The sequence below is a fragment of the Urtica dioica genome, chromosome 1 (assembly GCF_054948205.1).
Source record: "Urtica dioica subsp. dioica isolate 48M chromosome 1, U.dioica_male_clone48M_v1_H2, whole genome shotgun sequence".
Lineage (NCBI taxonomy): Eukaryota > Viridiplantae > Streptophyta > Magnoliopsida > Rosales > Urticaceae > Urtica > Urtica dioica.
Genome location: NC_142756.1, coordinates 16,827,397 through 16,898,015, shown reverse-complemented (window position 1 = coordinate 16,898,015; position 70,619 = coordinate 16,827,397). Strand labels below are relative to the sequence as shown.

Below are 70,619 nucleotides of genomic sequence, written 5' to 3'. Positions count from 1 at the left end.
AATAAGCATATAAATTTTCTAGTAGGTCGGAATCTAGACGAATTCGAATTCAACCACAATAAGCTTATCCTCGTACTGTTCGACTCGTACAACATCTTTTATAAATTATTCTATGGTCTTACTAGATATTTTTCCAACAAAATAAATAGATTGATTAAAGTCAAACTCTTTTTCGTTTCAATATTTTACGGAATGATTATTACAATTTACAACAATAATAAATTAAGGTCTTTGCGGTACTATTTCTTGTTTCATCTTAAAATTAATCTCACAATAAGCTCATAATCTTATAAATTATTTTTGGTTTCTATTATATTTTATATGTGAGATTAATATATCTTTAAAGATATAATAACTCATTACGGATAATTCATTATCTTAAGTCAAATCACAAAAATTGAGTACATACATATTTAGGCTTTGGTGGACAATAGTACCGTGTTAACTATAAGAAATTATTCGACCCGAAGCTTAATCTTGTAAATATTGATCACAAATTTTCAATCTCATAAATGCTTATTATATATAATTTCTTTAGTGTATATAATTTTATTCTTATCATTTTACTTAATGTTTACAGTTTTTATATTTTTTTTTTATTTGCTACTTTCACGTTTTATTTTACCTTTTATTTACAATTTTATTCAGAAAATTATGGTTTTCAGTTTGAAAAATTAATATCTATAAAATTAATATTTAAAAAAAATTTGCTAGTCCATATTGGCAAAATTAAAATAAAATAATAATATATGAAAAAATTACCCCATTTCTGTCTGGTTGTTTACATGCAATACGACAAATGATGGCATGACAACTTTCTTTTAATTTTTTTTTTTTGTTGTTGATATATTCTAGGGTTACAAGATAAATTATTAGGGATAAATTAAGATGATACTTATTTTCAAAGGGACATTTGTAAAAATCTCATCTGACTTGTAACTTAACTTACCTGGGAGTGTTTGGGCTCCGTGGTGTCGAGATAAGCCCCGACTCGGATTCCGCCGGTGAAGTCAACGCTGGGCATGAAGTCTCCGACGAGGACGTTCTTCTTGTCAACGACGTCCATGTCGAAGAGGTGCGAGAACGACGCCGTGTCGAGAACGGCGACCACGTTCGGGTTCGCTCGGAAGAAAGGGAACGACGGAGGGATGTTCGTACGGAACACCGTGCTGTTGTGTTTCTCGATCCTCCGCCGGAAAAAGTTCTCCGGTCCCTGAAACCAGAAGTAGTCCAGCCGATCCAACATGGGTCCCACCACTGCCGGGCCGTACCCTCCCGGGATCGACCGGACCGGAAGCTCCACCGCCGAGGGTATCGCCGGAGACGACGATGGTGTTAGGCTCATCATCATCGGAATATTATTTCTATGATAAAATACGTAATCTGTAGATTGAGTTAATTAATGTTGAAATATTTTTTGTGGGAGAACTGATGATATGAGAATGGTAGTGATAGAGAGGGGGCTTTTATTGATAAAGAAGAATAAGGTTGAAACTGAAATATATATATATATACACACACAATTAAGATAGTAGTCCAATAGCTCACCGTACTTTTAAAAAATAACACAAGTTTTATTTTATTAAAAAAATAACTTATTAGTCCGAAGTTAAATGTTAAGTTAATTAAATTAATTGAACAGTTAATTAAATTAACTGAATATTTAATTTAATTAACTTCGATTTGGTGGGCTATATCCCTAATAAAATGAAACTTTGGATAAATCCTTAAATTTGACAGATCTATTACCATGCTCTATGTGTAAAGACCTGTGTACCCTTAAAACTCAATTACATTTTAAAATTCGAAGAAAAAAAACACTCATGCTCTCTTTCATTTTCGTTTCCCACGCTATCAACTTTGCCACTTTTCATTTCATTTCCATGTCTCTTCAGTTCCCACGCTCTTTCAACCCATCTCTCGTCATCTGTCAACTTCTCTCTCGTCTCCGTAGAAACCCAAACCAAAATCACAAAAAACTCTAACCCTTTAATCAGACAAATCCACTGACGAAGCAAAAAAAATAAAAGGGAAGACTGTTCAACCTCCGGTCGTCCACACTCCGTCGAAGCCCACGAAAATCGGCGGCGGCGAGAAGTTAAGGCCTTCTCCAGTGGAGCGCCAAAACACACGCTAATATAGCGTTGGTGCTCCACTCGAGCGCCATAACCCACGCTAATATAGCGTGGGAAGTTTTTTCCCTACAGTGCAGCGCTATTTGTAGCGCTGCACTGTTTAAACGCCAAATTTTTTTTTTTTTTTTTTTTCTCTTTTAGGTTTTAAAATTTACCCAAATGCCCAAATTATATATAATTACTTAATATTTACCCCTAAAATTATTTAATTTATATAAAATTTATTATTGTGCATAATTTAAAAGACAACAATATTTTAAAATACAACAATGATATTTGCACATTGCAAGAAAATTATAATATTAAAACGGTCATAATAAACTAATACCAAACACAATTACATTAGCAATTTAAAAAAAACAACAAGAAAACTCAAAAGACATTAAAAACACAATGCAACAAAATAAAATAACAATAGATAAACTAATATTCTGGAAGATTGGTGCCGGATCCCCCGAGACCGGTAAAATATTGAGAATATGAATCAGAAGTCGGAGGTGGTGCATGGGATTGTTGTTGTTCAAGCCTCTTTTGCATAATTTTCGCTTGTTCGGCTTGAACATATGCCCGAACCTGTGGATCTGGTATTGAACTTAAATCTCGGAACAATATTTTATTTTCTTCCTTGATTTCTTTCAATTCCAAGTGGCGTTCCCTGATAACACTTGTCTTCTTCAATTGCTCAAGAAGTTCTTTATTTCCTTCCTCAATACCACTAATTCTAGACATTATTCCATCATCCACTTTTTTTTTAATTTGGCTTTCTTCACCCCAATCGGCCGCTCAGGAGGAGATGGATGTCTAGCAGATTCAGGAGTTGGATTTTCTGACTCTTGTGGGCAAGATGAACCTCGAGATGTTTGTCTTGCACTTGAGGCTCCATCTTGGAATTTTTCAAAATTCTTAATAATGTTCCACACATGATCAAACTTCCAACCTTTCTTGAATTTTTCATCTTGTGAAAGCAATACTTTAGCTTGATCCATCTGAAAGTTGATAAAACAATGGTTAAGTAAAAATCTAATCGTGAGAAAATAATAAACTATAATACTCACAATATCTTCAGTTGAAGCACCACTTGGGTGTCTATTCTCAATTTGTCGAATGCATGCATGCATCTTCCTTGTAGCTTTCTCAATCACTTGAATACGACACTGGATTGATCGCGTCGAACGCATCTCTGAATCCGGACTTTTGTCGTTGTTGTAAGCTTCCGCAACACGAGTCCAAAACTGATCGGATGATTGGTATATACCGATGATTGGGTCTTGCGAAATCTCCATGTAAACCCTACAAAGGAGTTTGTCTTCATCTCGAGAGTAATTAGAAGTTCTAGACATTTTTTTAGTAAGGTGGGTGATGTGGTGAAATTACAACTTATGAAGGCAATATTTATAGCAAGATTCTCACGTTTCTCAACTCGTTCTGACGCGATTTGACTACTCACTTACAAGATTCTCACGTTTCTCAACTCGTTCTGACGCGATTTGACTACTCACTTACAAGATTCTCACGTTTCTCAACTCGTTCTGACGCGATTTGACTACTCACTTACAAGATTCTCACGTTTCTCAACTCGTTCTGACGCGATTTGACTACTCACTTACAAGATTCTCACGTTTCTCAACTCCTTCTGACGCGATTTGACTACTCACTTACAAGATTCTCACGTTTCTCAACTCCTTCTGACGCGATTTGACTACTCACTTACAAGATTCTCACGTTTCTCAACTCCTTCTGACGCGATTTGACTACTCACTTACAAGATTCCCTCTATCATTAACTTTTTCTCTATAAAATACCAATTCTATCATGAGTTTTAATACACACACTCATTCTATTCTGAATATAATACACGTTCTCTCATTTTATCTCCCAAAATGAATACTAATTTGTCCTCGTCGTCTTCAAGCTCGGATGACGATTTCATTACTAGTTTGGATGAAGAGGAGGAGGCCATAACTCGTGCTATCATCAACAACAATATCTTGATTACAGAGCTTATCCGTCAACATTCCAGCCAAGTAGACATGAGAGCGGGAGGCTCAGTGCCAGGACGTGCTTTCATCAACCGTGATCGACTGAGTGCAGACCGTCGACTATTCAATGATTACTTTTCAGAAACCCCGATGTATGATGAAGCCATGTTCCGTCGGAGATATCGAATGTCTCGCTCATTATTCCTCCGCATAAAGGATGCTGTTCAAGGTCATGACAACTACTTCGAGCAACGGGTGGATCGCGCCGGCAAACTTGGTTTGTCACCCCTTCAAAAGATAACAGCTGCATTTCGGATGTTGGCATACGGTGTTCCGGCAGATGCCACAGACGAGTACGTCAAAATAGGAGAGTCAACGGCGATTGAAAGCATGAAGAAGTTTTGTCGGGCAATCGTTGAGGTATTTTCTGAGCAATATTTAAGATCACCAACAACCAATGATATTGCTAGACTTCTGCATGTTGGTCAACAACGTGGTTTTCCAGGAATGTTAGGAAGTTTAGATTGTATGCACTGGAAATGGAAAAATTGTCCCACTGGATGGGCCGGCCAATACACGGGTCGCGGTGGAAAGCCTACTATTATACTTGAAGCTGTAGCAGATTATGATCTTTGGATATGGCATGCTTATTTTGGTATGCCAGGGAGCAATAATGATATCAATGTGCTAGATTCTTCCCATTTATTTTCCAATCTCACTCAAGGTATCGCTCCTCCTGCCCATTATGTCATACAAGGAATAGAGTATAATATGGGTTACTATTTGGCTGATAGTATATATCCAAAATGGTCAACCATCGTGCAAACTATCCGAGAGCCACGTGGCCAAAAAAAAAAGTATTTTGCAATGAAGCAAGAAGCGTGCAGAAAAGACGTAGAACGTGCATTCGGGGTTCTCCAACAACGATTTGAAATTGTTGCGGGACCGACACGATTTTGGAGAAAAGACGTCTTACAAGATATAATGACTGCATGCATAATTATGCATAACATGATAATTGAAGATGAACGAGATCTTAGTGCTCCAATAGGAGTTGCGAGAGAAACACCACCAGCGAATGTTGAAATGGTGGGGGATGATGGCACAAGATTTGAGCAATTCGTTAATCGTTATAGACAAATAAGAGATAAAGATGCACACATCGCACTTCGGAATGCATTGATTGAGCACTTGTGGGAAGAGTATTCTAATTCCGAATCATAATTGTTTGTGTTAAAGTTACTTTTATTTGTTGTGTTGTAGTTTGTTTTACTTTATTTTAATTGAGTTGTGTTGTAATTTTTTTTTATTTTAATTGTATTGTGTTGTATTTTATTTTTTGTGTTGTGATTTTTATTAAATAAAATTTTATTTTATTTAATATGTATTTATATTTATAATTATAATTAATTTATAGAGTAATATTTTACTCATTATCATAATTCTTCTAAGTTATCTAATTAGTAATAATAAAAAAAAATATAGGGGTATAAGTATAAATAGGAAATAAAGGAGGAAAAAATAGAGTAAAAAATAGAGTGGAAAATAGAGTTCGGTTGGAGAGAAATCACTGTTTACAGAAAAATAGAGTGAGAAATAGAGTGAGAAATAGAGTGATCGGTTGGAGATGGCCTAAGGACCCCAAAAAACGGCGCTGTCTCTCAAGCGGAAGGCCACAGACGCTTTGTCTCTCGAGCAAAAATTCAAAAAGAAGGCCGAGAACCCAGTCCAAGATCAAAATGACGATGCGTCCACCGAGAGCGCTGACGATTTCATGGTGACGCAAAATCTGAGAAGTATAGACAAAGGAAAATATCCTGTTGTAGAGGCACGAAATGCAGAAATTTCGTTACTGAGAAGTCATGAAATACAATATTTCGTTACTAATAAGTCTTAAAATACAATATTTCGCTATCTATAAGTCATGAAATACAATATTTTGTGACCGTGTTTGGAAACTTTACCTCTTCATTTGGAATATAATTGTCTTCTTTATCTTCACCGCCCGGACCGCCCATTCATAATTTTTACTTGCACAAATGACATAGAAGAATTCGGGAGATGAATTCTTCGTTTTGAAACGAAAATGATTATTTATTGCATCCATGTTCAAATGCTTTGGTAATACCTTTTTATTTGCATACAATGCGTGCCTCGGGACACATACCGGGGATGAAATTTCTAGCACAACAACATCGTTGTCAATCACAAGTTCTGGACTCGTACCTGAAAGTCTAGCAATATCTTAACGTGGATCGTGTGATGGAGGAGAGGTTTGGCTCAATTATAGTTTTCTTCTTTTCAATAGAGTAGGCCGTTCTGCAAGTGGCGGAGCTTGTCTTGGCTGCTGAGACGGTGGCGTAAGCTATATAGCTTGATGAGATGGTGGAGTAGGGTCGCCAAAAGTCCAAATTTCTTCAATCCCAACAGTAGGCTGCACGAATGCATCCGAACATGGTGACTTCAATTCACGATACTCAGATATAGGAAGCGGCATCTTGAGAATGATCCTGGTGGGATTACTGGCACATCCACTCTCATGGGTGTTCAGAGTTGGAGTTGATCCAACACGTGGAGAAGAGGGCCCATCTATTTGTTGATCGAAATATGGCGCGTCACTAACCTCCACTACAAGAGTCAATTTCTTCCGTTTAGATTCATTCTTTTTCTCAAGCAAATAATATTGCAAGCTTTCATTGTCTTCTATGCTTGGCGGCATAAAACCACCAGCTTCGTGTTTGACGACGATCGAATGCGTTGCAGGAGTCTGCTTCAAACGGCCGTACAATATTTGCATCAAGCTTGTGTAATCCAAGGTAGAAGGCAAACAAAGTGCTAGAGTATCATCCTCTATGTATACTCTTAGTTGGATCCACTTACCACTATGCTTAGCATATATAAATAATTCATTCATTCTTGCAGATTAGATACAAGTGACCGATTAGTCAAGAAAAGTTCAAAATTTCGTTACTAATTTTTCAGATTTCGTGACTCATGTGTCATGAAATCTATCACAAAATGTGTCACGAATGCTGTCACGAAATATGCAACGTCTAGGAAATCAGTTACAAATCTCAGAAATCGCAACATTCACAAATCATTAACTGCGACAAAGAGACGGAGATGGTGGAGGTCGCCGACGTCCTCGCGAGTTCTGGCGAGCTTAACTGTGACGAAAGAGACAGAGATGGTGGAGGTCGCCGACGTCCTCGCGGCGAGTTTCGCGATCGAGATTGAGAAGACTGAGAAAAGATGTAAAAATAAAAGAAGAAAAAAAAAACGTAAAAAAAAAAAAGCTCAGTGGAGAAGGATTTATTGTTTGAGGGTAAGAAAGTAAGAACAAATTTATCTCTCATATTTTCATTAATAGATCGGTCAAATTTTTTTGTTTTAGTTGAAAATTGGTACGCACAACTTAAATGATAATATAGCGATCAATATCTCATTTGTTGTTTCTACATTTTGAAAAATTGTTTTTATTTTATTGTGTGTAAACACTACTTTTTTTTTCTTTTTTTTAATAAACGTGTAAAATGTACTTTATCCGAGATTAGAATGTCTTTGAAATGGAGAGTTATACACCATTGAAGAATGAGAATAATTTTTCATAAAAAAAAAAAAAGAAAGAATGAGAATAATAAAAAATCACAGGCTGTTTATTTATTTTAATATTTTGTAGAAACATATGTATTTTTATATGATGTGACGAATTTGATTTTGTATCTGTTGTTTTCAATTTCACTTTCAACTATGTACTCCTCTTGTTGTTGATTTTTTTTTCCTGTGGACCTGGCAATTTGACAAAAAAGATTTATAAATATTTGAAACGTAACTGTAAAACGTTTTTTTTTTTTTTTTTTTTTTTTTTTTGTATTAGGAACGTAACTGTAAAAATAGTGAGCTTATTTATTTCGACAAAGATAAATATAATACACAATTATGACTCTGAGCTAGAATAGAGCAAACGATTGACATTTTCGAAAGGGAAAAATATTTAATTTGAACTTGTTAGCTATTTATAAACTGAGATTTGTTATTTGATTAATCAATATGTATAGAACTGTACGGGCTGGAGCGAGCTGGAGCGAACTGAAACGAGCTGGAGCGAGCTAAAGCGAGCTGGAGTGTAGCTGAGGAGTTGAGCGAACTGCGAGCTATCTGCGATCTGCGAGTTGCTGAGGAGTTGAGCGATCTGCGATCTGCGAGTTGAACGATCTCCGAACTGCGAGCTATCTGCGATCTGCGAGTTGAGCGATCTCCGAACTGCGAGCTGCGAGCCTTGTTTCGGTTTATTAAAACTGTTCCTTTATTTTCTGCTATTAGTTAGCCTGGTAATTAAGTTACCGAGTCTTTAGGCATGTTTAGTTCCGAATATCTTGGCTGTTAAGATATCGGAATAATAGGCTATTATTATAAGTATTTAAGTTTTATTATTCGTTTTTTCTCTGTATAAAAAGACTCATTCGAGTATCTGAAATAATATCGAGAATTCTCTCAATCATTTCCCAGAATTCTACATGGTATCAGAGCAGGTTCAAACTCGATATCAATGACAAAATACGGCCAATCCCACGCCCTTGCATCATCCTCCGAAACACCAACCCTAAACACCTCCATGGCCGACCAAAACCCACACACTATCACCAACCATAAACTCAACGGCCAAAACTACTTACAATGGTCTCAGTCCGTTCAAATGTTCATCTGTGGTCGAAGCAAAGACGACCATCTCACCGGAGAAGCTAAAGCCCCGAAGACAGATGACCCAAAGTACAGGATCTGGAAAGCCGAAAACAGTATGGTCATGTCGTGGTTGATCAACTCCATGACACGGGAAATTGGAGAGAATTTCCTTCTATACTCAACCGCCTCGAAAATCTGGGAAGCAGCTCGAGTCACCTTCTCCGACACGGAGAATACATCTGAGCTATTTGAAACTGAAAACCACCTTCACGATCTCAAACAAGGTGATGCATCAGTAACTCAATATTACAGCACTCTAACCAGACTTTGGCAGAGAATTGATGTCTATGACCAGCACAAGTGGAGCTGCCCTGAAGACTCGATCCTCTACACCAAAATCCTGGAAACAAAGCGCGTTTTCTAGCTCTTACTAGGCCTCACCAAGGAACTAGACGAAGTCAGGGGGAGAATCTTGAGCATCAAGCCACTCCCATCACTCTGCGAGGCGTTCTCTATGGTCAGACAGGAAGAAAGCCGCATAAAACTCATGATGAACACTCAGCTCAACTCACCAACATCACCGAGTCCACTCGATGCCTCAGCCTTGATCGCCCACGAAGAGTCACAAGCCTTCGCTGCCAAGGCACCCTACAACAAGGTGAATAAAGGACGACCATATTGCGAACACTGCAAGAAGCCGGGGCATACTAGAGAGACGTGTTGGGAGATCCACGGAAAACCTGCCAATTGGAAGCCATCAAAGTCCTCAAAGGTGCCTGACACGCAAGCCAACTCAGCTTCCACCGGTCCATTCAGTCCAGAACAGTTGGAGATGCTCACTTGCCTGATCAGAAAAGCTAATCAGTCCAGCGACCCTTCCACTCCAAGTTCATCAGGGTCAGTGGCCCAAAAAGGTACTATAACTCGAGCTATCCAAGCCCTAACAGCATACCATGTGAATACAAGTCTCTCAATTGTGTGGATTATGGATTCTGGAGCGTCGGATCACATGTCCAGCAATATCCATTTGTTCAGTAATTACACTCCAAATGATGAGAAACTGTATGTCACTATAGCCGATGGTTCAAGAGCTTTGGTAGCTGGTGTTGGATCAGTGAAAATCTCCCAACAACTCACACTAAAAGCCGTGCTATACGTACCAAAGTTGCACTGCAATCTCATATCAGTTTACAAAGTGACTAAGGATTCATGTTGCCTAACAGTTTTTGATGATATGTCTTGTTCTATTCAGGGAAAGAGATCCGGGATGACGATTGGCAGTGCTGAAATGTGTGGTGGACTCTACCTTCTCAAGACCAACAATGACTCCCACAAAGTAGCTTCAACCTCTATTCTTCAAAATAAGTTAGCCTTCTCTCAAAACGATGAGGATATCATGTTGAATCACTATCGGTTAGGTCATCCAAATTTCGTGTATCTCAAGAAAATGTTTCATGAATTATTTCTTAATAAAGATGCAAGCTTATTTCAGTGTGACGTGTGTCAATTATCAAAGCATACTCGTAGCACTTACAGTCCTAAGAACTATGTTCCCTCTAAACCATTCTCCGTCATACATAGTGATATTTGGGGTCCCTCACGAGTGAAAAATATAAACGGTGCTAGATGGTTCTTGTCTGTTATTGATGACCACACTAGATTAAGCTGGGTTTACCTTATGAAAGAAAAATATGAGGCTAGTTCAATTATCATACAATTCCATAAGATGATCAAAAATCAGTTTACAACAGACATTCAGATCATTCACTCAGATAATGCCAAAGATTACTTTAATTCCCAACTCAACCAGTATTTCCAATCACACGGAATCATCCACATCAGTTCATGTGTACAAACACCACAACAAAATGGAATAGCCGAAAGAAAAAATAGACACCTATTAGAAGTTGCCACTAGTACAAAAAACAGCATTGGGTGCGAGGCTCGGCAGCGGCCGGGACTAGGCTGAGACAACAAGAGACAGGACTAAATTGAGAGGAAGAGAGAGAGAGAGATTGAGAGGTACACTAAGAGAGAGAGAGATTACCGGCTGGAACTGAGAGCAGCGTCGACGGAGAGAAGCGCGGAGAAGGCTCTGCACCACACCGGAGCTGGTGGCTGCGACGGGGTGGCCGGAGAGAGAGAGGGCAGTGGCGGCGGTCCTCGTGACGGAGGCTGAGAGAGAGAGGGTCGTGGTGGCGGTCGGAGGAGCGTAGTGGTGGCGGCGGCGACGGGGTGGCCGGAGAGAGAGAGGGCAGTGGCGGCGAGAGGTTGGAGGTTGGAGTGGTGGCTGCGACGGGGTGGCCGGAGAGAGAGAGGGCAGTGGCGGCGGTCCTCGTGACGGAGGCTGAGAGGTCGTGGCGGCGGTCGGAGGAGCGTAGTGGTGGCGGCGGCGACGGGGTGGCCGGAGAGAGAGATGGCAGTGGCGGCGAGAGGAGGTTGGAGTGGTGGCTGCGACGGGGTGGCCGGAGAGAGAGAGAGGGCAGTGGCGGCGGTCCTCGTGACGGAGGCTGAGAGGTCGTGGCGGCGGTCGGAGGAGCGTAGTGGTGGCGGCGGCGACGGGGTGGTGGCGGCGACGGGGTGGGAGAGAAGGAGAGAGTCGGAGACAGAGAGATAGAGGCGGTAAGGTTTTTTTGGGCGAATTTGGTGTTTGAATGAAAACCTATCGAGCATGCTTTATATATAAAGACTTTTAAATTTGGGTGCGACTTTGTCGCACCCAATGACACCTTTGGGTGCGACTAAGTCGCACCCAATGACCTGTGTCAGTTGTTTCGGGTGCGACTAAGTCGCACCCAATGACATTTTTTTAAAAAAGGGGGAAGTTTTGGCCGCCGAAATTTTTTTGGACATTTAGGTGCGACGTAGTCGCACCTATAAGTTTTGAGACAGTATTGGGTGCGACTAAGTCGCACCCAATAGTAGTACCACACTATTGGGTGCGACTAGTCGCACCCAAATTCAAAAAATTTCCCAAAAATTTTTCAGCGCTTAATTGATTTTTGGGTCCGACTATTCGCACCTGAAAGTCTTTTTGGTGCGACTTTTAGGTGCGAATAGTCGCACCCAAAAGTCAACCGCACCGGAAAACTGTATTTGTAGTAGTGTGCTAGGTCTATCATGTTCACTTCACAAGTACCACAATACCTATGGGGAGAAGCCATTTTAACTGCCACCTATCTTATTAATAGGATGCCATCAAGAGTCCTCAAATTTAGAACACCATGTGAAGTCCTCCTGAGTCTTTTCCTACAACTAGGTTAATATCAACCATTTCTCCTAAGGTGTTTGGATGCTCGGTTTTTGTGCACACATATGATCACAGTAAGCTAGACCCTAGGTCAATCAAATGCATCTTTATTGGTTATTCTTCAACTCAAAAAGGAAACAAGTGTTACTCACCTCAGAACAAGAAAGTCTATATATCATATGATGTTACCTTTCATGAGAATATACCATTCTTTGACCCCAACAGCATAAGAGAACCCTTAGCCACATCACCTCATGAAAATCACAGCTCAACCTCACAAGCTGATTCTCTAAGCCTCATTGACACTATCCCAGACCCTCACATTGACCAAAATCATGTCACAAACCCTGATGACCACCTGCCTCAAGAGAACCACACAGTTCAGCATCACCATGAAGCATCTCCAACTCAATCCTCAAATAGTCAAGATGAGTCAGATCAAGGTAACATAAGTCCTAACTCATCTATACTTAGTACAACTGATAGTGCAACTGCACTGCCTGAAGGGAAGAAGACAGTTGGTTGTAGATGGCTATTTACAGTTAAGTACAAGTCTGACGGATCAATCGAGAGGTACAAAGCGAGACACGTCGCCAAAGGGTATACACAAGCTTATGGGATAGATTACCAAGAGACCTTTGCACCAGTGGCCAAGCTGAATACAATCCGAGTATTGATGTCAATCGCTTCTAGTTTGGATTGGCCATTGTTCCAACTAGATGTGAAAAATGCCTTTCTCAATGGTACGCTCGAGGAAGAAGTGTATATGGACTTGCCCCCGGGGTTTGAAGATGAGAACGCAAAGGCCAAATACCAAGTATGTCATCTCCACAAGTCCCTCTACGGACTCAAACAAAGCCCAAGAGCCTGGTTTGGTCGCTTCACTCGAGTACTCAAAAGTTGCCATGCAGATCATACCTTGTTCACCAAGCATTCAGCTAAGGGAAAATGTACCATCCTCAGTGTCTATGTGGATGATATGATCCTCACAGGTGATGATGAAGAAGAGATCATGAAGCTCAAAGCAGTATTAGCAGCCGAGTTCAAGGTTAAAGATCTTGGGGAGCTCAGATACTTCTTAGGAATGGAAGTGGCAATGTCGAAGATAGGGATCACTGTATCACAAAGAAAGTATACCCTAGACCTGCTCAAGGAGACAGGTATGCTCGGCAGTAAACCCTCATATATACCCATGGATCCAACAGTAAAGATGGACAAGAGGAGTACTGAGAAGGGAGTCGACAAAGGTCAATACCAGAGGCTAGTTGGAAAGCTTATTTATTTGACTCACACTAGGACAGATATAAGTTTTTCAGTCAGCATGGCAAGTCGATTTATGAATGATCCATCTGAGGTTCACTTAGAAGCTGTAATGAAGATCCTCAGATACCTCAAGTCTTCGCCGGGAAAGGGTTTGTTGTTTAAGAAACAAAGCTGCCGTGATGTGCAAGTCTTCACTGACGCAGACTGGGCTGGATCCAAGACAGACTCAAGATCAACCTCAGGAATGTGTTCGTTTGTCTGGGGAAACTTAGTCACATGGCGCAGTAAGAAGCAATCTGTGGTCTCAAAGAGTAGTGCCGAGTCAGAGCTAAGGTCTCTAGCTCATGGCGTGTGTGAAGGCATCTGGTTGAAGAAACTCCTCGAAGATTTGAAGGTGCAAGTTGATGGTCCAGTGAAGATGCAATGCGATAACAAGTCAGCTATAAGTATCTCAAAAGATCCTGTTCAACATGACAGGACAAAGCATGTAGAGATCGACAGGCATTTCTTGAGCGAGAAGATTGAAGAAAATGTCATCTCCATGAATTATGTCACTTCTCATAACCAAGCTGCAGATATCCTCACCAAGCCACTACCAAGACAACCCTTCAGTGAGAACTGTTCCAAGCTTGCCTTGATCGACATCTATCACCAAGCTTGAGGGGGAGTATAGAACTGTACGGGCTGGAGCGAGCTGGAGCGAGCTAAAGCGAGATGGAGCGTAGCTGAGGAGTTGAGCGAACTGCGAGCTATCTGCGATCTGCGAGTTGCTGAGGAGTTGAGCGATCTGCGATCTGTGAGTTGAACGATCTCCGAACTGCGAGCTATCTGCGATCTGCGAGTTGAGCGATCTCCGAACTCCGAGCTGCGAGCCTTGTTTCGGTTTATTAAAACTGTTCCTTTATTTTCTGCTATTAGTTAGCCTGATAATTAAATTACCGAGTCTTTAGGCATGTTTAGTTCCGAATATCTTGGCTGCTAAGATATCGGAATAATAGGCTATTATTATGGTATTTAAGTTTTATTATTCGTTTTTTCAGTGTATAAAAAGACTCATTCGAGTATCTGAAATAATATCGAGAATTCTCTCAATCATTTCCCAGAATTCTACAATATGTGTGTGAGTAAATATTATATATATATATATATATATATATATATATATATATATATATATATATATATATATATATATATATATATATATATATATATATAGACACACACACATAATATTAAAATAATGTGATATGTACACATGGGGGGCGAGGAGTGACATGTACTCCCTGGTTCAATGTAAAATGTTTTTCACGCCAAATGTTGAGACGTTCTCATCTGAAACTTTGGCATTCTTTGTTTCACGTATTTCACGTTTATGCTCAAGTTCAAAACTTTATATCCTCCAACATCTTAATAATCCCCGACTTATAGTTAAAAAAAAAAAAAAAAAAAAAAAAAAAAAAACAGGAACGATCACATTAAATTCCATGGTGAAAGCAATCTTTCAATGCCACAAATGTAGTAAGTGGAAGCAAACAGAATATAAGAATCGTTGAAGAACTTTGTCAAAGAATATTTTATTTAAAATGCTTATTGCTTTTTTTAGTATAAATATATATATATATATATATATATATATATATATATATATATTTTTGCAAAAAACGCTAGAATAAAAATAATTAATTCTCGCATAGCGAAGTGTGAAGAATCTGCCTAGGTGTCGTCACAAGCTTTTACGTCTGAATATATCTCACTGAATGCAAGTTCTTGTTAAAAAATAAATAAATAAAAACAAAAAAAAAGAACAGCGTAACATTAGTTATGTACTAATTGTAAAATAATATGCTATTGATTAGCAGATAAACTAAGATTTGAAAAAACAGATCATCATACTACTCACCCAACAACTACCATTACCTGAATCGGAATATTGAAAATTAGAAGATTTTGCACATGTCATTAGCTTTCACAGTTTCAGCAAAATGGGAATTAACACAAGATTTTACAAAAAGAAGATACCAACGTGATACAGAAGATTCTAGGCCGACACACGCGGAAGATGTATTTTAAGATCGTCCATGTCGGGGTTGTCCTGAATTCGCAAGCCGTGCTCGTTGGCAAGATGTAAAAGGCATATGAAACACAAGTGAGGAGACACTTCATCGATTGTTGCCGCAGCGTTGCAGTCCCTTGGAAAGCTGGCCAGCATTTCCTTGAACGATACCGCCTCTTCTTCATCCTTTTCACCAACATGGAGGAACTTCAGATATAGAATATGATGTTGTGTAATTCTCAAGCAAGCTATGGTTAATGAAGTAAAGTTTTCTTCTTTTTTTCTACCATCCTTGTCCATCTCTAAAGAAACCTTGAATTTATATGGAAATCCTAAGCAACACATGACCTGAACTCGCTAATATACGTAATAAACCAGATGAATACATTGATATGCCATCAGTGAATCACAAAAAAAGTTAACATTAACAATGCTTAAATCACTTTGGAATTACAATCCAAAGCCATCTCTTGTTTAATGTGAGGGATGTGGTCAAGCATTTCAAATTTCAGACGTGTGTCTTGGCAAACTAAAGGGAATATGTCAAGTCAAGTCTAAGCGTACCTGTATAGGTACTTGATGAGATTCTTGTAATTGATCCCACAGAGTTTCTTTGAGAATCTGAACGTCTACTTGTTTTGAAGTTTTGTCGTACTGGACTTCAATTTTGTTAACCTGCATTGGTTAAAACAAGGAAACAAACAATAAGCTGAAACTGCTTCAGTTTGACTTATAGACTGGCACGATGTCATGACCCACGAGCCGCGACCATCTTAAGTCTCTCTTTACAAAACATTCTTAATAAAACATAAATTAGATTAGTAAAGAAGACAATAAAGTCATTCAAGTAAAGTAGCTACAAGATACATAAAAAAAAATATATCCTTAAAATTTGGCACATTTTCGACACATAGCTATCTGTTCTTTAAAAATGTCCGAGCTTCTGTAATATTATGTACGTTATAATTTACAAACATATTGAACTAAAAAACTTAAGTTAATAAATAAACATTAATTAAATATATCAAAACATATTATTCCCCATTCTGAAAAGAAAAAAAAAAAAAAAAAACCCCCTTAATTACTACATTAAAACCGGGCTCACACTTTACTTGAAGCTATGTATGTACAAAAATGTAATATTTGGTATAGTTTCAAACTAGAAAGAACTCGGAATTCCTAGTACACTCGAACAATAAACTTGCCATTCACAACAAGTATAAACATCCAGAATCAGAGACGCCGAGGCTGAAAAAACAAGGGTACCAACCTGACGGGGCTGAGAAACAAGAGTGTTCGAGTCCTCATCACTTTCAACATTTCCATCATCAAAATGAGCACTGTGTACACTTCCATTATCCCAAGACGGAAACTGTTCAAAATCATTGTTTTGTTGCCTTGACTCATCTGACAAGTAGAAAACAGCAGTTAGTGATATGTACACTAAGCTTAGAAAGAAAAAGAAAAAGTTAAAAAAGAAAAACTTCGCGACAATGATATATACATACATAAATAGATGATTTAAGTATTTCAGTAAACTAAAAACTACCTGAGAACTTTCTACTTCTTCTCCCAATGCACTGCAACAAGAAAAAACATTCCATATAACATATATTGGCCAGCAGGCAAATAGAAATAAACAGCATAGTAACATATATACCTTCACACTGGGTAGCAAAAACAACTTCACGAGATCCTCTGGTTGATAATGACAATCCTCGGGGAGTTTTGTCTTGCATGGTTCCTTATTTGCAGGTAGCAGTAATGACTTGGGATTTTTAGGTGGAGCAAAGATATCTGAAAACTCTTTGTCCATGGAGTTCATGAAATCAAGCTCAACTACTACTTTCTTTTGGTTCTTCTTTCTCTTACTTGTTGCTTCTGAACCATTCTCTTTTGGAGAATCAACCTCTTTAGCTACAATAACGCATATCGTGTTTAAGTAATCAATTTAGAAATCTCAAGAAAGTGAACCTGTCACTTGGTTACTGATACTAACCTTTAACTTTTTGATACTTCCAATGTTCGGGACCAGCCCAAGAGTTTTGCTTTGAAGATATCCCCAGACTTGAGAACAAATACTCATCAACTTTATCAAATCTGTCATCAGTATCATGGTCATAGCAAGTATTTGCTTCGTTTTCCTACAAAATTAACAATATGTCAGTGATCCTGTTCATTTACAACTGCTCATAAAGAGACAGAGATTCAGCAAGTCGGGTTTTATTATTATGGTAATTGTCAGTAAAATAAACCTCTTGATAATCAGGAAAACTAGAATCTGCAAAAACAGGACCCTCGTCTTCCATAGCTGTCTCGTCATCTTGGTCGCAACTCCAGGTCACACAGTCCTCATTCCGGCCATTTTCAAATTCAGCCTCATTGGGTATACCATCTTCTGCAGGCTTCTCAGCAGGAGAATAACAATCTGATGGCCTTCTGTTATCTTCATTGAATCGATTGACTATATGCCTAAGACTTGGTGAGATCTCTTCTCCGTTTCGCATGTTCAGGACCATCTGTTCAACACAATCTGGACGGAGAGTAGGAAGATAATTATGTTTTTACTCGGTTTTTTTTTTTAATCTGAATTAGGAACACATAAGAAAAGTGAACAAACCTATAGCGAAAGAAAGATCAATTGTATTTGATTTTTCTTGTTGCTCGTCACATGATATGCATTTCCCAGGTACTTCCAGGGAATCGAATAGGACCCGGCATTCACCGTATACGCCAAGGTTATTCATTAAAAGACCCTTGGCTCCACCTTCATCAAATTGTGCTGATGTCTGATGATAGAGTGGATCCACCGCAAATGCCACTGCAAAATAAAACAGTTGTTTTATTTACTTTTTTTTATCTCAGGTTTGATGGGAAATTAGGATCATCAAACTGGTGATTGACATCAGAAGAGAGTCTGTAGTCACCATCAAACTTTTTCACATTAAGTGCTTCGAATGATGATTCAAGCGTTGACAAAGGTGAGATCTGCACATATGAATATCTGTTAGCACGTAATAAATCAGAAAATTCATTTACTAAATGAAAAAAATGCAACAGTATCAACCTTTCTCTCCGTATCTTTCTTCGACGTGGCTTCTTTTCCACTATCAGCATTGGCAGACTCAGGCGTATCTAATTAAAAAAAAAATGCATGAAAGTGAGCAATCACAAGTGGAAGCACTTTTGAAACATAGACCATCAGAAACAGCAACATGAAGCAACAGTAACTCAGATTTTTTTATCTAACCTGAATAAAGAAAACAACAAGTCAACTAATATATTTGGAAATATATTCTTTCTCCAGATGATTAATTACTCTAAAACAAAGATACTTGTGAGCTTAACCTGCTTCATTTTCTTGCCCTGCTCTGTTCATCCCACCAAGGACCTTGTATGCCTCGGAGTGCACAGAGTCTACCCGTAATGAATAAATCTTAACCCCAGCTTCAAGAGTACAGCTTGCCTGTAAACTCCAAAACAATATGTTTACACGCCCATCACAAGTTACAAATTTCAATATTGCTTAAGAATCCCATCTTTGCATAATTTCTAGTTGAGCATAGTTCCTCTACACACCTAACTCGAGAACGCAACCAGCAAGTTAACCATACTTATTTCATGGAATAGTATAGCAGAGAACCAAACACTTAATAAGTACACCTAAAGAATATAGGGACCTCATTACTTATTTCATTGAATAGTATACCAGAGAAACAAACACTTACTAATAAGTACACCTAAAGAATATATGGATATTCATTATTTTCAACTATACTTCCACTCTAAATCGTACAAAGATTCATACAACCACTTAAATTCTTAGAACTATTCAATCGAGCTGATCAAGTTGGTCAGATCATGGAAGTCAAGTAAAAACAAGGCCAGTCTAATCAAACTGGTTACTCTACAATAAACTGAGACCAGAAAGAAAATAAGGGATCACCTTTTGGAAATTAGTCTCGGTGTCATTCTCCTCTTCGACTTTGATTATCTCCGTCAAATGATCGATCAAATTCAGTTCCCAAGTGTTCTTCTGGTTAATTTTCTGCAATAGTAATACACTAATAAATAAATCGACAAAGAAACCCTAGGGAAACGCAAACACAGAAACCGTTAACAAGAACGGAAGAGCTTACATTTTCGCTGGCGAGCTTGATGCAATTCTGGAACAACTCGAGAATCTGATGCTTGTCGAGACAGGGATCGGGTTCGGTAGGGCGAAACGCGCCGGGAATGATGGACTTTCGGCGGATCGCGGCGGCGCGTGCAGCGCGTGCCTGGGCGCGCTCGAGTTTGTCGTCGTTGGAGCCGAGGAAGAAGGGACTGGTCGGAGACTGTAGTCGAGACGCCATCGGAATTTTCTGTCTAGGGTTAGGGCTCAAAATTTCAGCCATCGGAGGGAATGGCGTCAGTCGGGGAATCGATAGATTTGAATTTGGGGAAGAGCGGTTTTGGGGAAACAAAAGCTATTTCCCTCCACTTTAAAATGTCTTCAAATATCTTCGTTATACGACGTCGTTTAACTGACATACAAATAACGTATAGCTTGCGCTTTTTGCTCTATTGTCCTTCAACATTTTGGGTAATTGCAATTTTGGTTCTTAATTTTTATTTTTGCATTTTAATTCATCATTCCTCATCCATCCGCATGATATGGCATTGCACAAGGTTTTAAAAGCCGGAGAAATTCTCCGATATTCGCCGGAAAATCCGTTTTCGATGGTCCAACGGCCAGAGAAAGCATGGATGTCATTTTCCCTCTTTTTGTCGTCCGAAAGTCGCCGGAAACGACTTGTCGTTTCGATACCAAATAATCTTATATATTTTAAATCTAAGGGTACTTATGTTAGGTTTAATTGTGTATGATTATTCAGAGTCCAATCAGTATAATATTTTAATTTGTGACATCTAATGTTGTATGATTATTCAAGCTACGCTTTGACAAATATGCCCATATTCCACAAGTTTCTCTCACCTAATCCTAGGATTTCACGTAGAAGTTGAAACTAAAACTATGAATTTGGCCGGAATTTCTATCAACTAAAACTAATACTATATATATTACGTATATTATTCCAACAACCTTTTAAAGGATAGTTATTGTATTTTTTAAAAAACATTTCTCTTAAATACATGTATACACATGTAGAGTAAAAGAATATATACATTGTGTTAAAACATAAATATATTAGACATACGTATAATTAAACTTTTAAAGATGTAATATATACATTCAAATAAACTTTTTAAATAAATATCATACATATATTAAGTACAATATATTTTACAAATTTAAAATTGAAGATATATATATACAGGGCCAGCCCAAACTCACCGGAGGCTCTAGGCGATTCAATATTCTGGGGCCCTATAATACTAATAAAAATTTAAATTTTCAGGGTAAAAAATGTAAATTTTTTTGAAAAATGGGCCAAAAGTGTAAATTTTTAGGGTAAAAAATGTAAATTTTCTTAAAAATAGGCAAAAAGTGTAAATTTTTTGGGGCCCATCCACATATGGGGCCCTAGGCCTGGGCCTAACCCGCCTTAGCCCAAGGCCGGCAGTGTATATATATATATATGTATATTTTTAATATATTATGTCACATTTTTTTCGTTCGATTTTCTGTCGGTTCGTCTGTTTTCCATCGAAAACGGCATATTAGTTGTCTTTTTCCACATTTTTTTCGTTCGATTTTCCGTTAGCGTGTCGAATTTCCGTAAATCAAAAGCCTCAAAACGGCAACGAAAACGGCATTTGAAACCTTGGCATTGCATGATAAATATGCATTTTAAAATATCTCGAGTTTGAGTAACAGTTGATAAATATTAGTATTTAAAGATACTGATACGCAACTATACATGATAACAATGTCCATTACTCTATAGACCATAAAGTACATTTTCTAGTGTAAATCCTGCTATTTTAAAAGATCCATATATTTACGAAATTCAAATGTATGGTAATCACTGATCAAAGTTGTATTCAATGATATTTAATAGTACTTTCTTAGTATATAATACCACTAGTATATAAACCAAGGAAAAAAATGTCGTCGGAAATTGGAGAAATTCGCCTGGAAATTCCTTGCCGGTGACTGAACGGCGAGCGACAGCAATGTATGTCCTTTCCTCGTTTGTTGTCGTTCGAAAATCGAGGAAACGACATGTCGTTTCGGTCATCAAAAGCCGACTGTTGTCGTTTGAACGTGTATACAAAAGCTGATGATTTTCCTGGACATTCGGCGAAAGTCGAAGGAAACGAAAAAAAGGACTTTCGGCTGAGTGAAGAGGAGAAGAAGACGACTCATTCGCCGAGGAATTTCCAGGTGAGTCGGCGAATTTCGTTCGTTTCGTCACAGCGAAGGTAAAAATCATCATTTGGCCGGCGAAATTCCTTGGGTTTGAAGGGAAATTCGTTTTTTTTTTAAACCTAGATTCTGAAATGTTTGTTGTGGTTTTTGACATTTTCTTACGCTGGTTCTTTCTTTCTATCCGGTTATTAGAGCATCTTTAATGGTAAGCTAAATGTCATATTAGCCTATCATGATACGTTCTCATTGGTTGAAAAAAAATGGGGCCCATTTTTTGCTAAACTAATGGTTAAGCAATTTGCTCTATAGAGCTAGATTGCTAAGCTAAATCAATAGCTAATATGCAAAACAATGGTAAGCAAGTAACTTAAAACTTTTGCTATTTACTAGCAAATCACTCAAATTGCTAAGCAAATGACATTTAATGCTTTTACTTGATTGGAGAAGGAGATTATTTAAAACCCTAGTGGGCCAACAAATGCCCAAGTGGGCTTAAAGAAACCAAATTGGGGTATAAGCCCATATATCTATAACGTTTAAAAAAAAAAAAAACAAACAATAGTTTTTTCTTTTAAAAAAACAATATAAACGTTTGTAGATATTTTGGTTAAATATCTATGAGTATTAAACAATTCATTAAAACTTTAACAACATAGATATTAACTTTTAACCAATATAGATATTTAACCAAGACAATATAGAACTATAAATTAAATATATATATATATATATATATATATACATATTTATATAATATGTGTATATTTATATAATATGTGTATTGAGTAGACATATTATTTTGAGATATATATCTAAGTTTACAAATTTTAAAATATATGTATGTATATATTTTTAATATAAGTATATATTTATATTATATGTATATATTTTAAATATAATTTGCAACATTATTTTCGTTTGATTTTCCATCGTCACATCGGTTTTCCATTGAAAACGGCATTTGAAAACGGCATTTCATTTGCCTTTTTCCACATTTTTTTCCGTTCGGTTTTCCGTCGGCGTGTCGATTTTCCGTAAATCAGGAGGTTCGAAACGGCATCGAAAACGACATTTAAATCCTTGATCTAAACTAGAATGGAACGTCCAGAAAAAAAAAAAACAAAAAAAAAAAAACTAGAATTCCTTTCCTTTATTACGTTCTTAATAATAATAATAATAATAATAATAATAATAATAATAATAATAATAAAGGATTCTTAGCCATATTCAGGATTTAATTTTTTTCGCAGTATGGAAGCACCGGAAATCCGACCAAACGGAACAGAATTTCCATTCCGTCCAACTGCCCAGCATTAGTAGAGACTACTGTACTGAATATGCTTACAAGTTTAACATATAAATTAGCAACTACACATTCACAAGGGCGTGTATAATTATAGAATGAACGTACTATCTAACTATGCTTTGACATAGCAAGGCAATAGACATTTATTCAAAATACAAAGCTCGAAAGCTCAAAGAATCTGTAACGTCACCTCGTAAATCTACTTCGAATCTTGCGTCAAATATGCTACGAGGCACCCTAATACCGCACCAGCAACAACCTTAACCGACAACATCAAAAATATGGTAAAATAATTGCGTTGGACAAACTTTTTAGGTAAATAGTCAAGATTTCACAGTTTATATCCTTGAGAGTGATTGTATATTCAAGACTGAATGCATTAATTTTTTTTTTTTTTTAAAGAAACATCGGGACTTTATTCATTCACCACGGCAGAGCCGAAATACAAAAAAGGGATCGAGTAAAACCTGAGTAGAGGGTTAAGCTTTTCTCCGAGGAAAAAAAAAAATGGTTTTACAGGACAATAATGTGGTCCGTTGAGATATTTTAAAATTGTAAATTTAAGAACCGATAGATAGAAAGTAGGGGAAGAGGGAAAAAGACCTGAGTCGGAGTATGGCCGAGAGAATCGCGGAGAGGTCTAGAATTTGATAATGGGTGCTCTTGTGGAAGCTCGCACACTATTTGGTTCAGCAACTGCAAAATTATATACAAGTTCCATTAAAAAAAAAAAAAGTTAAATACAATAATAATACAACATACCCAAACCAAATGCCCAAATTTCTCTTGCACAAATAACTTTTCAAAGACAACTAATCAATAGAAAATCTAAACTAAGAGGTAAGATTGATTGATCTCGAAAAAAGCCTTCTTTACTATTCCTTCCATTGATTCTTTTTTATGCTCAACTCTCGACGAAATGAAATGAAAACTGGAATTAACAGGTTTCATCATTCCGTCTGATTCTCTTTTACAAATCACTTTTCAAAGACCAGCCAATCAAAAGCAAATTCAAATCTAAGATTAATTTATCTCGACAAAACCTTATTTGCCATTCACGGCCCTTCTTTTCGACCCTCAACTCTCGACAAAATTAAATAGTGGAATTAACCTGTTTAACCATTCTAACCTATTCTCTTATATGAATCACGTTCCAAAGACCAGCCAACCAATAACAAATCTAAACCAAGATGAATTGATCGTGAAAATCCTTCTTTGCCATTCACTGCCATTCTTCGATCCTCCACTCTGGGCGAAATGAAAAATGAAATTAAGCCATTTATTCATTCGGTCTGACTCTCATATGCTTGTCACTTTTCAAAGACCCAATGAATCAATAGCAAATCCTCGGCGCCAAGATTAATCGATCCCACTCTCGAAAAGACTTTTCCATTCACTGCAATTCGTATCGATCCTCAACTCTCTCAACGAAGTGTAAAAGTGGAACTAACCAGTTTGATCATTCAGCCTGGTTTGTATGAAATTGAGTCACTCAAAAGACAGAAGCTTTCGTAGCTATAAATTCTAACAGTAACAAGTAGCTTTTCTTAAAAAACACATATTCAAATTCACAGAATAAAAAAAATATACCTCGGCTTGGCGACCGGCATGATGTCTTACCCCCGTGGCATCATACATTACCTGCAAAAGCCAGAAAAAACAATATCATCTTTGTATCCTATCAAAATTTAGTTCGAAGAACCAAACAATTTCAACAAAATACTAACAAATGCGCGGTAAAGATTAACCGGAACCAAATGATTCCAACACTATGCTAATAATACACAAATCAGAGAACACGTTCACGGGGAATCACACAATTCCAAAACAGAAACAGATCGAGATCATTCGAATCGACCATGGAATGGCAATTCCTTCAAGAAATTATCAGCAAATGCATGCTAATGATTATCTTTCTGTCTTAACTTAAACAAAATTATGATAATCAAAGATCCGATTCACGAGAACCGGAATCGCGCAATTCCAACCCGAATTCTAACAAACGCAAATCGAAATCATGCTAATGAATAACAGACAGTGGACATGGTAGGCTTACGACGCAAGCGAGGACGGCTGCAAGAGCAAATTCCGGCGCGGCGAAGCCACGGCGGAGGGCGATGGCGACAGCGAGAGCTACGACGGTTGCGCAGTGAGACGAAGGCATTCCGCCGGAATCAAACATTCGGTTGGAGTCCCATCGCTTTTCCTTGTACCTGGAATTACTCGATCCACAGATCAATACCTGAAACGATGGTGCGAAAGAGAGAGAAAGAAGTAAAGAGAACGAACCAGGCGGTGAAGAGCTTAAGGAACTGCGCAGCGGCGCCGGCAAGGAAGGCGGCGATGAGAGGGTGGTTCGGAGTTATGAGAGACGACGACGACGACCACGACGTGGTTGTTCTAGCGTCGGCGATTGTAACTACCTCGTCCATTGGGTCCCACTGGAATGCCCGCTTGGACTATTCTCTCTAATTTGGGCCTTTAATTGGGGGGCTCTTTGTTAAGAAATAAAATAGAGGGAAATTTCACAAATATTTATAGTATTTAGAGATATCCTCATTAAAGAATGGCAAACTAGCAACGTGGTCATTTTGAAACGTGGTTTTTAAGATCTAGCTCATATTTGGTAAATTTTATAACCTAAGCATTTACTAAAATTTACGACTATGAAATATCGAATATACTCTTGTGTGGTTTAAATTAGCGAAAATAAAACAATAGCCAACGTTTTGAGTCGTACTAATAAGAAAGTCAAGAACGTCATTAGGTTTAGTACACGCTTGGATTCAAATTTGAATATTTAAAAGGAAAATCATTAATGAATATAATATAGGAAACAAATTAAATATTGATTAAAATAAGTAACTTTTGAATCGTCATTAAATTTTCGTTAATTTTTATTTATAAATTATGCATTTTTCAAATTTTAGGGATGTAACAATTACAATTTTTTATGCCTATTATGAACATTTTTCATACGTTCAAAATAAAAAATAAAAATATAAGTACAATCTAATTAAGGAGATATATTTGTGTGCATTGAAAGAGAAAGTCAATGAAAATTGTTGATGTCGATTTTTGGATCGATCAACAATCACTAATGAAGAATGAAATTATAAAATATTTTTATAGGGGTTTAGAAAGACGTCGTATAAGAAACGATTTAATAATAGAGCTATAATAATATACGAATATTAATTAATTTTATTGATATAGAGAAGGTTACAAACGGGCGAGGTGACGAACTCAACAAGCCGAGCTCAAGATCTTGGTTATAAGAATACGAAATAGAATATTAATTGGAAACTGAGACTGAGAGCTTGCATGTACGAAAATCGTCATCTCATATTCTATTTATAGGCGAGACGAAGCCTTCTGGCCGAAGACACGTGTTCCTCGATCTACACTCCTCGCCGAGGTCATTGTCGTCCGAAATCCGGTCTTCGCGGCCATTGATATTTATAGCTTATGTACTCTCTGAATTTACTCTACATTTCTTATGTTGGACTTTTTTTGTGTCAACATGAACTCAGAGATTGATGTGCTTTCTATTCTTTAATCAAATCAACATTGTTTAGTTAAAAGAATAAACATATTGTCCAATCATTGTCATTTTTGTTCTCAATTGTCCCATTCTTTATTCTTTAATCAATGTCGATTTTGTATCAGTTTTTAATCTTTTAATTAGTTTCATTCTAAAATCAATATAAACTTTATTTAAAGCATAAACAAACGTTTTTCAACATCAACATAAAAAATAAAAATAAAAAAAAAAAACTAATTTTTCTTCTCTTTATTTTTTTATATAAATATAAAGTGGTGCCACATATAAAGTATTTATTTTGCTTAGTATCAATATTCAACACGAACAAACTAATAATAAAACGTTTACTATACTATGATAGTGAATAAGGATTAAATTATTGTCAACTTTAAAATTTGTCATATGTTTAATAAACATTGTGATAGTTACTCATCAAAATAAAAGTCATATGATATGTGTGATCATTTGTTTTAGAATATGATAATCAACAATGATATTTGCGACAAAAACTTTCAATAAGTATATATCTCGACGTTTAATTCTTCTGTAGATTATTACACTACAATTACAAAAAAATTGAATAAAAAAACTAAAATACCTATCAAGCAGTTATTTGAAACAATTGTAAAAAATTATTAAACGGCAACTATAAAAAACTAAAAATATAAAACAAAAACAGTTAGGGGTGAACTGCCAAATAGACCCTTAGAAATTTACTTTATATTTATGTCTTGCTGGTCACGTGATTAAATTTAAAGCCCCTCATTACCCACGTCCTTGCCAAGCCAACCCAAGTCCAAGGCAAAGTTTTATAACAAAACAACACTTTATTTTATTCCTTTCAAAGATCTGCTACGTTCTCTACCGATGATCATCAGTCCTTGCCAATGACGAGAAATTAATTGTCTTGGTCAACATACGGATCAACCAAAAAAAAAAACTACCATGAAACAGTTGATCTCTTTTCAACCAAGAAAAAAAAAACTACATTTACTCTTCTATCTCTAAAGATTTACATTCATCAAAATTGGTCAACTAATCACAATCCTCATCATCATCTCCTCGGAGCAAGGAAGGACTTTTTTTGCTGGGCAGCGGCGTGTTCCTCCGAGAATGGCGCTTCGTCGACACGAGAACCGGCTCATCAACAACGACGTCATAGCCGGCGACGTCTTCTTCTTCTCCGGCCCTGAAAACCGGATGGACGTACGCGTTTTGGAGGAAGCATTTCAAGTTCAGATTCGGCTCTCTCGTCCGCTCCAGAGTGTCCTTCATCATTGCTTCCTGCGCAAGAAAAAAAAAACCAAACGGTCATCCCTTATCTTATCTTTCCTTGTCTTGGGGTGCAAGAAAACGCCAAAGAAGACCTGTCTGTAGATAGAAAAAGAAAAAAACAAACCTGCAATGGATAGGTGGTGAAAGCGGGCTCGTAACGGCCTTTGCAGAACAAGTGAAACCAAATGGTAAGGATCGGGAGTGTGATGAGCAACGGGGTCGATTGAGCCGCTTCTTTCGTGCTCATCAGTCCCATCAGCAAAAGCTGCGACACGACCAGTGCCGTTATTATCCGGCCGTGCACATCCGGCCAGAACGCCGCTGCGCTTTCGTACTCTTGGTTGTACACATTTATGATCTGCATTCATTTAAACAATCGTCCATTAGATATATAGCCTTATTTATACTTTCTCATATAGCCAACCTTTTGGTGAGTTTTTGTAAATAGCCATGACCAAATATATACACGCGTAAATTGACAGAAATGTCCTATCAAAATGTCGGCTATTTACCTACAACTTACTATTAGAAATTCCTCTCGTTTTAGTTGGCTAGTTTGCTAATTGCTATTTTAAAATAATACTTATATTAAATACCGTTTAAGGTTTTTTATTTTTATTTTTGTTTACCTGATGTCGATACACGACATAGGCGAGAGCGAAGAAGACGATGATGAAAGGGAGGAGGATAGGGGTGACGACGGAGTAGACGAGACCGAGGAGGAAGTAGAGCTGAATCTGAGGCTCTCCAGTGTTGAAACCGAGGCTCCCCGGATCCATCGCCTCTTCTCTGTCCTTTTCGGTTTTCACCAAAAAAAAGTTCTTGAGGTGATAGATGACCAGCGGTTTTAGCCTCAGTATCTCCGCCGCCACCCCGGCCCACCCGTCCACCATTATGTATGTTATGAAGAACGTAGCTTTCATCGGGATCGACGCTCCAATGGTTATCGGGATTCTACATCAAATTATATTATGTCAAATTAGCAAACAACTATAACACAGACCATGCATGCATTGAAAGTGAACCACTATTTTGCGTGTTGATTCATACTTGGATTTCTACTTACTGATTTGCGGACTGGTGAATGAAAGTGTCTAGTTGTTGAAACGCGGTTCCCGTGATTATGCTCCCGAGAAACACGTTGATGAACTGGAAAATGTAATATCTAGTGGCGGATCTTCTCTCCAGAGCCGAAATGCTGCCGAATCCTTCAAACTTCGACATGAACATGAGGATCGAAGGCAGAAAAATGAGAAAGATCTTCAAAGCGATCCCGGGAAGGAAGCCCTGTATAACCGATTTTATGAATTTCCTGCAGAAGAAAAAAATCATATTCATGCCATGTCTCAAATCAATTCGTGACCTTAATAATCTTGATCGGTGCTCGTTTAAGCATTGTGAGCTTTGATACCATGAGAGGATTGGCTCGTGACCTTGTTATGTCTTTTTATGCAAGATTCTTAACATAACAACATTGTAAAAAAGTAAAAAACATGATAATTATAAAAATGGGGCCAATTTGCAGATATCAAATAGTTTATACTTAAAATACTAAACATGCCGGTTTCATAGATTTAAATTTGTAAAAGGGAAAAAAAATGAAGCTGTAAATGGTATAAACAAATTTAAACATTAAAGAAAATAATTGTCACACAGTTTGAAAGATGGTATATTATGGGCTTAAATTTGATTTGATTGATACCAATAAACTTTGAAAATTCGGGTATGCGAGGTAATTATTCCTTCATAAAATGTGGACTTACAGTTCAATGACGGGCTTGAGGAACGGGACGGCTTTTTCAATGCCCTCGATATTTGCGAGAGACTGGACAAAGGCGATGGGGATCATGAAAAAGAAGGTGAGGAAGAAGAAAGCGACGCCGATGATGAGCCTCCGAACGGAGAGCGATACGTAAGGGATCGCCAAGTTGTCCCAATAGATGTCCCGCGGCTCCGGAGCCCATTCCGTCAGCCAAATCGTCGGATTCCTCGACTGTTGTGTCTGCGCACAAACCGCCGCCGCCCATCGGATCTTGAACGACACAAACGCCGCCGGCATTATGGATTTCGGGTTCTTCGATAGCCTCTCTCTTTCCAAACATATCTGTTTAAATCACCAAAATGTTGAATACAAAAGAAATTTTTTTTTGTTGAAATGGACCTAAAATAGAAAGCTTACTTCTTTCGAGAGTTTCTCGATCTCTGACGAGTAATGTTCTATTGCGTCCACGCGGTTTCCAATCAGACCGAGGAAGCCTGTCTGCTCATTTTATATAAATATATTAAGAATAATTAACAAGGTTTAAAAAAAAAAAAACAGGATGAAAAATTTGTGTAAAAATACCTTTACAATTGGCCTTTGAAATTCATTTCTAGAGTATTTAATTTGATAGAAATCGAGCCAGTTCTGCAAGTTCTTCTTCTCTTGTACTAACTCAGACAGTTTGTTTGCGTTGTACACAATCTAGCCGTATCACAAAAAAAAAAAAACACAAAATCTTTTTTTTCTTCCTTTCAAATGACATCATGAAATGAAATGAAAATATGTAGGGAAAAATGATCATTATATTCAAAACCTGATGAGTGAGATAGTGTTCAGGATGGTTGACCAGGAAAAAATGTTCAACGAGCTCGCTGACCGATTCATCCGGATCCGGTGGAACATTCCTTACAAGAACCTATGAACAAACCAAGAACAAAGTTATATTTCTCGTCAATTTCTTATGGTCTCGGAATTGGACAAGCCGGTAGAAAAAGTGCAGAAACAGGAAGAAAAAAAAAATCATTTTTCGACAGATATTCTATAGCAGATAAAAATTCCGACGAAAAAATGTTGCATAATATAATAACAATAATAAATATTTGTGCATATGTTCTAAACTTAAATTCAAACTAGAATGAATATTGTACGGAAGACAAAGAAAGCATACAGTGAATTGATCGGGTCTGCGATGCTCAGAAGCAAGAAAGTGAAGCCTCATAGACGCGACTCTCTCGTACTCTTTCTTCAGTATAAAGCAAGTCCAGAGCGTAAAAGCATAAGCCATGACCAAGTGTGTCCAGAATCTGAAACAATCAAACAAACGGTAGCATAATTAAGTTATTATTACAACTATTTAGCAAAATAGCCAACTCAAACCTTTAAAATTGCTAAATAGCCAAGGTTTTTTAAATACTAAGTAAATAGCCAGATATCATTTAATACACTCCTAAATTTACAAAAACGCCCAAATGATTCCCGCCCATAATCACAGCAGTTGACTTTAAAAAAAAAACGTGATTCCGAGATTTGAGGGGAGTAATAACTGCATATTTAAAACCGATCAACTCAAAACCTCTTATCACACGGCAATTAAGAAGAAAAAAAAAAGATTTCTCCCAAAAAAAAATTTCAGCTCGCGTCACTTTCTCCGGCGAACTGCATCCATCTTCTCCGACTACCGATTTCGGCGAGGGGATCTCAAACATGTATGCATGTGTAATTTATTCCAATTGTAACTCATTTTTACTAATGTTCAACATCGATTTACACATTAAAACATGGAAAAAGTGTTTTTTTAGGAATCGGTTATGAAATAAGATGGTATTGCTTATTCTTCTTCCTCTGTGTAATGAATCAATGGATTTTTGTTCATTTATCCGAAAAATTTCACAGGTTTGGGTATGATGTCTAAAACTTGATGTGTTATATCTAGATCTTGTTGAGTAGTGTATTGATTCTGTTTTAATGTGTGTTAATGTATGAGTAATACCATTGTAAATGTGTTTGAAGAATTCGTGTCTTTGGATATTAGAAGGAAATATGATTGACATATTTTGCAGTAAATATGTGTAAATGTCAGACAGGCCCAGATTATTTGTAAGTCATTATTTACACATAATACTATTGTAAATGAGTTTAAAATTGGTGTTTTTGGATTTACAAGGATGTCGGTCAAACAAACAATCATGCTCATAGCCGCCACAGGAACATCTTTTATGTGCGTTATAACAGCATGTAAATATACATAAATAACAGCATGTAAATATACTGCATTATAACAGTATGTAAATATACGTAAATACATTAATAAACTGGGATGAACCTGGCGTGAAAGAGAGATATAACAACGTTTGAAATATATGTGCGTTGTTAACAAGAAATTTAAATAATAAAACGAGACAAGATAAATCATGCAGTAAATATAAGAAAATAATATAATAGGAAACAAATAAATTGCCAAGGTTCAACGTCCAAATTAGTTCCTAAAATAAAGGGAATCATTAACTTGACTAAATCATGTTCACACTTATATGAGGAATTTAAATTCAAAAAAACCGGGATGTTATATAATCAGAAATTTCATAAACATTCGAAATTCAAACGCAACAGGGGTAAATTTGGAAATGAAAAAACATATTATTGGGCCACGTCATCCGAGTGGCTATTTACTTAGTATTTACAAAACCTTGGCTATATAGCAAATCATAAGGTTTGATTTGGCTATTTTGCTAATTTACCCTATTACAATTATTATTATTATTGCTTAATTAATTAACTAATTTACCTGGACGATCCGAGAGCGATGTTTGAGATGGAAAGCTTATCCACATCGCTGTAGGTTAGTTTTGAAACCTCCAAAGTCCGGTTGGTCCAATTCACCGGAACCATGACTGAAAAAGCCAGCAATGCAATAGGTGTAAATATTTTAAGCCTGCATTTTTTCGAGTAGAGCAAACATGTTCTTCAGCTAATATATATCATAAGTTAATAATAAAAAAGTAAAACATGAAACTCTTAGATAGTCATGCTAATTTTGTTCCTAAACGATTTTTTTAAGCAAAATAATCATCAAAGATATCAAACTATTCATTTTTTAGCATTTTTTTTAGTTTCCATAATAACAAACATATCTACGTATAACTACATTTTATTCTAGTCTTTAAAAGAATTATATCATTTATTTCTTTATCTTAGAATCAATTTTGTTTTAATTTATATATATTTTTGGGTATTGTAGCATTTTTTGAAAGTTAAAATTTTTTTTAGTCAAGTTTATAAAAAAAAAATTTTGAACCACTTTTATTATTAATCAAATTGCTAGTTTTTACTCGTATTAACCAAACATTGGCTAAAATGCAAGTGACAAGTTTTACGAGACTTAATTTGTTATAATTTTGTACATTTTTCGAGTTATTTAATATACGTTTCAATTTCATAAATATATAAATAAATAATGTTTTTCGCTTATTCATTTACTGAAAAATTCTTAAACGCTACAAAATAAATATCATGTGCATCATTGTGCTCAAAACAATAGTTTAAGAGCCAAGATACAATTTGCACAAATATATAGTTTAGTGACTATTCAGCTAAAAAGATATAAAAGATAGATATATATATATATATATAGAGAGAGAGAGAGAGAGAGAGAGATACCCGGTGACGTAAATTCTGAGGTAAACGGCGGAGTCAAGTCCGGCGTGGTCGATGAGCTCCGGCTCCGGCATTCTGAGGGCGGCGGGCATCCAAGCGAGAAACTTGGCGTAGGATCGGAAATCCAAATTGACGAACTTGTTGACAAAAGCCCCTCCTCCGACCACCGGAGCGCTTCTCAGGCCTTTCAGGTACCATTTCGGGAAATACACGCGATCGTTCACCGGCTGAATCCGCAGAACCGCGAACACCACGAAGAACGCCAACGCGCTCACAATGTTTATCGCCGCTCCCACCGCCATGTCGTTCAGCGTCGCCATTGATTTATCACCAGCTTTTTATCGGATCTATGATCAGAATCGATCGACTCTTCTACGTACATACAGACAGAGTGGTTCGAGTTTGTTCTCTGACGCACAGAAAAGCAAAATAGGGGAGAGTTCAAAAGTGCGTGACTGATAACAGTTTAATATATATACAGATAGAGAGAGAGAAAGAGAATAACGCTCGGAGTAATAATAAATAATTAATTCGGAAACGAAAGCAAGAAGCAGCATTATTTTTTTTTTGTTTGTCTATAGCCTATAGGTGTGTGTGTGTGTATGTGTATCACTAAAGAAAAATACTAAATTGTTTGTTTTGCCTTTCAGAGATACTAAGGTGGCTTTCGCTTCCGTATATTTTTCATATATATTTTAAGATACATATTTTAATTATTCTTGTCCTATTTCGCTCGATATAAATAATACATGTGTCCGTACCGTATATGAAAAATGAAATCGCATGCTGAATGATATATTATTTATTACCGTCGGAAATTTATTACCTTTATTTCTTTGGAATAATATATTTGTTGGTTTAAAATTTTGTCGTCATTAATAGTATGGCTAATTGGCACGTATATACGCATGCACTTTTATTCTATTTTTAATGTCATTAATAAATGTGAGGCGTTTTTTTTTCATTCTATTGGTGCAAGTGTGCAACGAGGATTTGGTTGTATATGTCGGCAATTATTTATCGGGTAAATAAACGCTTCTTTATTTATTTCCTCCTCACTTTTTACACTAATTTTCTAGAGAGAGATAGACTGGGAGAGAATCACGAGTTTCTCTCTCTAACGGCTACTAAACTTGGGTTTTATTTTTGGGAATGAAAGACTTTTGTTGGACACATGGCCGCATATATTGGCCGGTGGTGGCACACTTTAGCGACTTGCCTACGAAGCTATGCATACTTTAATGTATTATGAATTTATGATAATAAAATAAACAAAAAATCGGTTACTTAAACCACTTAAACTATAAGAATTGTAAATTAGCCAACATTTGGTAAATACTTTGTAAATGGCCAACTTGTATACGTGGCAGCCTATTAACTACCTATTTTTCACATGTTTGATTGTGTTAAATAAGTCTTTTACTAATCTATTAATAAGTCCACTTGGTTATTTACAAGAAATTAATCAAATGTGGACTATATCACAATTCATTATAAAAGTGTGGCTATATAACTTAATAACCCTAAAATAAAAACATTGGAATTTGTCTATAAACTTGGGATATAAATTTGCTAGCTTAACATTTTCAAACTTAAAAAAGGAAAATTTTGGCGATCAAGAGTTCCTAATGGCATCAAGTTCCATTTAAAACTAGGGAATATATCTCAAATTTTGAAGGATTCAATTAAAATCTATTGTTTTTTTTTAATAAAATACTTTAATTTCTACATTAAATTAGTAATTTAAGCAGTTATATTAAAAATTTATATAATAAATAATATATATATAAGATTCATAACACAAATTAAAATCGGAATCAATTTTACAATTATTAACAGTTTAAGAATTTAAAAGGATATATCAGTGAATATTGGTATTTTATATTTGGATTACTACTATTTAATGGTGATACAAATCTATTGGAGCAAAATCTCCAAACCAAGAGATGGTCATGTATAGAAGCTTGTCGCAACCTTTGAAAAAGCACCGAATATATACTGTCATATATATTTGCCATATAGGCTATGTTAGGTGGACCATGTGCCATTCGACAGAGTCGAACCTTTCAGACCCACATTACATCAATAGCAAACTCAATAATCTTGATTCGATCATAAGACTAACAAAAAAAATGTATTTGAAGCAATCAAATGTCTACCATAGTCTTTACATGAAAAGTGTCCCAATTATTTAGAACTTTATAAATAAAGGTATATTTTTCCTCCAAGCAAAAAAAAAAGACAGATTTTTTAAAGAAAAATCTCACGAATTAAGTCATTTAAAACGTTTAACTTGTAATCTAACCAACATATTAAACATGTTTAAAATCTAGTCATATTTGGAGACGTGACTTCATTAATCACATAATATTACATAATTGTCTTTAGTACTTTCATATGTTAATTTGTGTAAATATACATTAATTTTGACAAATGATTAATTTACTAAAATAAATAAAACGTTGACTAATTTCTTAAAATTAAATTTGAAATTAACTAAATAGCTACGACGCCTTTTTTTTATTCTCCTTTTCAATAAACATACATAATGTCAAAATCAGAACTATTAAGACCGGTATAATATATAACTTGGATCTAGATGTTTGACAGCTAAAGAAACGATATAGTGGCAATAATTATTAGGCATTTATTGTATTTTTAATCTTGTATTTATTTAAATTCTTAATATTTTTTAACCATCTCCACTTTAAAAATAATGTGAAATTATCAATTAAGCTATATATTTAAATTCTTAATTATATGGCCTTTTTTCTACTTATAATTCCATAATGGTAATCCAACCTGTGCAGCACTATATCAACATAATTTAGTCTTTCGAGTATTGAATATTTATAAAATAGATTTGCTTTGAATTCGTATATATCTTCGTTTTTTTGGTACTTCACACAGTTTGATTGGATAATTTTTAGTATTTTTTTTCCCTTCTTGAATGAGGAATTGCCATTCTGGTGAATGATTATCAATCCAGAGGGAGATCACATTTCAATTTTTAACATGGGAACTTTGAAGAAAGCTAATCACTTTCCTAAATCAACGTAGCACAATAACAGGTTCTAAGTCAAATGAAAGCACGTGGAATCTATTCCTTTGTTGTAGGTTGGCTCGACAAGCTTTGTAATCATAGTCCAACTTGATCCATGATTTGACGTAACCAAATAGATGTACTTATTTAATATATATAACCATAAAGCAAATAAGGATAAATTTGAATCAATAAAAGATCAGAATGGCCTGCACTTTTTAGTAATCCTTTTGTTTTTAGGGTATGTTTAGCTATCATCACTATTATACAATATGACAGTGATTAGATAAGCATTGTTCTAAAATATGATGAAATAATGTGTCCATTGCCTATTCAATTACTTGATAAACTGCTGTACATGAATAATGAAGTTGTTGAGTGTGAGACATCATCCCTCTAGCATATACGATGTTGGAAAGTCGGTAAAAAGGAAGACAATGAAAGCCAAAATATAATATAAAATATGCATAACACATCATTTGTAAATTGAATCAAATAACAATACACAGAATTAAAGGAAGTTGACGTACATAATACTGTCATCAATGTTTTCTTTTCCTATTGATAAAAATCTTATTTTTTTTCTTATAATAAAAATATTATTTAACATATAGAAAGATTTAATGTATCTAGTCAATCATCTAATTTTTTTTTTTTAATTTTAACAAAAATTTCATTTTATTAAAAAAAAAACAATCCACTGCGTCGAAATAAATTAAATTAATTCCGGATGAATTATTTTATTAATAAAATGAAACTTTGACATTTTTTTAAAAAAGAACGAAGTCTAATCGTCTTAAAAATATATATATATATATATATATATATATATTTATATACATATATTCAACATTTTGATTAAAAAAAAAATCATGGAATTTGGTAGAATTCATGTATATTTCCCCATCAATAATGCATCCCTATATCTCTCTGATGCATAAGTAAATAATATATATATATATATATATATATATATATATATATATATATATATATTCAACATTTTGGTTAAAAACAAATCAGAATTCATGTTTATTTCCCCCATCAATAATGCATCTCTCCATCTCTCTCCGATGCATAAGTAAATAATTAAGTAATTAATTACATCAACAATATGTTGAGATAATTGTTTCAATTGTTTTGGTGGACGGCGACGTGGTGGATGTCCATTTCCTTCAACATGACGGAGCGGCCACAGGAATCGCAGGGAGCAGTCCTTGAACCGCAAACGCTCTCGTGCTCGCTCAGTCCTCTCATTCTGTCCCGAGCATCCGGGGCCAAACTCCCAGCCGTCACCATGTCCCCGCAGAACCGACACACAATCAGTCTAAGCGGACAACACTCCGCTTGGTGATTCACCTGCAAATAATCAAACCCAATCATTATTATTATTTTATCGTCCGAACAAGCCTCCTTGAATCAATCTAAGGGTGTCATTTGTGTCGGGGCACATTGAACACCCAACTTTAATCTTGGTTTATCTACCTCTCAAGCTAGTTAGTTTTACTGATTCAAACCGAAAGAGAGACATGAATTGTAGTTGACTGAAAACATTAAACCACCCGTGATCATCACATGTTGTAATTGCCAAAAATAATGGGAAAAAAAAAAATAAAATTGAGTTAAATGGATTCTAGCTTTTTTCCATATGCCTTATACTCTCTCGTTAAGCCACACTAATCTCTAATGCTGGTTAACCTTAGTTCATGCCAATATATTCCAGGTTGTTAATAAGCTGTACTAGTTGATGTTTGATGGCATGGAAATAATTAAGTCGGGATCCGGGGTGGATTCCGATTGGCGTTGGTTTGGCTCAGCCCGGGTTCGCGTGCTCGATTGGCGTTGGATCCGGGGAGCTAGCTATATACGACCCTTCTTTTGTGTAAAGTGGCTTCCGCCCATTCAAATATATATAATGAAGTTACCGTTTCAAAAAAAAATAATTAAGTCGGGATTAAACTAACAAAAACTAAAATCAGAGGGCCTAACACAATTCCCCGTTAATTTGCCTTTTATGTTAAAAAGGTGTTTCTGCTTCAACCACAGAACACTCTAGCAATCTAGACGCTTGAAAAGGTTTGCCTAACCAGCCAAACGCAATCTAATCTAAAAGTGCTTTTACTAAATTCGAAGTTGAATACGCAAACCCAACACTCAAGCTCAAGTTCCTAGTTCACTTAACTATCTTAGTACGTTTCTCAAAACCATATTCCTAATGTTATATATCTTAGAATTGAACTGGGAAGAGAATGTAATAATTGCTCACCATTTGTTCCTTGTGGAGGACGACGCCGCACGGGCACCGAACGGGCTCGTGAAACACCTTCACATGCTTCTCCAAGTCTCCCTTCTGAAAAGCCAGCCCGCATTTATTGCAGTGCACGTGATTCCCCGCTTCGCTTCCCCTCAGAACTACCCCGCACCCCACGTGCCCACACACCACGTTGTGTCTGCTACAATAAGCCTCGTGCAGCGCTACCGTGTGGCTCGGCACGTTTCTCTTGCAATTCTTGCACTCCACAGTGTCCGACGCCGTCGCCGACGAGGAAGAAGCTCGTTGACCCTCCGACCGGTTTTCGAGGTCCTCGACGGTCACGGAAAGGGTGTAATTGGCCGTGCCCTTGAAGCCGTAGATTCCAACGCTGTAGTTCCCGGCGGTGAAGCTCTTATCGGCGAGGATCAATGTCTTAGAGCCGACTTCGTGGGAGGACCATCCGTGCTGGTGCTGGGTCGGGAATATCAGAGGATGACTCGAAACGTAGAGATCGGTGTCTCCATCGTCGCTCCCTGTCTCGGATTCGAGCTTTATCTCGACCCGGGCGAGTCCGGACGCGACTCTCTCCCGCGTGGACTCGTCCACGGTGAATTTGAAATACTCGTAGTCCCGTTCCCCGACCGAACCGGACTCCGGTTTCCCAATCTCGATCGGTCTCAAGGCATGCCTTCTCTCGGAGGCCGAAGAAGAATCGGATTCGAGGTCGACCTCGAGATCGGTCTCCAATACCGATACGCTCGAGGAAGGCTTGAGCTCGAGGACGCGGAGCTCGTAGGCCAAATCTCCGTACCGGACGGAGAACACCTCTCCCTCGGAGAGCGTGGCGTGTCGCCGGAGACTGGTCTCGAGTACGGCCTTGTGGTTGGGTAGGTCCGAGAATCCGGCGGTGTCGGGTCGGATCTTGGCATAGGTTCCCTTTGGGAGCCAAAAGTATCGGACTTCGACCATGTTCGTCGTCTCCGGATCGGCGGCTCCAAAGAGGTTTCTCCAAACATGTGGCGGGACTCCGACCGAGTTCTCCTCCGCGGTGAATTCCAACACCCCGGAATGGGTGGTTCTTCTAGAAGCTTCTTCCCCGCCGTCGGCCACGGAGAGCTGGAAGTAGAGCGGTCCCTTGTCGAAAGCCCTCTGGTCCGAGAGCTCGCTGAAGCAAGAAGATGGAAGCTTGATCTTGTCTCCGACGCCGTCGAACGGCACAGCTTCAAGGAGGCGATAGAACACGACTCCTCTTCCGACCATTAGACTCTCTTGCATATCTTGATCGGCCTAATCAGAAACACAAATTAGTCATCTCTCTAGGTTACATTATATTATTTCACAGCGCAATGGATATGAATTTGATCATCTGAAACCCTAATGGAGCGATGGCGAGCGTAGATTTGATTTCAAACGTTGTGAACTTACCTTGAGCTGAGCTTCGGCGGCGTCGAGGCGGCGAGACCTCTGAGCGGCTTCAATGGCGTCTCTCTGTCTGGAAGCTTCGGCTTTGGCCTTCCTTTCTCTCTCTAGCCTCAGCCTCGCTCTGTCCTTCCTCTCGCTCTGCTCCTTTGCTAGCTTCTCTCTAGCTCGTCTCAGCTCGAAATCCATGGCAACTCTCCCTTTCTCTCTGGGTTTCAAAGCTTGATTGGTAGATCAGTTCGTTGGTCGTCTTGTTCGCGAGGTTTCTTGTCGAAGAAGAGAATGTTTGGGTATTTATTGCCTTTCCAAAGTCGAATTTTACAACTGCAGTGCAAATCAGATTTCGAGTCAGAATTGTCCTCTTCCTTCTATTTTGTTTTTGTTTTTAAATTTTTATTTTTTTAATCCAACGAATGTTCTGGGCCTTTACTTAAGCTAAGGAGAAATGTTGGGGAAATTTCACAAATATCTCAGAATTCTAGAATTTGTAAATACTTAGGGCCGTTTGGTTTAGTTTTCTAAACTCGTTTTCAGTTTTTTAATTCTGTTTTCTGATTCTAATTTTTAAATTTAAAAAACAGATTTAGAATTACGTTTCGGAATATTTTAAATGTTGTTTGGTTATGTTATTCAATTGTATAGAGGTAAAATAGAAAACAATTTTTCATTGTTTTCTGTTTTCTAAACAAATTTCAAAGAAAACAGAAACATGATTCTAAATCTGCTTTCTGAATTTATAACCAAACAGTTTTTCTAAAACTGTTTTCTAGAATTTATAATCAGAAAACAGGAATGGAAAACTTAACCAAACGGGAACAGTTTTCAAATGATTTTTCAGTTATTTGATTTTAAATGAAATAACAATTAAGAAAAATTTATATCAAAATAAAATTTAAATAATATTATAAACAATGAGAAAAAAATTATAAAAATAAGATTTTCTTGAAATGAGAATGAGAAGCGAGAATTTTCGGAAAAACGCACTTAAGACAAGATAGCTCGAAGTCTTCCGATTCCGATTAGGTCCACGCAAATCCCAACCCAATCAGAAAATCAATCCTTTCTAAAACTGTTTTGGGCAACTCTAGCTAATTAATTTGTCGAAAACATGAATCAAATATGAAAATTGTTCGAGAAATATGATAAAATATGATCAATAAATATTCATGATTTATGACTTTTTAGACAAAATACTAAATTAATCGAGAAAACTTTAATTAATTGATCCGCCACCACAAACTTTGATTTAGTGGGCTGAGCCTAGTCAAATTGGGTCGGGTAACAGGGTCCTTTTATGCTGAAAATTATTATCCGAATTTATGAGCCACATCATTTGAATGCTAAAAAACCACAACGGTTTCTAACGTGTACGGCACTAATGGGATTAACGCTTTTAAACGTTTAATATTGAATGGTCGAGCAATTAAGAGCCTTGAAGGATGTTAACGTGTATTTTTTTTTTTTTAACTTTTGTATCTGAGAGCCTGCCTATATAAGTATGCCTAAGCTTCTTATTCAAGACACACCAATTTCTATCTCATCTTGTCCAGAAACTCTTTTCTCTCTTTTTATTGAAGATCTGGTTATAGACTTGCACAGATTCTATTCGCCGAAGTCAAACTCATTAATGCATGTGTTCAACTCTTTCGTTGTTGTATAACAGGAAGTTGTTGCTTGTCTAGACATCACATGTGAAAGTATGCTTGTACATCGGATTAGCTGGTCCAATAAAACCGACTATCCAAACCGCCCCAACAGCCCGACAAAGCAAACACGTAAAAGACCCGACCATTTTCGGTTCACACCGAACCAAACCGTAGACGTACGTAATTTGGTTATGGTTTTCGTCACCTTTAGCGGGTTGCACCGACCCAAACTGATGTATAATCCCTAAATTATCTTGCCTTCTTCGATCAATGAGAATTGACATTGATAATCAGGATCCTTTCTTCTTTCCCTATTTAATATCAATCCTCACTTTCATTTTCATATTTTTTTTAATAATATATTGCCAGGTATTAAACATGTGTTAATTTTTTTTAGTATGCAGATAACTTAAGTACTCTTAATTCTTAATACATGTGTTCTCGATATTATAATGGAAACTATGGATACTTTTTCGGGGCCAATTTTAGTGAGCGATCAAGAAGGTTATAAAACTAAAAACAATACTCAAAGTAGTCAAACAACTCTGGGGAAGAGAAAGTTTAAAAGAAGATCTAATGTATGGAACCTTTTTTTCCAACACTCCAAATGGTTTAAGGGCTGTGCGTAACTATTGTCCAGAAGATTTTTATTGTCATGTAAAGATTCATGGTACGCGCACTATGTTATCACATATGGGAAAATGTAAGAAATTCCTAGGATGACAAGAGGAAGAAGATCATAAGCATACAGTGTTGTCATACAAAAACAACGGTGGCATTGTTAGTAATTTGACAACTTCCAACTTCACTACGAAAAAAGATAGGAGGACTTGCATTGAGTACATAGTTGGTGCCGAGTTACCTTTCAAGCACATCGAGAATCATTTTTCAGACAATTTTCCTTTACTATGTGTTGTCACTGAAAATTGACTAATTAACGCTAAATACTTCGGGCAGGTCGACCCAAGGCCGGACCAAGTTGCCGCATCCGTCGAGTGTGTGGAACTCAAAAACTTTGAGTGTCACTCATCTAGCTCAAGATCGTTCTTCGTTCGTCGTGGAGACATGAGAATAAGAAGAAGAAGAAGAGGACAAGCTAGAAAGGAGCAGAGACAGTACCTTTAGCATACTACAACGGTCAATATTAGTCTGATTGGTATGAGTAAGGTGGAGGCATCATTATTCTTTGAGAATATTTGACACTCGTGCTTGATTAGAGTGAAATCAAGTGCAGAGGGTCCTCGACAGCATTTCAAGATACTAGAATCGAGTAGAGAGAGTTTAGAATTAATTACCTTTACCCTCTATATGATTGGTATTTATAAGGGAATGTTGGTTGATGAAGCCCTCAAATTCAAAGTTTGGGAGAGGGTTGAAGGCAGGACGCGATCGTGTGCGGCCTTCAACGATGAGGCGCGTCGCGCGAATGCTTGGCTCGATGCATTGAGGTGTTGCGCGCTACGAGCAGGAGTCTGATGCGCGCAATGGGCTTCAGCTCTTCGCGTGCAAAGAGCTAGCCGCGGGTAGGCGCGATGGGTTGTCGTAGTGGGCGTGATTGTGGGCTGGAGCCCATATGCTCAAGATGGGCTTTTTTCTCCTTTTGGGCCCAAATTGGGCATTTTCGTTGGGCTTGGCCGTTGAACTTTTGGCGTGAAATTCCTTGCAAGTCACAATAAATTTAATATTTTTATTTTTCAAAAACGACCGACAACATGATGCAACCTAAACTTGCTCTTGTTTCTCAAGTTACACTGTCTAGAGATGTGTTCAAACATATTTGGAAGAAAAGAGAATTATGAAGACAATCGTGCAAAAATATAGAGTGTCTCAAACAACAAATACATGGATGTTTATTCGAAATCTAAACTATATGTGTATCACAACCAATGTTTAAAATACCGCAAATATCTCTCGATATATCGATGGTATCTCGTTTTGTAGAGAGCCTCGGTAAAAAAAAATCGATCATATATCGTATCGTTTTATATTATATTGGTGATATCTCGATAAAATTCGTCGATATCTAGTTTTAATATTATCGAGTTCAAAATTTCAAAATATCGCCAAAATACCAAGGACTAAAAAGAATGAAGGAGACAAGAGAGAGAGAGAGAGAGAGAGAGAGAGAGTGCAAATAATTTCGAGGATGAGACGGGGTTTGGGAGAGACGAGGGAAGATGTGGTGGCAATGGCGATAGACAATAGGCCTTGGCCTTGTCGCATTACTGATTTTTTCCCACGGATCAGTCGAAGATCAGCGTAAAACTCTCCTTAGACTCGAGTTCCTTGAAGCTAGGCAACCCGACGGCGAAGAACTTGTTGGGTGGTCCGAGAAAGTCATGGACGACGAGGACCGATTACCTTGATTTCTTTTTCCATTTTTTTTTCTTCTAACAAGCGGCGCAATTTGGATAAATGAGAGAGAAAACTGAGCAGGTTAAATGAATAAAAGAAGTAAAAAGCCGAACACTGAAAAAGCCCAAAAACTTACTAATTGAAGCTATTTATATTGTCATTGTATATTGCTAATCCAAATATAAATGGAGAACAGGATCGACAAGTAAAAAAAAAGTAATTGTAATTTTAATGACTATGAATATTTTGATTTAGTAACATTTGAGAATTATTTTATGTTTTGTACTGTCTATTTTAAGTTTATTTCTTGTCATGAACTTTGTAGTATTTGATTTTGTATTTTCATAATTTGGATTTGATGACATATATGTATATTTTATTTGAAAATATCTATTTGTTATAGGATTTTTGTTGATATATACATTGATAGTCAATATATCATCGATAATCGGCATTGAAATTGTTATAGAATATCCGTCGATACTCGATATATCCGTAAAATCAGAATCTCGGTATAGGTAACGGTATCGATATTTGAAATCTTGGTCACAACTCACTCTATAGATGACAATTGGAAATTGAACAATAGGTACATCAATTTTCTTTCTTGTTCCTAACGACAAAGGAGATAATATTGGCATGGAGCTCGAGACGTGCAAACGGAGAATCACAAAATTATTTTCAGTCAAAGTCGATAATGCTGATGAGTGCGTTTAATACGTACAAATCGCTCATTTTCATACTTGAATCAAAGAGAATCCTTATGTGTTTTTGATATATTTTGTATTTTTCTTTGTTATTGGAGGTTTATCATTAATAAAAAGTATTATGAGGGCAATGGAGCAACTTTGGGATGATTTGAAGACTTTTCGGTCAAGTTAAAGCGAAACAAGAAACACGATGCGATATTCTGCAGCATTCTGAGATTTCAAATTGATGAATTTGGATGTTCCGGTTCCAGGATTGGATAGATCTTTCTCTTAGCTTTCCAACTTATATTTATTTGCAAAAATTGGACATCGGAGCAAGAAGTTACGACCCATTCAAAATCACTCCGCAACTGTTCAGTTTTTCCGCCGTCCAAAACGCTGTTTTTATAAATTACCCGATTTTAAGCGTTTTTTAAAATCAAATCTAAGCCTATATACACTACTCTTGTAACCTCAAAACACATCATTCATTCATCTTTCCCTTTCCTGTAGTTTCCCTTATAGTTTTTAGTTATTTTTTAGAGCTTTTGAAGAGAGAAAAAGTGTTCTTCGTTGGAATCGACGCCTCCGACGAGTCTCTTGAACTTAAATCAAGTCGTTCTTCTTCCTTCTTCTTTTCATTTTATTTTTAGTTGTTGAATTATTGTTGAACATCAATTTTATTTAATATGAATTCTCTTTTACTTTCAATCTTTGTTTTATTGCTTTCAATTATTATGCTTTGCTAAATGTTGATCATGAATTTCATTAGAGACTAGGTCTTTAATGGGGATGTGATATAGTCGGAATTAATGATGGTTAAAAGGTTTCATTAGGGTTAGATTATGCTTTAATTTCTTCATTATTATGGATTTCTTGATATGAAATATGTTTAATGCTTTCTAGTGTTTGATCCCTATTAAAATTATTATCTAGGATTGATTAGCTACTTGAGAGAGAGTAAAGAATCGTGCTTTTATTCATGTCTTCATAGTTGATCCTAGGTTGATAGAAAACTTAGGCAATCTATGTAATCGCTTGAACTCTTTTCATATTGCGTGTGATTATTTTAATAGGATTAGAAGCCGAGAGGATAACAATCCATCAATTATATAGGTTTACTGTTGGAATTGATCTAGGGTTAAGAAAAGATTTAACGCTTCGAGCAAGCGGCGGAATTTAAAAATTTTCTTTAAAACAAGTAAAACGTTTTTACTAACCTAGACAAAAAGTAAGTACATATAAATAAAAACTATAAATGAGCATTATATGTTTGCTAACCTTTGAGAAGCTTGAACGTTGAGAAGCCTTAGGAAGGTTGAAACGTTCATCTCCCCTCGCAGCACGTCTCTCTTCTTTCCTCGAGAACTCGAGTAACCACGGAAGTTTCTATCACAAGAATCACTCCAGAAAGAAAGGAATCAGTGTGTGGGCACTTTTAAACACGACGACTCAAAAGTATAAGAGTCGAAGAGCTAAAACACTAGATCAAATGTGGACCTAGGTGCCAAAACAAAACGAAAGAAAACTTAGAGAGAGAGAGAGAGGGGGGCGGCCACTATTATAGAGAGAGAAGCTCTCAATCTCTAAAATTGTGGAATGAATAAAATGAGAGGAATAAGGCCTCTATTTATAGGAGAGGAATTACCTTCAACAAGGTAGTTTCCTCTTCTATAGAATATCACATATTCATGAGCAAAATTGCCTTATTTCCCTCTAGAGTCACACGGCCAACTAGGCTTCTAGAAGCCTTGGATTTGTTTCCTCTTTTGTTTTGCTTCTCCCTTGACTCATGTTGGCCGAAATCCCCTCTTCCTTGTTTAGGAAATTTGTTTCCTCTTTTTCTTTTGGCAAGTATCTTCATACACTAATGCACAAAATAATCTCTCCTTTTCTCCTTTGGGTTGGATGGCCACACATCTAGAATGAGCTTCTAGATGCTTCTTCATTTGTTCATGACAACATAAGAAAATGCCCATTAAGAATTTTCAAGTAAAATTCTATGAAATGAAATTAATCCACAAGACCCAATAAACTTGTTACGGCCGAGTGATTATATGTCATCATATGACAATGTCAAAAAATTTATTGACATTCATTTCATCATTTGTCCAAAAGGACAAAAATACCCTTTAGACAATTTTCGTAAAACTTGTTTCGTTCTTGTTTTGACTTAGCTTCTTGTTTAATTATTCCTACTCGATATGATTTGTGATAGTGATCTCATGGATCCAAATGAACAAAGCTTAAGCTAAAATGCTTGGACTCAAAAGTTCACAAACCTTTTTCCAAGTTTAGTTTAATGTCAGCTGACTCCACTAAAGAGTTGACACTGAGAATCTCTCGGTTCAAATGAATTTATTTTCTACTCAAGAATTCCACTTAATTGTGATGAGTGGATCCACTGAATAGTATCTATGTTTACCCTTCATGAATATCATCAGCTAGTCGGGATTTACAAAATTACCATTTTACCATTTTAGCTGTTATTTCCTCAACTCCTTTGTCGCTTGTGAATAAGTTAGAAACAATGTATTGACGAGGAGCTAACAAGTCACATTGTTTCATCCAAAAGAGTCATGACTCAATTTGGACACTGGCCAGTTCATTTATTCACATTCCAAGGAACAAAGCATGATGTGATATACATTGCATTTCAGCAATCTTGTACATAAATTCCATATCTATGAGATCTTCACAAATTTACTCGTGACATCTTCATAATTTCGTACTTCACCAATAGGTCCTGTTAAGAATCACATAGTGAATCCGAACTCTGACTTTCTCAAATGAGAATACGTAAGCTATGAAATGACATGTCTCATTTCAGGATTGAGGTAAGCATGATGCAATTCATACGTAGTGACTTTGAGACATAAAAGGTTAAATGGTTTGTTTTTATCTTGTCTCTAGAAGTGCTTTGGTCAATTCATTACCTTCAGAAGATACCTAGAAGAACTATAGAGTCTCCAACTCTCAATGTCCCATAACCAGACATCATAGATTCTCCTAACAATCGTACTGAGATCAATAGTCCTTTGATCCTTAGATTGCGAATATATTGTTTTAAGCAAACCATGAAGAGTTTGTTCATGCAAATCTACGTTTATCTCTTCATATGTTGTTAGGTTTGTTTATGGACTAAAGACTAAGGTTTTATCATAAAGCTTCAGACAAGGAAGAATGAATGAACGTTTCAACTTTTATTAATAAATAAGCAATTACAAGCAAGAGTCTTCGTGAAACTTTATTACATCAAATGTACATAAGTAAAGACTACAACTCTTCTTGTGGGCACCATTGACAACATTTACTAGAACACTCAAGATAGGCTAGAGAATAATTTTGCTATAGTGAGATTACCATCCATAGGAGTAGATTTTGTTGTTCAAACCTAAAACCCCTGACCTAGTTAGTTCCGATGAAATCGGGACCCCCTACGTTCATGGTTAATTCTTTGCTTTCATTTCTTTAGTTTTGTTAATCGCCTTAAAACTCCTTCACCTTTTTATTGGAATCAACTCGCTACAAGTTAGAGTAAATTATTAAAAATTGCTAGTCCTCGTGGGATCAATACTTGTAATTCATGTATACTATATTATTTGGGCGACATGTACGCTTGTGTGTGTGATTTATTCGCAACAAATGCTTCGTCGAATGATACCGCATTGCCTTATTTGCAAACAATACTACAAGACATCACTGGTTGTGTTCTTCTGTATGGTAAGACTTTGCATATATATTATTGCTTTCATATAATTAATTTGATTGCGACTGAAGATTTGGAGGAAATCGATGATTCCGTTGAGATGATCAGATATGCAGTGAAGTTTGTTCGGTCCTCTGAGAGCAAAGAAGTTTGATGAATGTGTCGTTGAAGAAAAAATCAACTCTAAGGATAATTTGTGCTTAGATGTTCCCACCTGATGGAACTCGGTATATCTTATGCTACAAAGGGAAATAAAATATCAAAAGGCATTTGCTATGATGGTTGTTGACGGAAACTATGAGAACTATTTCAGAGAGAATGAAGATGGAAAACAATGGAAAGGACCTCCAAGTAGTGATATCGATTGGGAGAAAGAAAATGAGTACATTACTTTCTTGAAGAAATTCTACGAAGTAACATTGAAGTTCAGCGAGACACACTGCACAACGACGAATCTGATCTTCGTGAAATCTTTGAAGTTAGGCCGTTGTTGACAATATTATTAACAGCACAAACAAGTATTTTGAGAAACGTGGTTTTCAACATGAAGGCTAAGTCTGATACGTATTGGGGTGAAGCAGACAAAATTAACAAGATGTTGATTATTGCCGCTATTCTTGACCCTCAATATAAGATGGGACTTGTGAAGGTTTATATTGAAATGGCAATCGATGAAACAATGATGGCTAATATGGCGTGCTATCGAGTTACAAATATATTGCAAAAATTGTTTCCATTTTTCAATTAAAACCAGAATTCTACAGAGGAGAAGCAAATGTCTCAATCGTAGCCAATTCCTCAAAGAAACCCTAGTATTTCTTCCATATTGAGTAGACTCGTGAAAACTTGTGATTAGAGTCATGGTGCTAGGAATGAAATTGAGGCATACATGGTTGAATTGTGTGAACTGTTTGTTTTGTCTGCTCCGTTTGATATGCTTTTTTGGTGGAAGTTGGATAGCTTAAAGTATCCAACTCTCTCATCCATTGCTTGAGACATCTTGGCAGCTCAAGTTTCAAATGTTGCTTTTGAATCAGCATTATCTACTTTCGGTATAGTTCTTGATAATTTTTGGATTTCTTTGCACCAAAAAATGGAAGAAGCCTTAATTTGTCTAAGGGATTGGTAGATTGGCGACGATGCGTCACTTATAGTTGAAGAGCTGAAGAAAATCGTGGAAAATCTACAATTTTTTTAATCAATCGTGAAAGCATGTAAATGTTAATTTTTTTTTTATTTTTAACTTTTTAATATGCAATCTTATTATTAGATTTAAAATTGTATGTTACTTGGTATGTAGTATACATGTACTGTGTTATACACACCGGTAGTGCTCAATTGCGTGACTTAGGCTGATTTTACACTATGTTAATGCTCAATTGCATGACTTGGTTGTTTATACATTCGGGTATAGATTATACATGTGTGTCATACACTCTACACTCTGTTATACATTTTGTGTCCATTTTTTAGTGGCACTCCATGGTCTGTGGATATATTAATGTTCAAATAATGCATATTAGCAAATTTCTTGCTTAGATTCATAGAAGTATTTTGGGTTTGTTATCAACTTGTTCATGGTCTATGATTCATTTGTGTCGCATGTCATTGTTATAAACAAAAAATTATTGTTCAAATAGTTATAGATAGAAGTAGAATTCTATTTTAGTACTCACCATGTAGCGCCTACTTTTATTTAATAGTTTAATAAAACTTAAAATACCGTTTAAAATTTTAGATCATAGATTTTTGCAAAACATAATACTTTTTTTTCAAACTGCTAAAATCAAACCATTAGAAATATAAAGACAATAACTATATATCCTCAAACATAGTATTGGCGTAAGTGCGGAAATTGAAGGTCATAATTAGTACTAAAATAGATAACTAATTATATATTTGTCACTAGCCACGTCGCAAGTCATCTCATCATCTTCGTTCGGTAACCAACTACTCGTCTCCTAAAAAGAGTTTGGGAAAAAAAGGGTGAGTTATAAAGCTCAGTAAGTAAACCTCATGCACGCAAATGATGACATGATAATGAAACCTATAACTCTATTTTTCTTCATTTCGTTTATTTAAATCTTTCTCTTTGATTCGAGCGCTCGGTGTGTGCCTATGCTTTTGTTACCAATGGACCTTGGTCAAAGAACCTGTTAAACCTTTATTGGATCCATTTTTCTATGCTAGAGGGAGCAGAGTACGAATTAAACCATGGAATTGTACATCACTCAATACTCCCGCCGAAACGGGCTCATTGTCCTCATCATGAAAGGAAAATAAGGGACCTTCCCCAACATAGTCATTCATTTCATTAAAAACATTTTCAGTCGGTGGGTACGCCGGTCCTCCGCGTCCCTTGACATTGCACCCTCCAGACATAAACACACACCCTTTACATTGTGAAAACCATTTTCATATCATTACGAGTGTTTTATTCCTTTATTCCTTAAAAACTTTGGATTCATGAGTTTTAAATATCTTGAACGTTTTATCATGACATGCTATGCATGAAATATAAATTCATGTGTAATCTATCATGACACATATAGCTACCAATCAAGCATGTAATAGATAAATCACACAAACACATAACCATAAATTAATTAAACCTATTAACTAATGCAAGTAAGTAAGGTTTACTTACTTGAACTTCAAATATAAAGAAAAATTGTGGCAATGAAAAAGTCTTCTAACCGCTCATGACGAAAAAATACCTAAGAAGCACCTATAATTGTCACACTGTATGAGATTTCACTATTATTATTACTATTAGCCGTAACGAAGGATTGCTAAACATATGAAAGCAAATAATAATACTATTAATGATTACGAAAATAAAATACTTGCACGTTGATTTATAAATATATATATATATATATATATATATATATATATATATATATATATATATATACACATAAACATATATAGTCAATATGTTTTTCAAACGTCTATTAGGAGTAGCAAATAGGAGAAATAAAATGAATAAAAGCAACCTTTCTTTGTGTATGTGTATAAACGTAAAACAAGAGAATTAATAGTTATGTCGTATAAAGTTTTCTAATTTAGAATATATATATATATATATGTATATATATATATATGTATGTATATATATATATATATATATATATATATATATGTATGTATCCTGGTATTAGTACAAAGTCTCAAACCATAATTTTTTTTTTATTTGCTTAAAAATATGGGTAATTAAGCTAAATAGCCTCCTGAAAATGGCCAATTTATTTTTAGCCAACGTTATGTAAATAAGTGCTAAATAGCCAGGATGATTTATTTACAACAAATATTGGCCGAGTATACCCTCACATTTTCCCGCCTTTTTTACTGCAGATATTAAAAAATTAAAAACCAAATATTCGGTCAATAACTACTCCCGCTATTCAAGGAACGTCATTAACGTCATTAATTAATACACCAAATCACGCAGCCTCAACAAATCACTCGAACACAATTTCATAACAAAAAAACCCAAACCATTTCAGAGCAAAAAAAAAAAAAAAAAAAAAAACCCTCAGATCGAAACTCGGCAAATGAAGAAGTTCTGGAACTTTTCGGCGATTAAAGAGTTTTCGGAAGCTTTTATGCAATTGAAGATCATAAACACTCGAACCCGACAACAAAGAAAATGTAATATCCCGAGTTTTTTTTTTTTCAAAAATGGCTGTTCTAAATTTTTTTTTTACGGCTGCTCTAATTTTTTTTTTTCCAAACAAGGCTGTTTGTTTGAATCTGCATCGGGATCGAATCTGAGAAGGACGCTGTGGAAGAGGTGACGCGGGGATCGCGGTGGATGGCGACGAAGGCGGTGGGCGGCGTGGGGCTGCTGCTGGTGGCGACGAATGTGGCGGCGACGATCCCGTGTCTCAAAGCAACGATCTATGATTTTGTTATTCTCAACTAATTTTGGTTCTCAGGAATTTTGTTTTCCTTTATAACCTGGGAATCAAGTTCATTCTTGTTCCTGGAACGCATGTGCAAATCGACAAATTCTTGCTGAGAGAAGTTTATGGTTTTTTTTTTAAAATACAGTATGTTCGTGTAAATAGATAGCCTATTTACAGTATGTTCGTGTAAATATAAATCATATTTACAGTATATTCGTGTAAATACGAAGCTTATTTACAGTATAATCACTGTAAATACAATGCCTATTTACAGTTAATCGGGTAAATAAACTGAAAAATTCTGGAAATATTTTGAGCACGAAAATTCTGGAAATTATGAATATATGGAAGACAAAATAATATCAATGAATGAAGAATTAATTCGAAATCAATTACCTAATGAATTGCAACAAAAATAGAAACTAATTAACTAAACTCAATGTTGAAAATTTCCAAATACATAACAATTAATGGCTGATATCTTTCAAAATCTGCTCAAAATTCAAATTTCAAATTTGAAAACTTCCATTTTCGGTTTCAATATTTAATTCGATTTTTTTTTAAAAAATTGCCTAATTAAAATAGCTTAAGGACAAAAAGGTAAAACTAATTCAATTAATAAGCTGCCACGTAAGCAAGATGGCTATTTACGGGAAATTAACGAAAGGTTGGCTAAAACCAAATTGCTAGTGTTTTAGATGGCTAAACAGCTAATTAATTGTAAAAATATTGGATAATATTGAATAGAACGAAATATCTTACATATATATATATGTTCGTTAAAAAAAATAAGAAAGCTAATAAATACATAAGCACTATATAAAATAAAATAAAAGCTTTGAACCTGTATGTGACGTTTCCCTTAATGCCAATGGGCTAGATCGACATACAATCTAAAAGGGACAATTTATATACATATATGTATATATATATATATATATATATATATATATATATATATTTCTTTGAAAGTAACTCACACAATTCTGACTATATGTGTATATATAGTACTGTCATCGTAAGTATCAACATCAAATTTGAAGAAAATTTCCAACGAAATAAGAAAAAAAAAGTGGATAATGGAATCTTGACTAAACTATAAACTAGGCACAAAAGTCTTTTCGTGTTGCAGCGAAAAATGAAAGAAGAAATGTGAGATCATTAGTTGCTAATTTTGACTACAAGAAAGAAAAATATTTAACGTGTTGTTAGAGTGTTATAAAGTTGACCAAGCACACTAGGAAAGTCTTTTATGTGTTGTCAGTGGAAAATTGTTTCATGGATGTATGTGAACTTACTAGTTAATAATATTGACTATGCATGAAGAAAAGAAAAAATATATTTATTATTTGAGAGTATTATCTATGTAAGAAGTTATGCATGCACACGTATCTATATACCCGTACCTATATTTTAATTTGGCTTATGATTAATAAAATAAAATTAAGTAATTGCACATAAATAATATCAGTAATTGAAGTAGGTGTTACACACCATTAGAAAGTGAAATTATTGGATCTATGATTCACTTGTTCATAATTTGTTTTCTATATGCAAAGATAATTACGGGGTCTCTCAATTTCAAATCAGGAGAGTCACGCTTTTTTTTTAACAAAATATATCAAGATAAAAAGAAAATAGAAGATTTATCATTCTACTATGAGAATTTGAATTAATTATCCTAATTACTAATGTGTTATGTCCCTATTCCATGCCTCTTTCTAAGTTTTTAATTAGAAAATTATTCACTAGGTTTCAAATTGGTTTTTCGATAATGGAGTTTGGCAAGAGAAAATGCAAGTGGAATTTTTGTATGGAGTTTTTTAATATTGATATTGACTTTTTTTTTTTGCTGTTTGTTGTTTTACATTTATTCACGTTGCTAATTTACGTTAACCTGAACAACCGACTAAGACCGCCCTAAACAAACCAATCGTCAAACCAACTTGTTCTTTAATTGTTTGGGCTAGTTGGGTTTTCGTTCTTTAAGCAGCGGTTTGAGTTTTAAAATTGACAAACCAAATATTCAGATTGGGTTAATAAAGAGAATAAAATTGAACAATCCAATCAGATGCACAGACCTATGTAAAAGAATAATATCACTTTAAAGAGAATGTCCACAGCAATCCTTTCATTTTTTTTTTGTTTTATACCGGATGAGATTTCTGTCAGGTTTTTCTAGTTTAATATTTATCTAACAATATCTTAGGTGTATGCTTGATTAACAAATTTGACTTTATTTTATTCTTTTTTTACCGAGCTAATATGTTTCGGTGCATAACAAAACAAAATAAAATTTTGGCATACCCAACTCTACCACAAAAGTATATATTTCTCACACGAGGTTTTTGTTAAATCATCTACATACATTAGAGCAACCAACCACAAAAACACGAGATATAAAGTAAACTAATTCTAATATCATAAGAAATCCTCTAATCTAAAATAGAGCTTTCTTAATAAATATGTTATAAACACACAAAATTTGAATTAATCATTAGAATAATCAGAGGTTAAGTTGCTCTCAATCATACATGGCAGGTTGACTGTTTCGAGACCATGTGGTGTTAGGAGAGAGCTAATAATGTTGTCGTTTTTGGGACTTAATGTTAGTCCATTAATGTTGTCCAACGCATTTTTGGCTGCTCTATTGTGAGCAACTTCTTTCTTGAGGCCATAGCTCGCCGTCCCAACTAGTTGACCATCAACAAACACATTAAACGCAGCGTTTTGTGCCCACGTGTCTACAAACTCTAACTTCTTGTTGTGCTTCTGGCAGAACTCGTAAAGCTCTGTCACTGGATGCGTTTTCATCGATTCCTGGCTGATTATTGGTTCTAATAGACCCTTAAATACCTAATAAGAAGAAAGGAACAATGATAAATATTTTCTAGATAAGTGGCAACGTCATAAAAATCAAATACGGACATCAAAGACACAAATTTCACGTGGGAAATCCAAAACAAAAAATAATAGCATGCAAATAAGAGAAATTTCACTGAAACAAAAAATAGGTTTTATTAAAACGCCAAAAGAGAGAGGATTATAAACCTTAAGCAAAAATTCGAAAAATCAGAAAGGTAATAGTCCGATACCTCACAAGTTAAAATTATTAGATTTCATATAAAAACTTATTTAAAATTTTGGCCCTTCTAAAGCTTCAATTAGATGTTTACTGAGAGAGAGAGAGAGAGAGAGAGAGAGAGAGAGAGAGAGAGAGAGAGAGAGAGAGAGAGTAATACCTTCCAAACAGTGTCTGTGGAGGAGTTTGAATCGATGAAGACAGCTCCGATGACGGATTCAACAATGTCTGCCAGCACTTTCGGTACTTCCAACAATCCATTCGAATGCAACGGATATTCTTCGATTTCCACCCTGAACTTCTCAATCTGATTTCATATTTCATATTTCTATTACTTATGTTATCGTAATTAACCAAGTCGCCTAACGACATTACTACTTAGTCACGACTCATATATATAAAAAAAAAAAAAAAAAAAAATTACCCAAACCTAATTCTTATATCTAACAATACTTCCAAAAATTAAGATTAAAAAAAAAAAAAATAGAGTCGTTCTTAGTTCGTATGGGTAATTGACCGACAATAATATCACATTTAATTATATTAATTATCATGTGTATTTTTAGTCAACAACATTCACCGAATCATGCATTGAATTGATCACCATCATCATCATCATCAGAAGAAGAAGAAGAAAAAAAGAATACATCATATATAGACGATGAAGCGATATATATTACCTGAACCTCTAGGAGAGGCTTGTTGTGACGAAGGAATCGGTGAAGGCCGTGCCTGAGGGCGACACGTGCGAGTTTTTCGGTGTCGACGTTGGAGGCTCGGAGTCGGGTTAGCTGGCCCGACGACAAGTCCGGGTACAGAAAATAGAGCTCCTTCGCGAACAGCACGTTCAAAACGGCGTCGCCCACGTACTCAAGCCTGTCGTACGACCAAGCTGAGAAAGACGCGTGCGTCAGAGCCTCTTCCAACAACGACTTGTCGTTGAACCTGTACCCCAGAATCGCTTCCACCTCCGCGATCTCACTCGCCCGATTCGACTCGCCCGAGTTGTCCTCTTCCTCTTCCTCTTCCTCTCTCATCTTGCTCACTTTATTATTATTATAAATACTTCTAAATTTGTGTGTGTATATCATGTTGACTATCTCTATATATAGATAGCCTATAGAGGAATGGTGTGGATGTTTCGGCTTAGATATATGTATTGGGAATAAGGTTTTATTATTAATAGCGGTTGTGTGGTGTGTATGTATATTATAATTTTTTATATATTTTACTTTTTTGCACGCTTACTTTTTTTCTTTTCTTTTTTTTTTCTTTTTTTTTTTTTGAAGGCACACATACATTTTTTAAATTTGTATATTTGTGAGGAAAATTGGGAAACTGAAATTCGACTAATATTACGTTTGGGGTTAGTCGTTGACTTTACGCTCCAAATATATTTTTGCCTTTTATTGTTAAGTTTCATAACTGACCAACCACTGCCATATAAGTTACAACTTACAACGAGTTCGTTTATTTATTTATTGATATATTTCTAGCGCAAAGGCAAAATATTTTTATTTATGGAAAAGTTGTACATAATAATCATTTGAAATTTATTAGTTAGTAAAATAGTCGATCTTATTAAAGAACGAATATATGAGTATGAATAGCGAAATAAATGTACCAATCTTATCTATACACTGGACAGAGGCACTATGTGCCCAAGGAGATATTAATATTTTGTAATGTCATGTTTGGATATTAAAAAAATTGCTAGAGTCAAAGTAAAAAATAAAGCGTAATATACCACACAATTATGAATTAAAAATATATTTGTTATTTATGGTAAATTGAGAGGATATTTTTTCATAGATTGATTACAAGGTTTGAAATTCCGGGGAAACCGTCCGGAAACCGGTCCGGAAACCGTTTTTTTCAAAATCCCGGTACCGGAATGTACAAAACCGTTCACTTTCAGTTTTTTTTCTTGGATTCCGGGGAAACCGTCCACTTACCGACAGTCTTTATGCAATTTTTACGCATACCGACGGAAACTTATCGGTAAGTGGTCAAATACCGACAATTCTTAAAATCTTATGATATTTAGTGTTCTTCTCGAAATTTATCGTTAGTTTTTTATGATTTAGTTCAAATGATTTATTTTATGTTGAATTTGAACTATGGTATTTAGTGGATTGTGTTGAACTTTATCATTTTGGTTTGTACTATTGAACTTTGTCATTTTGGTTTGTACTATTGAACTTTGTGTTTGTAATTTGGTAATGTATTGAAATATTGTACACTACTTTTAATTTTATGAATTTTTATCCTACGTACTATGTATGTTTTTTGTATATTTTTTCTGGATTCCTCTCGGTAAATACGGTATTTGATAGTATTCCTCAACGGTAACGGTAAGTTCAACAGTATTGGTTTCCTTTTTTTTCCTGCTTCCCTTGGTATTCCTTTACGGTACCAGCGGTTACCAGTAAATTTTAAACATCGGAACGGTAACGGTATTTAAATCTTTGGATTGAAGGTAATTTTTATATATATATATAAATATCATTTTCTCTTTACTTTTCTAGATTTCCGTGCTGCGTGAATTTTTTAAACAAATATTTAGCGATATAAGCCACAAAAACATAAGCATTTGCATTTTAGCCAACGTTTTGTAAATTTTTCGTAAATAGCCATAAATGTTTCGTAAATAGTAAAAAATATGACGTAACCAACGTTATTTACATATATTTACTAGAAAATTACTCTGTGTAAATAGATTTACGTGGCTATTTACAAAAAATTAACGAAACGTTGGTCATTTAGAAATTTCTAACGTTTCATATGGCTAGATAGCCACTGGACCCTTTTTTAAATCATTTGAATCAGGTATGTAATGAGTAATGACTAGTTCTATTTTCTTCGCACTAATTGTAAATATAGAAGACAAGCTTTCTTGGTCCTCAAGAAAGAGCTCAACTGTTCAACTTTAAGGTTTCTTGGTCAAGAAGAATGAGTTGAGCTGTCATAAGTATTGAAAAATTAGCACCCTTCTTTTGACTTTATTATTATTATTATTATTATTATTATACAGATATTTTATTTATTAATTTTTCATTTATTGGATTCTTATACGTTGTTAATTTTCTTAAAAATTACCAGTGGTACTAATTTTCTAATTTTAATACAAAAATTCCATTTTAACTCATTTAATTCCAAAACTATCGTGTGTTTCAACTTTTGTCCTTGCATTTTTTATAGCATCTTTATAAAATTTAATGTTTTTTTTACCTTATTTTAATTATAATTTAAAAACATCAATTTTTCAGATTCTTAAAAGTCTTTTAAATGAAAATATATACAATCGATGATAGGATTGTAATTTATTGCCAATGCATGTTCTGGAACGTTTGAGATTACTTCTGAATTGTCACGACTAATGTTTGATATGGTCACCACTAATGTTTGATGCTTGACGTTGCTAAAAGTTTGCGTAAGCGATGACGTACTATAAACCAATAACGAAATACAGTTCTTGCGTGGATATATATATATATACCAACAGTATATGTTCTGCATGACAAATCACACCTAGTTCGGTATTCATAACGACCCCCAAATTTGTTATGATAAAATGTATAGATGAATAAAGATTAATCTAAATAGCTAAACAAACATCAAAACAAAAACAAAAAAACGGAGTGACCGTACAAGTGGCATTATTTGTCTTTAGTCGTTGATAGGCTTTTATCCTCTTTAGTGATGTTCTACATTTATATATAATTAAATACTTAAATGATATCGTTGGACATGGAATGAGACATAAAAGCTACTGCAATAAAAAAAAAAAATTGGGCAACCATATCCAAAAAAAAAATGTTGTTTTGGTGTTATTTTTTTAGAACATGTCGTTTCTATTCAAGGCCAAAAATGTCGCCGTTTGTCATAATTATGTCTACTTTTTGGGATCCTCTCAAATTCGTTATTTTAAAAGGCCAGCTATTGATGGGAAATTTGTTGTTATTTAGGCCAACTATCCAAGGAAAAAAATGTCGTTTTCGTTGCCGTTTCGAGGCCCCTGATTTACGGAAAATCGTCATTCCGATGGAAATTCGAACGAAAAAAATGTGGAAAAGGGAAAGTGAAATGCCGTTTTCCATGGAAAACCGACGTGCCGATGGAAAACCGAACGGAAAAAATGTTGCATAATATGTTATTTATATATATATATATATATATATATTCAATTTTTAACTATATTTTATAATATTTAATATTTAATTTATTTTGCACAAATATAATGTCAAATACATTTATTAAATTCAATCTCAATGTAATTATATTTAATTATTTATATCAAATACATATATGAATATAATTGTATAAATATGTATATACATATTTATATCTCTCTATAATTTGTAATTATATTTATATCAAATATATATAGTTGTATCAAATTTTAAAATTTATACTAACTATACATTATAATTTTTAATATTTAATATTTTTACACAAACATAATATCAAAAACTCTCATTAATATTAATTTCAACGTATTTATACCAATATATATAATTATATAAATGTTTATATACATATGTATAATTATATAAATGTTTATATACATATGTATATATATCTCTAATATATATGAGATACATATTATATATTAAATCTGCATACTATAGACAAAGGTGTTATCTGGTGTGGTGGTAAACGTCTGGACGTATGCATCGAAGCTCCTGAGTTTGAATCCCAGATGTCACTCAAATTTTGCTTATTTATTAAACGACATTTTGGCGAAAAAACGAAAAACAACGATATTCGACGAAAAACGACGACGAAACGAAAAACTTAAATTTCTGGAAATTCGGCGGCATTTAGTTCCTTGCAACTATCAACGGTAGTTCAAATTCACATAAATTATTTTCGAAAAAAATTGCTTGTTTGATTTTCTTTTTATTCCAGAATTTGTTTCCTGACGATTTTTATTTAACTTTTTAAATGAACTAGGTCGGAATTTATTTCATGGGAAAAAAAAAAGATACTAGACTTTTCTCGATAAATTTCAGTAGTTGATTTAAACGTAGCATGTTTTGAGATAAAAATAATCAAAATAAACACAAGTGCTTTTCGAAAGGGAACTGCTCAAAAGTACTATGCAGCGTCGTTTATGAAGCATTTATACAATAATCAAATGAAATAAATTAAAAAATCTATAGCCAGACCTGTGATCTATAACTAAACACATCTAGAAATAGATTAATCATAATGTACAACAACAGCATGAAGCAACATTGCACTGCGACAGTTATTAACTTCTCTACCGTCCTGACATTAGGTTGACGAGACCGTGATTTTCATAGAAAGACGCGACATCCCAGTCTTCAGTGGTCGAAGAAAGTGTCATCAAAGCAACCACGATCGATCTCATACTCGGACGATTTTGTGGGTTCTCATGTGTGCATGCTTTAGCAAGTTGTGCCATCTGCAACGAGGTTCGAACACACAATATACACAATTCAACCCTCTAAAGAACAAGTCACAAACACGTTTACTGAGTTTGTTTTTTGTTCTCCCCGTTTCTATATATGTACCTTTTGAACAGAGTCGAGTGGGTAGTTTTCTCCGAGCCTAGGGTCAACTAACGTGCAGAGATCTTCCAGATGAGAGGGCCTATTGAGAACATCTTCAAACTGTTGGAACGTGAAAAAAAAAAATGATATCAGCACATTGTCGCAGCTTCGGGGCAGACAAAAAGATTAAAACTTTTTGGGAAGATTTACCATTCCGACGAGACCCTTTGATTCGGTGCTAGAACCGTCCGTCCTTACGATTGCTTCCTTGGCGGAGATGAGTTCGTAAAGAACAACCCCAAATGCGTATACATCTATCTTGGGAGACACGTCGCCATACTGGGCGTACCTGCGACCATAAGTTGTTTTATTAATTAAATTAATCATCGTTAGAAGAAACAAAATGGCAACAGAAAAAAAAAAAAAAAAAAATTCCCACGGGGAAGAGGATGACAAACACGAAAAAAAAATGAGCGAAAATAGAATATTAAAAAGGCTCGCAAGAACCAATGGCTAAGCCTCCTTTGAAAAAATAAAAATAAAATAAAAAATGGTTAAGCCTATTCCTCGGTGTATGAGTGAGATACGAACTGGAATATTTTTTATTAAAAAAATTTAAAATCAAGGTTATAAAGATGAATATCGGACATCTGAGTGGTCCGCGATCTCCCACTGAGAATTTCGTCCTCACGATAGTCTCATACAATTTTCTGCCACCTTCTATGCTAATTCCTCGTTTATTTTTTTATAAGAAACTGAAATATATATTAAAAAAAAAAAGGTGGAAAACTAGTTTGAAGCAAAATAAGCTAACTAACTTCCAAGTATCCTATACTTGACCCCCCTAATTATCTGTTACTATTATACCCTAATATCTAGTTCCTAACAAAGTGAATATGAATGTTTTTAATGGCTTACTCCGGTGGCATATATCCGAAAGTTCCCACAAGACGTGTGGGAATTGATGAACCACCAACTTCAGTCAGCTTAGTAAGTCCAAAATCTGCAACCTGCAATTCAATTATTTTTAGCTTTGCCGATGAGAAACAGGTTTTGAAAACAGATATCGACAATAGAAGAAGACCAAGACACACCTTTCCGTGGTAGTTCTTGTCTATCAGAATATTGGCTGATTTTATATCACGATGGATATAAACGGGAACGGTATGTTCATGAATGTATTCGAGACCTCTTGCTGAGTCCAACGCTATCTGTACCCTCGTGTGCCAAGGCAAAGGCTCCCTCTCTATACACGTAGATACAAAAAATATTGCTTATGATTTCTACGAGTATGGTAATATTTAGATCTTCATCCCAGAAAAATTCATCTCACCAGACCCGCGCAAGTGTTGGCTTAAGTTTCCATTCTCGATGAACTCGTAGACTACAAAAAGCGAGCCCTCAACACAATATCCGATCAAGCGAACCTGCAATGGTTTTCGGTATTAATGGTCTGCTTTCACGAATGTATAGTCGATTGAAGTGGTTTAATTTACAATTAGAGATTAACTGAAAAGGGAAAATACTGTTCCAGATTTGTTACAGAAAGTATAATTACCAGGTTTAAGTGATGGACTCGTGTTAGAACTGCTAATTCAGCAGAAAATTCTTTCGATGCTTGCATATCCATCTTCTTTATTGCAGCTTTCTGAACAGAAGGAGGTACATATAAAGCATGTCAAAGATACGAAAATAAAAGGTTCGGGGTAGTTTTTCCATTTACAAAACTGGTTATTTACATGTACACATACAGAAATAAAGCAGGCCAGGTGTATCTTTATGAGCCTAGGAAAACTTAAGCGAGTAACCAAAGCGTTAATTTTTATATTTTCCAAACGATATGTCATCAGATCGGGTGCATCAAATTTAATTTCCAACAGAGCTTGATAAACCAACTTAAAGAACCTTTCAACAGCTTCTCCCCATTAGTGACAAGGTTATCGTAATGCATACTCATAGCATGAAATATTTACTGAGATAATTCTTCTGCCGAATCTAGAAAATTGGAATAACTATCACGTCTAAATGCATATTGTTAGCAATAATAGATAGAAATTATTGTTTATTATTCTGATTCTGATTCTGTACGTGTGAGTATAGATAGTCAGTAATTAGATATTCTGACTCTTGTAAATCAATTCAATTCATTACCTATCAATAAAATCGCAGTACTGTTTCAACCCACACATATCATCCTTGTTAGCCGCATCATTAGAAATTTCAACTCGGGCAGTTTATATGTTCTTATTTTTCTGAGTAATGGAGTATTCAGGGTAATATCATAATCTTAGTGAGATTTTTTTTGTTTTTATATTTTACTGTAACCGCAGAAACTTTTGTCCTGTTATAGAGTAATCTTAGTGAAAAATTGAATAAAATCCATGCTAAAAGGAATGAAACGGAACCAACCTCGCCTCTCAACTCTGCATAATAAACAGCCCCAAAACCACCTTGACCAATCTTATTAGCGATACTGAAGTCATCGGTGGCTTTAGCGAGTTCATCGTAAGTGAAAACTACAGACTTGTCAATACTTATGCCTGCAAGCCCCGCACCAGCACGCTCTCCAACGCTTTCAAATCTGTCTGACCTGCCTCCAGCAACTGAAATCAACACGAGATATCACTTCAAGAACTAGAAGATAATCCATTTTCTCATGCTTCGGACGGAAAGAAATCTATTTTATTAAGATGTGAAAAGCTAAGAAAAAGTTGCATATTTGTAGATAATTGATTACCTGCAATTAACAGACATGATAATGAGTGATTCGGAGAGGAAAATCAAGATATTGAATGCTTTTAAGAATATGTATATCAACATCTCTATATTTAGGAAGTTAAGACTGCTAGACCAATATATTGGTGTTTATCCATAGCGCTAAACTGGCAGACTCTTATATACTCATCCCTATTCCCATACAAGTCTCGAAATGGAAACCAAAGTAAGAAATAGATTATTGATCCCACCACGCATAATATGAGAAGATTGGTCTTCAGATCCTTCTGGAAGAAGTTCTCCTTCCACTTTCTTCTTTCGGAAAAATTTGATGTACACAAGGGCTGCCAAACATAGGACAAGAGCAATGACTGCAACAACTATGACAGCAATAATTCCACCAGACAAACCTGCTTAAAACAAGACAAGCAATAAGCTCAAAAAATGCATAAATGTGCCGGCTTCTTCTCCACTTATTCCTGGAAGCTGGCTTCTTGATTAACCTCGGATAAAGGCCATACCTGCTGAGCTACAAAAGGGAATTGTAGAAAGTAGTAAAAGTCAATACAGTCCAGCAAAAAAAAAAAAGGGTTTTTTAACAAGGTAGGATAAGTATGGAGGTTCATAGAGATACATACCTAGTAACCAATGGTCGATAGCTACCATTTAAATCTGCAAATTACAAAGTTACAAGAAGTCAATGAGGCAATACAGAAAATACCAAACTGCTAAAAAAATTGAGTAAAACCAACAAAACAACTTTAATTTTTTATTTAACAAAATTGCAACTTTTCTAGCTTTTTTTCCGTGGCTAGAGGCTAATGAATTTATATAACCATTTGCCTCACCTGTAATCATATGCATGAAATCTATATCTAATGGTGAAGTTGAACTGTTCTCTGTCTTTTTTTTCTGGGTTTACATGTACAAGAATATGATCTCGATGTGTACTGAATCAATACTTCCCAATCAAATATCTTGTGAAGAAAGGGACCGAGTAATTTGGTTTAAAACAACTGTAAAACTGATACGAGTCAAGCAGAGTTTCTCAAAATTGAAAACCATATCGGAAGTTTTTTTCTCTCCATAAGTTTTTTAATCTAGCTCTCTGAACTCAGACACCAAGAATTCCATCACACGGAATTGAGGGGAAAAAAAGAAAAAGAAAAGGAAATTTCCTTTCAGTTCCAATAATCTGCATGATCAACGAAAGGAATTCCAATTGTATCAGCAGCGAGTTTAGTTCCCTCTTTCTAACTACCAAATTAGCAAGATATTCCTAAAAAACTATCTTAATGTGGTCAATTGAACTTATCACCTCTTTTACATGTTGACGAAATTTCTTTTCAATAGATACACTCGAACCAAGTTCTGCACTCGCACACTTGTTCCTAGCAAACCCGTTATTCAAATTCCAACCATATATAGTGCAAATTCATTCACCACAAAGCAAAAACAAAGAGCTCAAATTCATACCTCGGTGAGGGATAAATACGAATCCACTACCGCTGCCGAAATTCGCGCTCGGATTATACTTCTGAAGCAAATCAGCGGTCACGTTATGCTGCGATACAATCGATTGCAAGCTATCGTTAGACTTGAGAGGGTAAGTGATGAACAGTCCGTACTCATCCGACACCGCTCTGTCACCGCACGAGCAATTCACCGGAACGCTAATCCTCCCAGCGTTAGGGATTCTGTTCGGATCGTAGGGGTTGGACCTCGTCAGCGCCGCCACCGTCGTAAGCCTGGAATAGTTCGAGACGACTCGCTCGTAGGTATCGCCGGAGGCAATGTCGTAATCAAAGGCGTGGCCGAGAAACTCGTCGGAGCCGAATCTTAGGCAGCCGCAGGAGAACGGAATGTTGATCGTGATTCCCGATTGAACGCTGTCCTTGTTCGGGATCTGATCGGTGTTGTAACTCACGATAGTATCCGCCGTGGTGTTGAAATGATTGGCCACAAGGTTGAGCTGAGCTCCGGGCCAGACGACGAAGGATGCTAGGGCAAGGTCGCAGGGTTTACCGCACTTTGGCGTGGCTTCTCCGGCGAAGAAAACGGCGGCGATTATCACCGGCAGCCATATCCGCCAAAGAGCTCGAAATCTCATGGAAAGCGAAAGCGAAAGCGAAAACCTAAAGATCGTCAAATTTGACCGTTGACTTACTGATGAGAAAATAAGTTGATTTATCTTTCTGATTAAAAGTGATCTAATAAACTCAGACTCGGAGATAAGGAAAAAAACTTCCCGCGAAATTTAGCTAGTTCTTGCAGTCAACGGCGGCTTTGACCAAAGCAAAGCTTGTTTGACGACGCAACACCGCCAAATTTATCTTGTTGATGTCACTTGTCAAAAAATGAAGAATCAATATTCAAAGAACACCTATATTATATTTAATTAAACAAAACATTTTTTTTTCTTGATAAAATAAAACAAAACATATTTGTGTCTTTTGCATTTGATCTCTTCCATAATATACATTATTGCCTTACCAAGGAAACATTCGTCCCGCCATCTCGCCAACTCTTGACTTGCCATACGCTATCTCACCGTGCCATCTCGCCGATCTGCCACTCGTAACGTATCCAGGGCCGGTCCAACGTATACGGAAGCCTTAAGAGAAAAAAAATAATCAGACCTTAAAAAAAATACATATTATAAAGCTATGCCATATTAAATAATTAGGTCTTAAGTTTGAAATAAACGTGCTTAAAATTTGGTAGAGACATTTTTATCTGAGAAAAAAAGAATCGGTATAATAATATAATATATATATATATATATATATATATGCGTGTGTGTAGTAGTAGAGGAAGAAGAATAAAGAGATAGAATATTATAAAAATAAAGAGAAAAACATGAAGGAGATAGAGAGATAGAATATTATAAAACGTAAAACATGGGAGGAAAAAAAAAGCAGTAAGTTCCACAATTGTCTATCATTGCAATTTTTTTATCAGACCCATTGTCAATATAGATACGAAGATAGAATCGTGTGAGGAAACATCAGCTACAAATAAAGTGGGTTTATATTTACTAAAAAATGGGGCCTATTTTTTACTGGAAATTTTGGAGGCCTTAGGCAATGACCTAACCTGCCTAAAGGGTGGGCCGGCCCTGAACGTATTATATGCTTTCTTAGCATGAATTGCCACATGAAGACTCGCAAACTTACATTTCGATGCATCTCGTCACTCTGTCAAAATACATGGCTCGCTCGCCGCCTCACTGAAGGTCACCACATCCGAAATTCCAAGAAAGGCATCATAATCCCATGGCACCGCAATGCCCTCATAAGCATTAACTCGCACTATTTATTCATTGACACAAAACCTAATCTTTCTACAAATAGTCCGTTGGAGCAAGAGGAAGGGTAGCGTAAAAAATCTAACGCAAAACTATGTCAAAATACTCTCTCTAAATCTAAAGAAAAAAAAGACCTTCACCTCACATTTTCACTTAGACTAATATTGAGCGATAGATAGTGCGTTAGGAAATTTAACATCACGCCAATAACTATATTCTACTTATTTTTTTTAGGAAAAAAATAATCGAAAGGCCATATTTCGACGATGAGGAAAACGGATTGAAGATTGACTTGATGTTCTCAGTGCGATATTGAGGACTCCTCCGAGACTAAACGTGGCTTACCGGGAGTTACCGCGCCTCCCGTCCCGCCCCCGCCCGGACTCCCGTTAATTCGCCGAACGGGAGTCCCGTCCCGTTATATAACGGGACGGAGGCGGTTAATGTCTAACGGGATCCGCGGATCCCGTTAGGCATTAAAAAAAAAATTGAAAAAAAGAATTTAAGAAATAAAATGAAAGGATTAAAGTGAAAAGATTTTGAATAAGTGGGTAGAAATGAAAAATATGAATGTTGTTAAATAATTAAAAATGGGTAGAAAAAAACAATAAAGAAGAATGTGAAATTAAAAATGGGCCTCCTAAAAAACCTCACCGACCCCTAAAAAGGTGCGACGGCGAGGAAAAAGAGCACCCCTTTCCTCGTTAAATGTTTGAAAATGTATCCCGGACAAGGGCCGGGATATCCCTTTGTTATACACGATACTTTAACCATTTATGTTTACGTTTGCAAAATCAACTTCAAAATCGTATAGAATATCGAAGCACATGAATGTTTCTTGTGCTCGATTTCGATGTTGAATCCAATCTTTTCCGCACGTCAATGCTTCGACCATCTCCGGTTTCAGGCTGCATCTTCTATCGTCGATGATCCGGCCCGCGCTGCTAAAAGCCGCCTCAGAGGACACAATTGAAACTGGGATGGTGAGGATGTCTTGTGCCATAGATGACAAGATCGGAAACCTCCTCGCATTCTGCCTCCACCAAACCAAGAGGTCGATGGCTTCGTCGTCCGACCTGACCCAATCGTTCCTATCGTACTCTTGGATCTCCGGATGGGACCGTGCGTCGGTTGCGCTTGACCTCGTCTGACTTGTCCCAGCTTCTTGTTGTTGAGGAGACGGGCTGTACGCGGGTGCGTTGACGAAGACATTCGTGTATTTGTGTCTTCTCGGATATTGCGTCTGTGATTGAGAAGGTTGCGCTCGGTATTGCGGTAGAAGTTTCGCCTCGTAAACCTTGAAAAGATCAAAAAAAGCTTGCACGATCCTCGGAAGATCAAGTGCAACGTAATCTTGGTCCACAAAATGGTTTCTTATGTATTTCAAAAAAAAATTTAAACCTCCAATTTTACATCGGACGTCTAGAATGGCTCCAAAACCGTATAGTAATGGAACCTTTCCAGCCCCCCTATATTTTAAAAACTTTGCTGTCATTGCTTGAATAGAATCTTGAAAAATAGTTTCGTTTTTATTTTTATCAAGATGCACAGCTATTGCGGTCATAGTATGAAGACCGAGAAAAGAAGTGGGAGTGTAAACAGCAGAAAGATAACAAGTTTCTTTATAAAAAATGTCGAGAAAAGAAACAAATGATTCAGCCATCCTAATATCCAAATCAGATATAGCGTTTTCGCCATGTACACTGTTAATGTAAGAAACAATAACATCGACGTAACGCTCGGATAAGAAGTTGGTCAGCATAAGAAAGGTTGAATTCCACCTAATTTTGTTATCTAGGTGAAAGGTGCGTTCTTGAAGGCCGTTTAGTCTAAGCCGTCTCTTAAGCTCATCTACTCTAGAGGTTGAACTATTTATCCAACTTATGTAATTCCTAATCTTGTTTATCGAAGGGTCGTAACTAGCGGCTTCGGCTTGAACTATGAGGTTGATGATGTGGGTAGCACAACGTTGATGTATAAGGGTTTCGTCTGCGTTAAGTTTTTGGGTCAACTCCCTAATCATGGCGTTGTTGCTAGTGGCATTATCTAAGGTCACAGATATAACCCTATTGTTCAAACCCCACTCAGCTAAAACACTAACTATGATATCTAAGATGTTCTCACCAGTGTGAGAACCTTCTATCCTCCTAAACGCTATGATACGTTTGTTCAGGTTCCAATCGTCGTCTATGTTATGGACTACAACGCTCATAAAGTCCATCTTAGATTGACCGGTCCATATATCCGATGTTAAGGCTACGCTATATCTACCAGAGGATATTGAGTCTTTCATTTGTTCCTTTTCTCCTAAAAACCATTTTAGGATATCGGATCTCAAGGCTTTCCTAGACATTAGTTGTACGTTTGGAATAAAAGAACTAATGAATCTAACAAAGCCTTGAGATTCGATATGACTAAAAGATTGATCGATTGATACAAAATATTCAACTAAATCACGTCTAAATCTTAAAGGATCGATGTTACTTACTTGGGTTGTAGAGGCTCCAGATTGTGTCCCCCCCTGGCAGTGTCTGTGATGACTCCACAATAGCGACGTCCCAACTCTAGTGTTATGAGCGCTAAAGATTTTGCCACAAACGTGACATTTTTCGGCTTTTTCACCGTTGGCAATCACCTCTTCAAAGAACGTCCAGACAACAGACCTCGCTCGACGTCGTGGTGCTTGTGCTTGTTGAGGTTGTTGTTGTTGTTGCGGTGGTTGTTGTTGTTGTTGAGGTGGTTGTTGTTGTTGTTGTTCTTCTCGGGCACGTCGTTGTCGTCTTTGTCGGGTATCCTCTTGTTGCTCACGTTGTCGAGGTCGTGGAACTTGAGTTCGAGGCTGAGGTGGTGGTGGTGGGACGTCTTCTTCTTCATCTTCCTCCTCCTCGTCATCATGTTGTTCATTTGGATCTTGGGTTTCGTCGTCGTCTTCTTCTTCATTTGGATTTTGGGATTGACGATAATGTTGCTCGAACACTTGAAACTCTTGAAAAGCGACTTCGGATGGCGGTATTTGTGCTTGATATGCTTGCTCGGGATCCATTTGAGGATAATATGGCATTTGTGTGTTTGGAATTTCGGTGAATTCCGTATTGTGGAAAGTAGGAGCAACATAATTTGGATCGAAAGAGTATTCGGTGTTTGGGTCGGGGGTGTTTTGAGACAAATGCAACCAATTTTCTTCAAAACGGTGCATTCGTTCACCTCGGGAAGCTCTTCCCCTTCGACCTCCTCGGTTGTGGGATGATGATGCCATGAGAAAATGAAAGCTTTAGAGAGTAAAATTGAGAGAGTTTGAGAGAATTAGAGAGAGAGATTGAGAGAATTTGAGAGAGTTTGAGAGAGTTTGAGTGAAATGTGTGAAGAAAATGAATGAAATGGGGGGGTATTTATAGATTTTAGAAATAAGTGGGAAAAAAAAAAAAAACCTCATTTTCGCTCAAACGGCTATATTCAAACGGATATATTCAAACGGCTCTTTTTTTTCGGCCGTTGGATCTTTGATCCAACGGCCGAGATTAAAAAAAAAAAAAATATTCAACGGTCGCTAACGGGATCCGCGGATCCCGTTAGCTACAGTAACGGGACGGGACTCCCGTCCGTTAGGCTTAACGGGACCTCCCGTCCCGTTACCTATATTACCGGTAGCGGGGATTCCGTCCCGTCCCGCTACCGGTAAGCCACGTTTATCCGAGACTATGGCATCTCAAGTTTTATCCCCTTTAACCTCGATCTTGAGACCACCAA

General features: G+C 36.2%; 7 protein-coding genes and 1 pseudogene across 8 annotated transcripts in view; all 8 read right to left on the bottom strand.

Annotated features, from left to right (window-relative positions):
* The window catches only part of HPL1 (hydroperoxide lyase 1), a 5,840-nt gene extending 4,358 nt beyond the window's left edge, over positions 1-1,482 (bottom strand). The window contains exon 1 of the mRNA XM_089614443.1: positions 950-1,482. Within this exon, the coding sequence (XP_089470569.1) occupies positions 950-1,351 (402 nt within the window). The 5' untranslated portion in view covers positions 1,352-1,482. The remainder of the gene's footprint in view (positions 1-949) is intronic.
* Positions 1,483-2,499: 1,017 nt separating this feature from the next.
* LOC149407570 (uncharacterized) lies at positions 2,500-3,663 on the bottom strand (annotated as a pseudogene).
* An 11,315-nt stretch (positions 3,664-14,978) lies between these two features.
* EMB2795 (condensin complex subunit) lies at positions 14,979-19,821 on the bottom strand. Its single transcript, XM_089614439.1, has 13 exons — positions 19,506-19,821; positions 19,313-19,414; positions 18,715-18,832; positions 18,434-18,501; positions 18,294-18,354; positions 17,987-18,187; positions 17,622-17,899; positions 17,366-17,510; positions 17,027-17,283; positions 16,916-16,946; positions 16,637-16,773; positions 15,931-16,041; positions 14,979-15,552 (listed from the first exon to the last, which is right to left on the bottom strand). The coding sequence occupies exons 1-13, from the start codon at positions 19,761-19,763 to the stop codon at positions 15,352-15,354; spliced, it is 1,968 nt and encodes a 655-aa protein (XP_089470565.1). The 5' UTR covers positions 19,764-19,821; the 3' UTR covers positions 14,979-15,351.
* Positions 19,822-22,880: 3,059 nt separating this feature from the next.
* Positions 22,881-25,473, bottom strand: LOC149407568 (uncharacterized). Its single transcript, XM_089614433.1, has 5 exons — positions 25,278-25,473; positions 25,045-25,201; positions 24,579-24,629; positions 23,592-23,684; positions 22,881-23,247 (listed from the first exon to the last, which is right to left on the bottom strand). Exons 1-5 carry the CDS (start codon positions 25,418-25,420, stop codon positions 23,188-23,190), a joined length of 504 nt encoding a protein of 167 aa, XP_089470559.1. The 5' UTR covers positions 25,421-25,473; the 3' UTR covers positions 22,881-23,187.
* Positions 25,474-27,310: 1,837 nt separating this feature from the next.
* Positions 27,311-33,708, bottom strand: LOC149407567 (ERD (early-responsive to dehydration stress) family protein). Of its 2 annotated transcripts, none has more exons than XM_089614427.1 (11): positions 33,227-33,708; positions 32,355-32,501; positions 30,738-30,873; positions 30,384-30,485; positions 30,152-30,271; positions 29,987-30,067; positions 29,571-29,911; positions 28,874-29,119; positions 28,437-28,761; positions 27,932-28,165; positions 27,311-27,816 (listed from the first exon to the last, which is right to left on the bottom strand). In XM_089614427.1, the coding sequence occupies exons 1-11, from the start codon at positions 33,541-33,543 to the stop codon at positions 27,568-27,570; spliced, it is 2,298 nt and encodes a 765-aa protein (XP_089470553.1). In that variant the 5' UTR covers positions 33,544-33,708; the 3' UTR covers positions 27,311-27,567. The 2 variants fall into 2 exon arrangements, with proteins under 2 accessions (XP_089470553.1, XP_089470556.1); XM_089614430.1 differs by having other exon boundaries at positions 27,313-27,816; positions 32,355-32,460; positions 33,227-33,454.
* A 3,463-nt stretch (positions 33,709-37,171) lies between these two features.
* On the bottom strand, positions 37,172-40,306 carry LOC149407566 (Ubiquitin fusion degradation UFD1 family protein). The gene is made up of 3 exons (XM_089614422.1): positions 39,946-40,306; positions 38,533-39,807; positions 37,172-37,625 (listed from the first exon to the last, which is right to left on the bottom strand). The coding sequence occupies exons 1-3, from the start codon at positions 40,126-40,128 to the stop codon at positions 37,398-37,400; spliced, it is 1,686 nt and encodes a 561-aa protein (XP_089470548.1). The 5' UTR covers positions 40,129-40,306; the 3' UTR covers positions 37,172-37,397.
* Positions 40,307-54,594: 14,288 nt separating this feature from the next.
* On the bottom strand, positions 54,595-56,479 carry RTL1 (RNAse II-like 1). The gene is made up of 3 exons (XM_089626781.1): positions 56,012-56,479; positions 55,492-55,638; positions 54,595-55,105 (listed from the first exon to the last, which is right to left on the bottom strand). Exons 1-3 carry the CDS (start codon positions 56,420-56,422, stop codon positions 54,740-54,742), a joined length of 924 nt encoding a protein of 307 aa, XP_089482907.1. The 5' UTR covers positions 56,423-56,479; the 3' UTR covers positions 54,595-54,739.
* Positions 56,480-60,368: 3,889 nt separating this feature from the next.
* On the bottom strand, positions 60,369-65,941 carry CERK1 (chitin elicitor receptor kinase 1). Its single transcript, XM_089614416.1, has 12 exons — positions 65,042-65,941; positions 64,204-64,237; positions 64,087-64,094; positions 63,817-63,975; positions 63,260-63,453; positions 62,409-62,498; positions 62,184-62,277; positions 61,945-62,096; positions 61,769-61,860; positions 61,061-61,199; positions 60,872-60,970; positions 60,369-60,762 (listed from the first exon to the last, which is right to left on the bottom strand). The coding sequence occupies exons 1-12, from the start codon at positions 65,673-65,675 to the stop codon at positions 60,598-60,600; spliced, it is 1,860 nt and encodes a 619-aa protein (XP_089470542.1). The 5' UTR covers positions 65,676-65,941; the 3' UTR covers positions 60,369-60,597.
* Between the last annotated feature and the right edge of the window lie 4,678 nt (positions 65,942-70,619).

What these genes read in the sequence shown, in the direction of transcription:
- EMB2795 (XM_089614439.1), bottom strand. Translation starts at nt 19,763, where the DNA reads ATGGCTGAAATTTTGAGCCCTAACCCTAGACAGAAAATTCCGATGGCG. An exon ending in TTTTGCTACCCAGTGTGAAG is followed by an intron (nt 16,947 to 17,026) that starts GTATATATGTTA and finishes TTCTTGTTGCAG; the next exon opens with TGCATTGGGAGAAGAAGTAG. An exon ending in TTGTTTCTCAGCCCCGTCAG is followed by an intron (nt 16,042 to 16,636) that starts GTTGGTACCCTT and finishes TAACCAATGCAG; the next exon opens with GTTAACAAAATTGAAGTCCA.
- LOC149407568 (XM_089614433.1), bottom strand. Translation starts at nt 25,420, where the DNA reads ATGGACGAGGTAGTTACAATCGCCGACGCTAGAACAACCACGTCGTGG. An exon ending in CAGCCGTCCTCGCTTGCGTC is followed by an intron (nt 24,630 to 25,044) that starts GTAAGCCTACCA and finishes TGGCTTTTGCAG; the next exon opens with GTAATGTATGATGCCACGGG. An exon ending in ATGCCGGTCGCCAAGCCGAG is followed by an intron (nt 23,685 to 24,578) that starts GTATATTTTTTT and finishes ATAATTTTGCAG; the next exon opens with TTGCTGAACCAAATAGTGTG.
- LOC149407567 (XM_089614427.1), bottom strand. Translation starts at nt 33,543, where the DNA reads ATGGCGACGCTGAACGACATGGCGGTGGGAGCGGCGATAAACATTGTG. An exon ending in GCAGACCCGATCAATTCACT is followed by an intron (nt 30,486 to 30,737) that starts GTATGCTTTCTT and finishes GTTTGTTCATAG; the next exon opens with GTTCTTGTAAGGAATGTTCC. An exon ending in TCACCACCTATCCATTGCAG is followed by an intron (nt 27,817 to 27,931) that starts GTTTGTTTTTTT and finishes TTTCTTGCGCAG; the next exon opens with GAAGCAATGATGAAGGACAC.
- LOC149407566 (XM_089614422.1), bottom strand. Translation starts at nt 40,128, where the DNA reads ATGGATTTCGAGCTGAGACGAGCTAGAGAGAAGCTAGCAAAGGAGCAG. An exon ending in CCGCCGAAGCTCAGCTCAAG is followed by an intron (nt 39,808 to 39,945) that starts GTAAGTTCACAA and finishes GTTTCTGATTAG; the next exon opens with GCCGATCAAGATATGCAAGA. An exon ending in TCCTCCACAAGGAACAAATG is followed by an intron (nt 37,626 to 38,532) that starts GTGAGCAATTAT and finishes GATTATTTGCAG; the next exon opens with GTGAATCACCAAGCGGAGTG.
- RTL1 (XM_089626781.1), bottom strand. Translation starts at nt 56,422, where the DNA reads ATGATATACACACACAAATTTAGAAGTATTTATAATAATAATAAAGTG. An exon ending in AGCCTCTCCTAGAGGTTCAG is followed by an intron (nt 55,639 to 56,011) that starts GTAATATATATC and finishes ATATGAAATCAG; the next exon opens with ATTGAGAAGTTCAGGGTGGA. An exon ending in CCACAGACACTGTTTGGAAG is followed by an intron (nt 55,106 to 55,491) that starts GTATTACTCTCT and finishes TCTTCTTATTAG; the next exon opens with GTATTTAAGGGTCTATTAGA.
- CERK1 (XM_089614416.1), bottom strand. Translation starts at nt 65,675, where the DNA reads ATGAGATTTCGAGCTCTTTGGCGGATATGGCTGCCGGTGATAATCGCC. An exon ending in GAGTCCATCACTTAAACCTG is followed by an intron (nt 62,278 to 62,408) that starts GTAATTATACTT and finishes AAACCATTGCAG; the next exon opens with GTTCGCTTGATCGGATATTG. An exon ending in CAAAGGGTCTCGTCGGAATG is followed by an intron (nt 60,971 to 61,060) that starts GTAAATCTTCCC and finishes ACGTTCCAACAG; the next exon opens with TTTGAAGATGTTCTCAATAG.